General features: G+C 39.9%; 1 protein-coding gene across 1 annotated transcript; it reads left to right on the top strand.

Moving 5' to 3' along the window:
* The first annotated feature begins 26192 nt into the window (after positions 1 to 26192).
* Positions 26193 to 34167, top strand: LOC133785322 (uncharacterized). The gene is made up of 2 exons (XM_062224570.1): positions 26193 to 26295; positions 33602 to 34167. The coding sequence occupies exons 1-2, from the start codon at positions 26193 to 26195 to the stop codon at positions 34165 to 34167; spliced, it is 669 nt and encodes a 222-aa protein (XP_062080554.1).
* The last annotated feature ends 37922 nt before the right edge of the window (positions 34168 to 72089 follow it).

Raw genomic sequence — 72089 nt, 5'->3', positions numbered from 1 at the left:
ATAATTATGAACTTATTTCATTTTCAAGAATGAGTCATATATATGTATAAGTGAAAATATACAAGCTTATAATCCTTGTAAGTTCATGATCATACAATCTTATCACATCGATAAGAAATTATGTAATAAAATCCAACAATGATTCAAGAATGCAAATAGAATATAATTAAACATTCGTTATCAAAATAATATAAAAAAAATTCTCATACATCTTGGACAAGATGAATAACTATATAGAAGAAATAATTTTTAGAAGAAATATAATTTCAACTTATAAACAATTATGAAAATTTTGAGAAATGAATGCCCTAACATTCTAATGAGTGACACTTTTATAAATGATATATATGAAGTAAAAAAAATTTAACAATAGAACTGGACAAGTTAAAATATTTATAAACATAACATTTGAAAACTAGTTGAAATATATATATTTTTCTTTTAAAAATACAAGATATTCAAATTTATTTTAACTTCTCATTTGCAAAATATATATACATATATTCTTGAGCACCATATAAGAATTAATAATAAAAATAATCTTCTGGTTCTTCATCTAAATTTAGAGAAATTTATACATTTTATTGCATTTGATTGATCATTAAATTAATGAACTTCAAGTTCACTATACTTTGTATTTCACTAAAATATTCAACATATACATAACCGCTATAAAAGTTTCATTTTTGTTTATATACTAGAGAATGAAATAGCTTTAATATCCTTCAAAATATATAATAACATTGATTCTTCAATAATCAGATTTCTCCATTTGATATTTGTAATATATTATGTTCAACAATATTATATTTAACAATTTTATCTATCCAATGGTGTGCTTGCTTAAAAGCACAATTATTTTTCAAATATAAATTTATCATTCATTCAAGTTAATACACAATGATAATAATCATGTTTGTTGTAACCAAATAGATATAATATATCACTTATTTTTATTTCTCATTTCTTTCCATTAAGTGGTCAAATTTATTAATGAAATAAATCATTCATTATTCTTATGACTTGATATATTATATAATTAAATGTACAACCGGTACATATTATAAGTTTTTTTTCACATTCATAATTATATAGAAATTGTACAACTGGTACATAAAATATGTTTAACTTTAGTTAGCAATATATTGTGTTAAGCTTTCATCAAGAACATTTTCAAATAATCTTTGTGACTTTATAACACCTTGAGCAATGTAATTATAAATTACACTTTGATCAATGATAAAGTTCACTATAATACTAATAATTAAATATTCACTTCTAGTAATGTGCAATGAATAATTGACATAAGAAATGAATCATTCAATTCAAGGAATAACATTGAAAAGACCATACTTGCTTCTGGCAAGAAATATTGCATATATAATAACATGACTAATAATATCAATACTCTTTAAAATGAAATTAAATTTCGATCATTCTCTTCAAGGAATAATATTTAAATGTACAACAAAATTGATATAAATGTTAACTTTTTTTTTTGTACAATAAACACACATCCAAGTCAATATCAAATAATTTATTCTCTTCATATTTGTTTTTCAATCTTGTTTATCATTATTTCATATTTTAATGTTCTGATGCAATTTTCTTTAAACTTTTAGGACTTAAAAAATCAGTCATCAACTGCATCAATCATAATACATTTTAATATTTTTTAATTGTGTTCATAAATTTCATATAATTGACAAATATGTGAAATATTCACTTCAGGGAATTTTGCTAAAACATCACAATTCTTTAGCAATTATGTTTCTTTTATATATCTTAATGAATAATATCATTTTTATATAATTTTCAGCATATATGGATGACCTTATCTCAAGGATCTATAATTTTTTTTTCAATATGCCATAGACATGGAATCTTACCAATTATAATGTAATCATTTGTAAATAACTATAAAATAAATACTATAGAGAAATCAATATTAAATATGTGAGATAGTAAGAACACATACATATGAATATAATCATCTTTACGATAACAAGACATTAAACCATCTAATACCATCACAATGGTAAAATAATAACTCACATATACATTTTTTTATGAGCAATATATATAGTATGGTAATCATATAAGCATACCTTCACAATAAAATATTTTTACCTCAATAAACTATGATGACTAGAGGTTTGATAATGAATTTTGTTATCAACACAATATGATGGTTGAAGATTGAATCATTTAGTTCAGATTCAACGAATGATTAGGACTAGAGATTCATGATAAGAATTTGAACCTACAAATAATGATAGTTAGAGAGTCGTACTGATAACGTGTTATAAAACTATTAAGAATATTGATATATAAAGTAGAAAGAAATAGATAGAGTAATAAAGAGAGATGTAAAGATGGAGTAAAACTCTTGTATGTGTTATTTCAATTGGAGAATGACCCATATTTATATAAAAAAATAGGCCCTAAAGAAATCGGGTAACTACTATGAATATAATAAAAAATTAATGCTGATATTTTACTTTGGGTAACCTAGTGATTCTTCATTATTATGGACATCCATATATATAATATTTATAACAATTATCTCATTTTAGTACTTGATCATTAGTTAATAGTCTTCATGGATCTTACTACATCCACTTTTTTGAATTATTTCTTTGCTTCTTATTCTACTATTTGTACATACTAGTGAAACAACTGAAACTAATTAATCTTAAACTTTATCTTTCTTTATGCTAAAACAATGCTTGTCAAAATTTTGCAAATATTAGTTAAAAACGAAAAAATTGAAAAATTCTCTCCTCATTGTAAATGAACGAACCAATTTTATATGGGCAGTAAGTGATGCAATATAATTAAAATTGTTTGAGGCAAACAAGCAGGTTTCATTCAATTCTAGTTTCGTTATTTGATTGGTGAAGTAATAGACCAAATCCATACATATATAATTTTCCTTCCCCTGTAATGATCATTAGCCATACTAGATAAAGTTAGAGTAATAGTGTAATGCCCTACTACTCAAGGACCGTTACACTGTGTATTTTACGTAGTACTAGATTCATTAAATGAGTCATTTGGCCATAACCGTGTTACTAAACGTGATTAATGGTTTAGAGTTAAAATTTTTGGTCAAAATGTATAACCATTTCACTAAAAATGTTTACTTCTGCACATGGGATGCCAAACTGACATTAAAAAAAGTTAATTACAACTAGCCGGCCTAAGCGACAAAATAGGGTTTCACCCTAGTTCCTCTGAGAAACCCCGGTCGTGGTGGTAAAGCAGCTGCATATGTACACATTGTCACCAAAGCTCTCTAACTCAAGGATGGTCCATCTTTCTTTTCCACTTACCTAAACCACATAGCACTCGTGAGCCAAGGCTCAGCAAAAAAACTTAAACATGCTCATAAGCAGTTAATAACATGTTACCAAATCATAATAAGCATACATAGCAGTAATAACCATACTCATGCATGCATACTACTCATATAAATGACTATAGCGTCATATGGGGTCAGTTGCCCTAGATAAATGATTCAAAAATCATATCGGGGCCCGTTGCCCAAAATACATGATTAATGAATCATACTGGGGCTCAGCGCCCTAGGATATGGGATTGATGAGTCCCCTCAGGGCCCTTTGCCCTATCCTTTGTATAACCAGTCTTGGCGCTGACCCAACGTACCTAGCACTATAATTTTCCATGACCAATAGGTCGGTCAAGTGTATGTCATGCTCCTGATTAGGCATAAGCATATCGACCAGCGCTCAACATACTATTGTCTCCCTTGACTTATAAGTCAATGATTTTCGACTAGCGCTCAACGCTATTGTCGTCCTTGACTTATGAGTCAATGCTTTCGACCAGCACTCAGTGTGCTAATGTCGTTCTTGACTCATAAGTCAAGTCTGGGGCCCAGTCCTAAGATATGGGACTAATAAATCACCTCGGGGCCCATTGCCCTATCCTCTATATAACCAGCCTTGGAGCTGGCCCAGCATACCTAACGCTGAGTTTTCCACAACCATTGGGTCGGACAAGCGTATGATGTACTCCTGGTTAGCCTAACTAAAACGACCAACACTCAGCACGCTATTGCCGCCCTTGACTTATAAGTCAATGCTTTTCAACCAGCGCTCAACACTATTGCCGTCCTTAACTCATAAGTCAAGCATTTCTGAATCAGATAATCCAGACAAACATATATCATATATCAAATATCCAGATACAGAGCATTCAACATACTTAATCAATGATCACAAACATAAACATAATCATAATCATGCACATTCTCAAAGGCCCAACCTTCGATCAAATCTAGATTCAACATTCAGGCCAAGCCCTAATCACGTACATCACATATTGGGTGCAGTTTTCTTACCTTTAGTCCAAGCACGAGTTAAATATGAATAACCCTCGAGCATGATCCTATCCCAAGCCTTAGCTGTAACATAGTCACAACCACAAATAATAACCTCATTAAGATTCAATCCCTAGAAACAAACTCCGGGACCACTCCCGTGCTCTCGCGACTTCCAATCTCACCCATCAGGGCGGTGGAACTATCCCCCGAGCCCCCAAGTCCTCCCAAGCTTTAAAATGGGCTTTAATGAAACTGGTGCAGTGCTGGGGCGCCCAAGGATAGCGCCGGGGCGCCAACCAAGTCAGAGAGCCCCCCTTGGCTTCCCCTACAATGTGCTGGGGCGCCCAATTCTAGTGGTAGGGTGCTCCCCTACGAACCCAGAAATCCTAGATTTTCCCCTGAATTCAAGCCACCAAAATTTCACCTAAACACAACCCAAACTCACAATTCAACCTCATAACCTCATCAATACATCAACATCAACAAAACTGAAGCTTACACTTGATCAAAAACCCACCAAAACACAAACATCCATGCTTGAGTTTTGAAGCTCAAGAACATCTCAAGAACATGAAGAGCTTACATTAAAACTCAGAGAATCCATACCTCAAACTAATTGTTTGCAAGCCCAAGCTATCTCTTAGCCAAACTCTGACTTCAACCTTCCAATTTTCTAATTTTCCTCATCCAAAAATCCAAAAATCCCCCAAGGTATAAGAGAGAGAGGGAGAGAGAAAGATCTACTTGAGAGTGATGCTCTATTTTGGGTTTCCTACAGCTGAGGGAAAGAGTGACTAAGTTACTAATTTTGGCTCAAAATGACGCATATACCCATTGCCCTTTAGCTTTGCCTTCTTATGCCACAAGGGAAAATCTGTCACTTTCCACACTTCCCGTTAATCATAATTAATGTCTTATAATTCTCGTTACTCTAATATCCTCAAATAATTATCAAATGATTTCTCATTACCCGATCAATCCCAGTAATGTACTAAATTACCAAATAACCCCTAGGCTCGCCCTGAGCCGGGCATTTGACCCTGTTATGACTAAACTGCTACTTTGCTCGCTGAGATCGTCTCGTGTCAAATAACCCAAATATATCCACATAATGATGTGGTCTCACACATATATCACATATATACCAAATATACTCATAAGGGGCCAAATTACGGAAATGACCATTTTAACCAGAAACGGGCCCACATGCATATTTAATACACATAAACATGTATATAAGTCATATTATAATATAACTCACATAATCATATAATGATACACATATATAGCACATAAACACATAATTAACCATAATCTACCATCCTGACCCCTAATTAAGGTCATAAGTCTTATTAAGTAATTTGGGATATTACAAGTAGTATCGTTTCCTTGCAACAACTCAATAGTCATTATATAATGGATACATTAATTTTATGGACAGTATATGTTAGGTTGGATTACTGGGTCCCCTGTTTTAGACCACCAAAATTCACACAATTTATTTTCAGAGGTGTAATTAAAATATATAAAGCACTACTATATTTGTTATTAAGTATTTGAGTGATTTTAAAAACAATGAAACAAATCCTTCAACTATAGAAGGTGCACGTAATGTCTAAAGTGATCGTACACATAAATTTCTTATATATATAGAGATAGAGAGAGAGAGAAATCATTACTAAATATCATGCAAAAGCACGATCAATATATGTATAAATATATATAAATGAGTGTTTGAGATAGCAATAGGTGGAAGACAGTGATAAGGGAAGATTTGGAAAGGAAATGGTGCTGAAATAGGAAGCCATGTGGTTTAATTTGTCTCCACTGAATGGGTGAAAGTTCACATACATTTTTTAAGTAACTCAACATTTAAGAGGTCTTTATTAAATGTTAAAGAGAGTTTATGCACACAGTATGAGCAAGGTAACGTTAGAACTGCTTTTAATATATATTTTGAAACTTCTATGAAAACAAAACACTTTAGTTGAACTCTTAAGGTTGGAATGTTCATAAAATCTATTCAAAATATCCATACATTCACAAAAGCATTTTATCAAACAGATAGTCATCAAACCAGAGAGACGTTGTCATTTTATCAACAATTAGTAAACAAACATGAGAGAAACTAACCACACCAAACTACTTTCCTAGCGATTAAATATGAGAGAAACTAAACACACTAAGCTACTTTTCTCACAACCAATAGTTCTAAAAAAATTACAACAAAAGAAAGAGTCGAGCTAATTATCATAATAGAGCGGGAATAAAAAGTATCCATATTAACCATAAAAATCGCAAACAAACATTTAAAAGTAAAAGAAAAAAAAAAACACAATTTCTAGTAAAAAAACCTAAAATTTGTCTAGTCAACGCCACAAACTAGAGAAAAATTAATATATATGGAAGAACAATCGACAAAAACAAAATCTAGAAGTTGGAAAGAGAGATAATTACCACAATGGAGGAAGATCATGTGTGTGAGAAGAATAATTAGTGCCCACATTTTACGTTCCTGTGCGCATGAAAATAATAAATAAATATATTGAGAGAGAAAGAGAGAAAGATCAGGTCATTTGTTCTTTTCACAATTTTTGGTGGAGTTCAAGCTCAATTTGTAGCGTTTCGGAATTTTACTTAGCTAGATAGTAGTAGTAATGGTAGCAGCTTGTAGTATTTTAATTTTAATGGATATTGGTTCAAGCCAGGATTTAGTTGAAACCTCATAGAAATAGTTATGGATTTTATAAGTTTAACCTATAGTTTAGAAATATTAATTATAATATAAGGTTTGATTAATATAGCTAGTCCTAGAAATATTATTTATTATAACCTAAGGTTTAGATAGAACTAATAAAAACGTGATACTTGTCACAAGCATGTTTATTAAGGATTTTAGATGAATAATTTAAAAATGGATGACTCTAGAAGTTCTAGAACCTTCCAGCAGTTATTAGGATCACGTTTTACTTAATCAAAGTTGTTTAAACAAATTTAAAATATGTTGAAAGTGTGCAAAAACATGTTTAAAATATCAGTGTATGCCGATATATCGCAGCATTAGGGCCGATCTGTCGCCTAAGGTTGATACAGAAAACATGTCGACTTCGCACGAACGAAACCATGAAGGCTCGGGATATAGGGACAGCCGATATATCGCCTATAGGGGGCGATATATCGACTGCCCTTATGTGTTTTTGAAATTTCGTGGAACCAAATTAGAAATAGCCTAAACAACATAGATTTGCTCCTGAACGTTTTTGACTGAGTTTTGGGTATATGTTTGTACGCCCTGATTTTCCCACGGGCTGATTAGCAGGCCGAGCTACGGCCTAACCATGATTACCTCCTGATCATCCCCAGGGGCCGGAGCCTCTGTCGTAGTGTCGTGCCTTCTTAGCTCGAGGAAGCCCCAAGAGCTCGCCTTCATTGCCCAAGGCCGGGGCAAGGATTCCGAAGGTCGAAGACCGAGCTAAGTATGAAGCTCGTGGTACGAGCTTCATATGGAGGCTATGACCCTTTGTGAAGTCAACACACGCAAGGTAAACATGCACATATCAGGCATCACGTGTCTGATATCCCCCTGACTTCTCGGACACGCAGCAGGAACGTGCGTATTCAGACACCCACGACTGGGTTGGGCCGTGCGGCCCATTACCTCCTTACCTATTGATTTGACCACACTTATGTGTCAGGTTTAGGAATTAATCATGAATGTCACAGAATTGATACGACAAGTAAGAAGGTCACGGGATGACCTTCTTACCAACTTCCAGGTGTCTTCTCCTATAAATATGGAGACCCTGGGAGTTGACAAGGGTTGGAAAAAATAATCTCTTGTAAGAAATACTCTGTAATCAAATACTCAGTATAGATCAATAATATTGTCTAGTGGAGTAGAAGGATTTTAACCTTCGAACCACTTAAAAAACGTGCCTTGAGTCACCTCCTTCATCCTCTTAGATCATATATCTGTTTCGATTCTACATTTGGCACTAATCCCTTTCTCTTCTTCTCTTAATTACCTGTTGGCGAAGAACCGCGTCAACAATGTTGAACCTAAAATTAAAATATATTCATTTATTTATTCTTTTTAAAATGGGTTAGTTTCACTCCTTGAACTCTATAAATAGGACCTAGTTCTTAGCCATTTCATTCATTATTCAAGCATTCTTCAGAGGATCCAAGCTGCTAAGTTTATTCTAGAGAGAAAACACTAGGGTTTTGGGATTAAAAATCTTTTCCAATCTAAGATATATAAACACTTGGGAAGTAAGACAGAGTGTTATTTCGGTATCGAGGTGTAGATCAAAGTTCTAGTCCATTCAAGGTATTTTTATCCTCAGGTTTAATCCATAATAGTTCTTTTATTTTCTTTCAGATCCTAACGCATTATTATGGCTTTTGGTTAGGTGTTTAAGTTTCTTGAAACTTAAGGTTTTTCGGTAAGTTTCTATCTTGATGGTTTGGATCTCTTTTTCATCTCCATTTCTTTAGAAACTCATGATTCTTATTGTTGATTTTAGGATTTTTCCAATCCCGTTCTTGTCTCCAATATCCCGGTTTTTGGTAAGAAAAATAGGTTAGATTATATGGGTTATGATATGTTTATATGCTATGTATATATGTATAAATATGTTTTGTAGTCACTTGGGACTTATAGTTGCTTAGACAGCAAATCCAAAGATTTTTATCATTATCGTGGAGTAGAGTTATGATTTACCCTACCTCGATTAGCAGACTGAGGACCTAGATGGGTAATCATATACTATTTTGTGATCTAACCTACCTCGATTAGTAGACTGAGGACCTAGATGGTTTTATCATATGTTACGGTAATGAGTTAATGACCATTAATATTGTAGTCCTATATGATATACGTTTTTACGTCATATGTTTTATAGTATATGTTTTATGATGTCGTATTATGATTTTTGATATATGTTTTTAGTAGATTTTCTTTGCTGGGTATTAGGCTCATTCCTTTTATTTTAGATGGTGCATGAAAATGAACATGGAGGGCGGGTCAGATTGGTGGCAGCTTGGCATGTGTATTAGGGATGGACTGATTGAATGGACTGCTGGAAGATCGAGGATGAAGTTATTTTAAGTCTTTAATTTTTGTATTTATTTTTCCACATATAGTTTTGGACAATTAATTAAAGAATATGCTTTCTTTATGTTTTTATGTATTAAACAATGGGATCCCCGTACTGTATCTTGGAATTTTAATAAAGTTTTAATATTTTATGTATGTATGTATTCCAAAATAGTAGCTATGTCTTAGTAGGTTTTTGTAACGCCCTACTACCTTAGAGTCGTTACTAAGTGAGTTTAAAACGGAAATTGTGCAACTAACTGACTCTACGAGGTTTCTAAAACCAAAAGTGTGACTTGATCAGAAGTTAAGGCTGTAGTCTTTGAAAATGCTTAGTTTCATTGAAAACATTAAGTGTCAAACATCTGGGATCCCAAAATAAGGTTTACAAAATATTTACAACTCAAAAATAGATTTACACCTGGTTAACTATCAAAAGAATAAGTTAATACAGCCATGTACAAAATGCCCCCAACCAAAGCAGTCGGGCAGGCCGAACATGTACGCGTCGCCCCCACGCTCTCCATACTCATGGCCGGTTGACTGACTCTTTGCTTTTACCTGCCACACAGAGCACCCGTGAGCCGAAGCCCAGCAAGAAATCTCATACAGTATATAACATATGCATAAAATATAGCTGACATATAATCCACTGATAAATAGGAAAACCATCAGACTGAACAAACACGGCCATGCCGCCCCAGAGGCCTTACCAAAGCCTGGGGTCTCGGTCCTTACCGTAAGGATAACTCATGTATCCGTTGGGTCCCACCCTGGCTACAAGCACTCCATGTGCTAAGCGTTACTTCCGGCCCCAAGGCCGTTCTCAGCCTTCGCCGCTCTCGGCCTTAGCCGTTCATTTCATTATAATCACACATATAGTACATTTTGAAATAATCATTCAAGCATATAATAATTCATTTAAGGTTATACATTCGCACATAATACAATCTAGGGCCATGCCTTACAATAACACTGTGGGCCCATGCCCTGTTCTCGGGTACTACGGTTTTCTTACCTTTCAATTCGGTAGCTTTGATCACCTGACTCCTCGAGCACGATCCCACTCGAGCCCTAGCGCTCACCTAAACAAAATCCATAAGTCAAAGTCATTACCAGACCTCAAGTCCAAAACCTAGCCTCGGGACCAATCCCAAGCCCCCGGGAAGTCCTAGATCCACAAACCAAGGTGGTGGAATCGAGCCCCGAACCCTAGGTCAAAATCCCTCAAAAATAGCCCAAAAACCCCTTTCTGTGAACAGTGCAGCGCTACAGCGCTCTAAAGAGGGCGCTATAGCGCTACAAGCAGAACCACACATCCCCAGAAACAGGGCCTAGCGCTACAGCGCCCAAAGACTAGCGCTGTAGTGCTAGTTGCAGACTGGCAACACCCAAAATCATTTTCTGCGATTTCTTTCAACCATTTCAACCCCAAACTTGTCCAAATCTTTCCCAAACCTAAAAACAAACTTATCAACACCTCACACTCATCCCAAGCATCCCAAGAACTCATAACCCAAGCTTAAGCAACCCAAAACTCAAGATCTACCATAATGAACCCTAAACCCAGAAATTCAGTCAAACATCAAGGTTAAAGACTTAGAAATCATACCGTGGATGGAAATTCGACCTTGAGTTAAACCCTAGACCTCCTTAGCTTGCTCCTTCTCAACCGTGGCCTGAATTCCCCTAAAATCCCCATCAATTCAGCTTAGTTACACAGCTCAAATCAGTCAAACCCTAAAACTGAAACTGCTAAAAACTTACCTCAATGTTTGATGTGTTCTTGCTAATCCCTTGCCAATCTTCAAGTCTAGCTTAGGATCCTTGATGCTCAGCCTATCCTAGCTCACCACTGAGCTTAACTCCAAGAAAAATGAAGGGAAATGGTGGGAGAATCACAAACCGCACCTTTTAAGACAAACCCCACAGTTTTTCTCTCTTTTCTTTTTCTTCCTTTTTTCTTTCTTTTCTACAGCCTTATATCTCTTTTCTACCAATTCCACTAAGTATAAAGCTTCATTTAACTTATCTCTAAAAAGCCTAAAGACCAAAATGCCCTTCCTATTAATTCTAAACCTTTTTGTCCATGTAGGGCCATTTTAGTCATTTTACCCAATTCCCACTAATTCCTCAAGTGTCTCTAATAATTTCCCGCTTGCTACCCAATACACAATTAATCACCAAATATACATTCCTCATCATCAAGATTAACCTCAATATATTTTCCAAATTCCATTTAAACTCCCCAGGCTTGACCCAAGCCAGGTATAAATTCCCGCTTTGACTTTTCCGCTAACCCGCTCATTCTAGGATCGTCTCGAGTCACAGATCACAGATATCTACACAGTCATGCCCAAAATGGCCAAATTACAATTATGCTCTTTCTAAGACAATCAGGTCTACATGCATACTAATACACATAGTCATGCATCTCAAATAGTCAAATAGTCATATAACATGCATTAAATCATAATCATGCATTTAACTCATTAAAGTCACACACAAAATCCCATTATGCCCTCCTGGCACACTAATCAAGGCCCTTAAGCCTTATTAGCGAATTTGGGTCATTACAGTTTTAATGGTCTGAGGTCTTAGAATTATTCAGGTCATTACAGTTGGTATCAGAGACCACACTTCATATGCATGAAGTACTCCTTGATACACACGCACAAGCTCCAGATATAAACCGCCAATGTAAGTGTTTATGTTATTATTATTATGTTTATGATAATAGCTAACGTTTTAGTCATTATGTTTTCAGTTAAGAATGAATGGAGCTTTGACCTATCAAGATATCCGAGTCATTAAGGCATTGAAAAAGATTAGAGAACCAAGGAATACAATAGGAGTGCTAGAAAGAATCACTCAAAGATTGATTCTATTTCACAAGGAGATAGTTCACCTTCAAACTACTAAGCAAATTATGATGAGAGCTATGGAGCAATATGTCTTATTAATTAGGCTTTTTAAAGATTTTTCTTCTGTAATTTCAACATTGGAAGAATTATGGGAGACTATAAATGATGAAGATGATTTACCGGTAGCCATGAGATATTATTTCCTTATACTAAGGTTCACCTCTAAGTTTGAATTTCAATTCACTGACAAACAAAAGCATAATATCTTGATGAAAATTCCCCGAGGTAGTTTCGAGGCTCATAGTAATGATGATTATGAAGAAATAGATGATGATATGTTGGATGAAGGGTTAGATGTAGAAGATCCTGATTTTTAGATTTTACCCTAGTTATTTTTAGTATAGTTTCTTTATTTATTTTTGAATTTATGATTGTACTTAGTGAATTTTTTTTTCCAAATTAATAAAGTTGTTATTTTTGAATGACATGTATGAGTTTGTTTTTTTCTACAATCATAATAAATTGGGAATAAATAAATAATGACTGAGTTCGGTGAGGGTGGATACAAATCAATAAACCGGGTTCTATATTGAGAGTTTAGGGGGCCATAGTAGTGGGAACGATTTTATTGATCCCAGCCCTCCCTCAATATGGTTAACTTTGGAACAGCGACGAGTTTCGAGCCTGAGAATTAAGTCATATAGGATGGTTAGAAACAGACTTAGAAAATAATAAATATGGCTTAATTTTCTAAGTATAGAAACACACCCTAATTTATAAAGAAGGCTTACATAATTTGTTTTCATAAGAAACCATAATTGATAAGTTCGAGTTATGTTTCCTTAGACTAAGTTTTGCCTCAAAACCTATTATGGTAAGTTCTAACATATTTTTCTCGACTGTTAGAACTTTGCTGAAGATGTCGCTATGAAGGTCTACACGCACAAACGTCAATGCCTCCAGCACTGTCAATGAGACAAACGAAGCCCCTCCATTTCGAAGAAGGGGAACGCGTGCTCCTACTGCTGCTGCCAATAGAAATGCAACGCCACCAGTTGAGAACATCGCTGAGATTATCAGACTACGTCAACAAGTGGAAGAACTGCTGCAGCAACAATGACAATAGACTCAGCCCTAGCCTCAGCTGCAACTGCAACCACAGCCTCAGCCAGAGGCTCAAGCACCCCAGGAAGTAGGTCCATATGGGGGATGGCCGATGGCGAACTACGCACCTTATCCAGCTCAGTACATCGAGCCAATCTATGAGCGTTTCCTTAAGCAACACGCTCCAAACTTTGAAGGGACAACCGACCCTTTTGAGGCTGAAGAATGACAAAGGAATGTAGAGCCTATACTAGCACATATGAACCTCATCAAAGCAAATCGCATATCTTGCGTTTCTTCTCTTCTAAAAAAGGATGCTAGGATCTGGTGGGATTTAGTACAGCAAACTCATGGCTTCACCACCATGACCTGGGCTAGATTTGTGGAGCCTTTTCACAAAAAGTATTACAACTTGGCAGTCATCGCTATGAGAGTGGAAGAGTTTTCCAGTCTGAAGCAGTGAAATTTGACGGTAGTCGAGTGCGCTTGACAATTCGATCGACTAGCAAAGTTTGCGCCAGAGCTGGTCCACACTGATTTCTTGAGGGTTACCAATTTCACCAGGGAACTCAGACCCAAGATTGAGCTAGGAGTCAAGCTTGCAAATCCTAGAACCACTTCTTACGTCGATGCTCTAGAAATGGCTATAGAGGTGGAAAAATTCCAAGAAAATGTTAGTAAGGAGGAGGCCAGCAAGTCTGAACCCAAGCAGCAGAATCAGACTCAGAATGGTCAAAACTACAACAACAACCACCAACATAACAATAATGGCCAGAAAAGGAAGCATCTTGATAGTAAGCCGACCGACAATGACAAAAGAGCACGTACAAATAATGGAAGTAATAGGTTGGGTTATGTAGAATACCCACAGTGCTCCAAGTGTAAGAAAAGACATCCTGGGGAGCGTCCTGCAAACACCAAAGGTTGTTACAACTGTGGCTAGGAATTTCATCGAAAGAAGGAATGTCCATAGCTCAAACAAGAAGAAAAGAGGGACAACAAGATGGTTCCAGCCAGAGTCTTTGCCTTGACCCAGGGAGAAGCCGAAGCTAGTAACAAAGTGGTCACAGATCAGATTCCTATCCTCGATAGTGTATGTTCAGTATTGTTTGATTCGGTAGCAACACACTCATATATCTCGTTAGGAATGATAGAGAAATTAGACAAACCTTGTGAAATATTTAGAACTAGGTTTGTGACAGAATTGTCTTCGGGCAAAGTAGTCCTATCATCACAAATAGTACAAAGAGTACTGATCAAAATCGAGGGCACAAAACTAGAAAGAGACCTGATAGAGCTAGAAATCAAAGACTTCGACGTAATACGGGCATGAATTGGCTAGCAAGGCATGGCACAACCATCAATTATAGACGTAAGCAAGTGCGTTCGAAACTCATGACGATCATAAACTATGTTTTATGGGAAAGGTTTCAGGACTATGGACACCACTTATCTCATCTCTAAAAGCTCAGAAGATGACAGAGAAAGCATGTCAGACATTCTTAGCAAGCGTCAGAGATATCGCACAAGAAACACCATTAAAGGTTGGAGACGTCTGCATTATAAAGGAATTTCCAGAGATATTTCCTGACGACTTACCAGGGTTACCGCCTACTCAAGAAATTGATTTCACAATCGAACTGGTACCGAGAATCGAACTTATCTCAAAGGCACCATACAGGACGATACCTATGGAACTCAAGGAGTTGAAAACACAGTTGCAAGAACTCTTAGACTTGGGTTTCATCAGACTAAGCCATTCGCCATGGGGAGCACCAGTTCTATTTGTGAAGAAGAAGGATGGAAGCATGCGAACGTGTATAGATTACCACGAGTTGAACAAGGTGACAATTAAGAATAAGTACCCACTACCTCGGATCGACGACTTATTTGATCAACTCCGAGGAGCGACCCTATTTTCTAAGATTGATCTACGGTCTGGTTATCACCAGCTCAAGGTACGAGAAAAGGATATACCAAAGACAGCTTTAAGAACTCGATATGGACATCACGAGTTTCTAGTTATGTCTTTTGGTCTTACCAATGCTCCAGCCGCATTTATGGACTTGATGAATCGGGTCTTCAAGGATTACTTGGACAAATTCATTGTAGTGTTCATTGACAATATTTTGGTGTACTCCAAGGATGAAGTCTAGCACGAGGAGCATCTAAGATTGACTATGCTACGACTGAAGGAGCATCAACTTTATGCAAAGTTCAAGAAGTGCAAATTTTGACTTTCGCAAGTAATGTTCCTCGGCCATATAGTATCCAAAGACGTAGTCGTAGTAGACCCAGCTAAAAGGTTGTAAAAGATTGGCCAAGACCTAAGAATGCGTTAGAGGTTAGAAGCTTTCTTGGGCTAGCAGGCTACTATCAGAGATTTGTAGAAGGATTTTCTAAGATAGCCATTATGCTTACCAACCTGACCTGGAAACAGCAAAAGTTCAACTGGACAGATAGATGTGAAGAGAGCTTCCAGTTGCTCAAGGATAAATTATGCTCAGCACCAGTACTTTGTGTACCGACACCCAACGACAAGTTTGTAGTATATTGTGATGCGTCGAAGCAAGGTTTGGGTTGTGTGCTTATGCAAAATGACAAAGTAATAGCCTACGCCTCAAGGCAGCTGAAGGAATACGAGAAACGCTATCCAACGCACGATATGGAGTTGGTAGCGGTGGTCTTCGCATTGAAAATCTGGCGCCACTATCTTTATGGAGAACGGTGTGAGATTTATGCGGACCACAAGAGCTTAAAGTATTTCTTCACACAGAAAGAGCTCAACATGAGGCAACACAGGTGGTTAGAACTAGAAAAAGAATATGACTACAAAATCCTATACCACCCAAGGAAAGAAAACGTAGTTGCAGAAGCATTAAGTAGGAAGAGTTATGGAAATCTAGCAACATTATCCATAATAGAAAAGTCGCTACAGCAAGAGTTGATTAATGCTGGAATAGAAGTATTCATTGGTCAACTGGCTAACTTGTCCATCCAGTCAAGTCTATTAGAAGATATATGGATCGGGCAAGGGCATGATGACACTTTAGTATCGCATATGGCTGCAGTCAAAGAAGGCAAGACTACAAATTTCTCCTTATCATGATGGGGGTTCCTGAGATATAAAGGACGGGTGTGCGTGTCGAATGATTATGGAATTAAGATGGAGATTTTAGAAGAGGCATACACTACCCCATACTCAGTTCACCCATGGTCGACCAAGATGACTCACGACCTTAAGGCACTATATTGGTGGCCGGAAATGAAGAAAGATGAAGCAGAATATGTGTCAAAATGCCTAGTATGCCAGCAAGTAAAAGTGGAACATCAGGGACCTGCAGGCTTATTGCAACCGCTTAGTATTCCAGAATGGAAGTGGGATGACATAGTCATGGACTTTGTGACAGGATTACCACAAATAAATAAGCAACACGACTCAGCTTGGGTTGTGGTAGATAGACTCACCAAGTCAGCTCACTTCCTACCTGTCAAGACTACGTACACTACTGACCAGTACGTAGACATCTATGTTCGAGAAATAGTACGACTGCATGGAGTCCCTAAGTCCATAGTATCAGATAGAGGATTGGTGTTTACATCGAGATTTTGGGGAAGCTTGCAGCAAGCCATGGGTACCAAGCTAATTCTCAGTACGACATTTCATCCTCAGACCGATGGTCAGTCCGAGCGTACCATACAGATTTTAGAAGATATGTTGCGTGCTTGTGTAATAGACTTCAAAGGATCGTGGAGTAAGTATTTTCCACTTATAGAATTCTCCTACAATAATAGCTACCAGGCAACGATCGGTATGACACCCTATGAGTTACATTGGGACGAGGTAGGAGAAAGAAAACTTCTTGGACCTGAAGCTGTTAGAGAGGCTCAAAATGCAGTGGCGCTGATTAGAAAGTGTATGCTCGCTGCGCAGAGTTGACAAAAGAGTTATGCGAATGCCAAGCGGTGAGATGTGGAATTCAAAGTCGGAGATCAAGTCTTTGTAAAGATATCTCCTATGAAAGCAGTGAAGTGGTTTGGGAAGAAAGGCAAACTTAGTCCCCGGTTTATAGGTCCTTTTAAGATATTGGACAAGGTGGGAACAATTGAATATTGATTAGCCCTACCGCCAGCTCTAGCAGATAGCCACAATGTGTTTCACATCTTAATGTTGCGTAGATATGTGTCAGACCCATCTCACGTCCTCAAGTACGATACTAAAGCACTCCAGAAAGACCTGAGTTACGAGGACCGACCAATTAGCATTCTAGAGAAGGGGATGAAGGAATTACAGTCTAAGAGTATTCCAATAGTCAAGGTCCTATGGAGTAATAGTTCAGAACAAGAGGCAACATGGGAGTTGGAGGAAGACATCCTAGCACGGTATCCAGAATTGTTTGGTAAGTAAATTTCGGGGACTAAATTCTTTTAAGTAGGAGAGAATTGTAGCGTCTCAGAATTTTACTTAGCTAGATAGTAGTAGTACTAGTAATAGTGTTATCCCAAAAATTAGAAGCGAATGACATGGCAAGAATTAATTGCACGTGGCTGACACCTGGCAAAACCTGTGTTCGACTATCGACCAGGAAGACATTCGGCATTATGCGATCGGTCTCTTCATACGACCAGTCTGGTCGTATGCACGTAACACGCGGAGGAAATCTTAGGCAGTTATGATGGAATCCGAAATTCTCTCCCATGATTTCCTGAGTATCCGATTATTTAGGAAATAATATCTGTAACAAATCAATGTAAATCTTCCCTGAGCTTATAAATAGAAGAAGAGGGCTCAGGGAAGCGGATCCGATCCTTTTTTCTCTTTTCTGACTGCTAAATCGCTTGAGATCAGAGTTATCATATCACTCATATTGTATTGTTCTGGAAAGGTTAGTGAAACTCATAGAACCCTAGTTCTTTGATCACTCCTTTGAATCTCACATCAATAACAATCTAAGTGGACGTAGGTTATTACCAGATCCTGGGGCCGAACCACTATAAAATATCGTGTTCTTATTCTTTTCGTCATTACATTCTTTTCAACACATTCATCCACATCAAGCGTATTTTGACTCCGTGTCAGTTGCCCAAAATCAGGGTCAACATTCTAGTGCTTTCGTTGAGAGCTTGACATATCACTGTTGAGAAAACCAATGGCAAAAGCTGCAAGGAAAACTAGACAGGCAGCCGCCGCTGCACCATCAAACTCGCCTCCTCCTCCTCCTCCTGCAAGCGTGGCTGAGGATGAGCCACATTTGGACTTTGAGGAGGAAGAAATGGATGACGCGACGCTGAAGAGTACTCTGGGGGCGTTGCATGAAGAGCTGGCCAATCTGAGGGCCAATCAAGAAAGTGCTGCCGAAATCATGGCACGGCAGCAGCAAGAGATTGAACGGCAGCGCGTGGAGTTCAGCGAAAGGCAGGCGGAGATGGACCGTCGCCAGAGCGAAGCCATGGCAGCCCTTGAGGCAGCCTTGCAATTGGCTAGGAATCAGGCTGCACCTGCCTCGCAGCCTGATCAGCCTGCGAATGGGCCACCGCACAGGGGTCCCAATCCTAGCCCGCCAATCCAAAGGCCCGAGCAGCCTCAGGTGCCTCATGAAGATGTCCCACTGGACCCTGAGGCACCGCCTCCATCCCAAGCTGGTCGCGGCAATCCCCCGCATCAGAGGCAGAATAAGACCGAGCATCAGCCTTGTAGTCCTAGACGCCATAGGGGCGACGAGCTGAACCTTCCGAACAGAGGACAACATCCTCCTGGTAATAGGAGGAACTCAGAGTTGGGCTCTGCGGTCCGAGGTCCCCCACGGCATGATAATGCACGGGTACCTAATGACCAACGCAGGCCACCCTCTAACGCTCGGGACGTTTCAGCCCGGGAAGGAAATCGAGGAAACAGTCGATCCCATCATAGCCAATCGCGATTCAGAGATGGCAATGGTTATGATGAGGCCGATTCCGGCAGAGGAAATGACGATCGGAGGAATGACGAAAGAGGTGGAAATAGGAATCAGCCACCTCAGGATGACCAACCCGGCAGACGAGACACTGGGGGGCAATCCAGGCAGAATAACATCTTCAACCGGCTCGGAGCTAGCGAGCAGCGGAGAAGAGACGAGGACTTGAGAGATGTGCTCAACGACCGCCGTGAGCGACATGGCGAGAACATCCCCCCAGCAACAGAGGCCACAACGATTCCTGTCGCTATGCAAGCCCAGATAGATGCCCTCAACCAGGCGGTGCAACAGCTGGTCGGGGGAAGAACATCTCATATCGACCACGACAGGAGGAAAGGCACTCCTTTCGTCCAGAGGATAGCTATGGCAGAGACTCCTAGCAAGTTTAAAATGCCTACGCTTCCGAACTTTGATGGGTACGGTGACTCGGTACCTCAAGTTAATAAGTTTGAGATACAAATGGACATTCAGAAAGTGTCCGAAGATGCTCGGTGCAGGATCTTCCCTGCAACACTTTCTGATGCCGCGCAGGAGTGGTTTTTTAGGTTCCCTCCTATGAGCATAGTTTCCTGGGAGATGTTCGTTAGGGAGTTTTACGAACAGTTCTACGCAAGTCGTGTGCATCCGACCGAGGCAAACCAGCTGGTTGAAATTCGCCAGCAGGATGGAGAATCGCTGAAGGACTACATCCAGCGCTTTATGCGAGCAGCAGCTGGAGCAAAAACAGTGGGGGACGAAGGCAAAATGATGGCCATAACCGCAGGGGTTAGGCGTTGCTGCCCCCTCTGGAAGAGCCTCCGCAAAGATAGGGTTAGAACTACCCAGGAATTCTTGGACCGGGCTGATCATTACATCAAGCTCGAAGATGCCATTGCCGACGATGGAAAGCCTTCAGGCAAGGATAAGAAAGAAGCCGAGCCCGCCAAAGCCGCCAATGGGTCCAAACCTAACAACAACGGCAAAGGCAACGGGAACGGGAACGGTAACGGCAATGGCAAGAATGGTGGAAAACGGCCGCACAATGAGCCTTCCACCTCTGACAATAAACGAGCCAAGGGTAACTGTTATGAACCTCGGTTCACTAACTACACTGCCCTTGTTGAGTCTCGGGGAGAGGTTTATCAGGCCACGAGTTCCAGTGTGCCTTATAAGAAGCCTGCCCCCATTCGAAAGGATATTTCGAAAAGAGACACTACCAAGTTCTTTCGTTATCATAACAACTACGGACATGACACCAACGAATGCAACCAGCTGAAGGATGAAATCGAGTTCCTTATTAGACAAGGACACTTGAGAAGATACGTAAGGGCCTCGGGAAATTCCCAACGAGAAGCTCCAGGTGGCAACGAGCAAGCGCCCACACGCCAACGCTCGCCACCTTTGCAGTCTGCCCCCGTGACTGGCACACTGTTAACCATTTGTGGAGGCCCGCACCTCGCGGGAAATAGCAGAAAGGCCAGGGAACGATACGCTCGGACTCTGCGCCACGACCAGGACATCGAGATGATGACTGTGGAGGACCGTGCGCCAAAAAAGGCTCGGTCGGAAGAGGGCGAAATAACCTTCTCTGATAGCGATGCCCAACATGTCCGTTTCCCACATTCCGATCCGCTGGTCGTGGATATCCAAATGGCCAACATGATGGTGAAGAGAGTGCTAGTCGATACAGGAAGTTCGGTGAATATCCTGTATAATTCTTCGCTGGAACGCATGAAACTGTCCGTTAAGGACCTGGAGCCCTGCAACCAAACAATATACGGCTTCTCTGGTGAGGGACTCGACTCCGCCAGATCAATCAGACTGCCAGTGACGACAGGTACAGCGCCTGCTACCAAGACATTACTCGCTACTTTTATAGTAGTCGATTGTCCTTCGGCATACAATGCCGTCGTTGGGAGGCCCATACAGGTCGATCTACGGGCCGTCACCTCCATGTGGCACTTGGCCATGAAATTCCCGACAGACGCAGGGGTAGGACGCGTGTTGGGAAACCAGAGGGAGGCCAGAGAGTGCTATAACACCTCAGTTACGAAGGCGAAAAAGGGAACATCGAAGAGCACTACCTCAGATAGGTTGTAGATGGCAATTGATACACAAGCCCAATCTGGTGATAAGGTCACCAAATAGGGTGTTTCCCAAAGGAGGATAGAGATATAGATCCTCGCTTTGGGGAATTTGAAGAGAATGTTGGACCCGTCGAGGAACTGCAAGAGGTCCAACTCGACGAAAAAGACCCGACCAGAGTTGTGAAGGTCGGGAAAAACCTAGAACCAACCACGAAGCATACACTGGTGGAATTTTTGCGGAGGAACCAGGAAGTCTTTGCCTGGTCGCACAAAGACATGGCTGGGATAGACCCTGTAGTTATCAACCATGTCCTGAATATAGACAAGACTTTTCCACCCGTGCAGCAAAAAAGAAGGCTGCTCGATAAAGATCGGTCGAGAGCCTTAAAAGAAGAAGTCGATAGATTAAAGGAGAATGGGTTCATCAGGGTAGCATATTATCCATCATGGGTCTCCAATCCAGTGCTGGTTCCCAAGCCTAAAGGTAAATGGCGAACCTGTGTGGATTTTACAGACCTCAATAAAGCCTGCCCAAAAGACTGCTTCCCACTCCCAAGAATCGACCAGTTGGTCGATGCTACTGCAGGACACGAGATCCTCTCGTTCATGGATGCATATTCGGGCTACAATCAGAGTAGCATGCATCCCCCTGATGAGGATCACACCAGCTTTTGGACCGCTACGGGCTTATACTGTTATAAGGTAATGCCCTTCAGACTGAAAAACGCAGGTGCGACTTACCAGCGGCTAGTCAACCACATGTTTAAAGAGCTGATCGGAGTGAACATGGAGGTATACATGGACGACATGCTGGTAAAGTCTAAAAAGGCAGAAGGACATGTGAAGGATTTACAAGAATGTTTCGATGTATTGAACAAATACCAGATGAAGTTAAATCCCCTCAAATGTTCCTTCGGAGTTGGATCAGGGAAGTTTTTGGGGTTCATTGTAAATTCAAGAGGAATCGAGGCTAACCCTGACAAGATAAAAGCCCTGATCGATATGAAATCGCCAGAAAGGATCAAAGATGTACAAAGTTTAACCGGGAGAATCGCAGCCCTAAGTAGATTCATTTCGAAATCAACAGACAAATGCGTCCCTTTTTCAATATACTTAGGGGCAATAAGAAGTTTGAATGGACAGGAGACTGCGAGCAAGATTTTCAGGCCTTGAAGGCACATATGGCACAGCCTCCCGTTTTATCCAAGCCGATCGAAGGAGAAACTTTGTTCATTTACCTGGCGATCACGAAAGTTGCTGCTAGTGCGGTGCTGGTACGAGAGGAAGAAGGCATACAAAAAGCGGTCTACTATGTTAGCAAGAGGCTGACCGGGGCAGAACTGAGATATCCGCCCATTGAAAGGTTAGCATATTGCTTAATCCTGGCCTCAAGGAAGCTGCGCCCTTACTTCCAAGCCCATCCTATCACAGTTTTAACTGACCAGCCCCTTCGGCAAGTCCTCCAGAAACCAGAAGCGGCTGGGCGCTTATTAAAATGGGCGGTCGAACTAGGGCAGTTCGATATCACATATTCACCGCGAGCAGCAGTAAAAGGACAAGTCTTGGCTGATCTTATTGCAGAGTTCACCGAACTCCCAGACAGCGAGCAGTGCGAGCAGCCTAGTGCACCTGAGCCTCAAGAGAAAGCTCCATCGTGGAAGTTATTCACGGATGGGTCGTCCAACGAATCCCACGCAGGAGCGGGAGTGATATTGATAACGTCGGAAGGGCATCGATTTCACTGCGCCATTAGGTTCGACTTCACCGCGTCAAATAATGAAGCCGAATACGAAGCACTCCTCGCTGGATTGAGAATGGCCAAAGACATGGGCATAAAGACGCTTGATATTTACAGTGATTCACAGCTGGTAGTGAACCAAGTTCTAGGGGAATATCAAGTGAGAGGCCTAAAAATGGTGGCCTACTTGAATAAAACAAAAGACCTGCTAGCCCAGTTCACGAAGTATACCCTCCAGCAAATACCGCGGGATCAGAATTCAAACGCAGACGCCTTAGCCAAACTCGCGAGCGCAAAAGATGCTGACACCTTGAACATTGTGCCAGTAGAAAGATTGAGTGAGCCAAGCATACGAACAATTGAAGCTAGTATGGAAATTCGAATGGAGGATACATGGATGGCGCCTTACTTGGAGTATCTGACAAAAGGTATACTACCAACAGATAGAAACAAGGCCAGAACTCTGCAAAGGCAAGCCGCTAGGTACATACTGGTCGATGGTGTTATGTACCGAAGAGGATATTCCATGCCACTTCTCAGGTGCGTTACACCAGAAAAAGCTAAGGAACTAATGAAAGAGGTGCATGAAAGATTCTGTGGAGATCACGCTGGGGGGCAGAGTTTGGCGAAAAAGATTCTAAGGCAAGGCTACTTCTGGCCAACTATGAACGAGGATTCGATGGAGTTTGTACGAAGATGTGATAAATGTCAAAGGTTCTCCAAAATTCCACAAGCAGCTCCAAACGAGTTGAAATAAATGCAGAGTCCGTGGCCTTTTGCGGTATGGGGGATAGATTTGATTGGATCCCTGCCAACGGGAAAGGGTGGAGTGAAATACGCAGTTGTGGCAGTTGACTACTTCACCAAATGGGCCGAAGTTGAACCACTCGCTACCATAACGACCAAAAAAGTTCTTGACTTCGTCATCAAGAACATTGTTTGCCGGTATGGTCTGCCCCAAAAGATCGTTTCAGACAACGGAACCCAATTTGACAGCGACTTATTCACTGACTTCTGCGAAAGGCACGGAGTTATTAAAAGCTTTTCTTCAGTTGCGCATCCCCAAGCAAACGGGCAGGTCGAGGCCGTGAATAAAACTCTTAAGGACACCCTGAAAAAGAGGCTTGAAGATGCTAAAGGAGCATGGCCAGAGCAGCTGCCTGAAGTCCTCTGGTCGTATAGAACGTCTCACCGAACAGCGACAGGTCATACCCCATTTTCCTTAGCTTACGGACATGAGGCTATGTTACCTGTCGAGTTAGATCCCCCCTCACGTTGACGCATAACATACGACCAGGACCAGAACAGCCAACTGATGATGGAGTCCCTAGACTCAATTGACGAAATCCGAGAAAATGCCCAACTCCGAGTAGCTACATACCAGCAAAAGGTCGCCCGGTACTTTAATTCAAAAGTAAAAGAAAGAAAATTCAACGTCGGAGAGCTAGTGCTACGACGAGTTTTCTTGAATACCCGCGACCCCACTGCTGGAGTACTCGGGCCAAACTGGGAAGGACCATACCAGATTGAAGAAGTCCTTCACCCGGGCACCTATAAACTTGCACGCCTAAACGGAGATCTCGTTCCACGCTATTGGAATGGAGAACACCTGCGCAAGTAGTATCAATGAACAATCCTTTTTAAAGGACTGGCTTGTATTAAATTTTACTTTTTACAAGTTTAGCAAAAAGGGTTAGCCACGTTGTATGGCTAATCGCTTATAAATGTAAGATCTTTTTTAAGATCACTCGTACAGACATGTTTAGTCCATTTTAATACGAGATTATAAGGGACTGTGCGCAGCCAGTCATTCTTGCCAACCTTTGTGGATTTATTTTTACAAGTATTTGTTCATTACGTGTGTTGTTTTGCTATATTACAAGTGTTGAATTTCATAACGAGCAGTAATGTTCGCACAGGTCATGGTCAAGGCAAGTGACCAAGGACCTAAAGCTCCTCGATCACTTGAGGGGGGCATATAAGGTACATCGATAGCAAAGCATACCACGAGGTATGTAAACACATGAAAAAAAATGAGTGAAAGCATGCTACGGTACTTAGAGTATTTTTCAAAATTTATGATTTTGTTAAATCAAACCAAAGTACTATGCTAAGTTCGGTCATGCGAACAGGTATTATAATATCATTAAGACAATCGTTTACACCGCGAGCATTAGTGATCAGATGTAAATATGAAATTAAAAGGAAAAATCTTTACACCGCGAGCAGTACTGCACGGATGTAATTGCTCAAACATAAGTAAAATAAGCTGCCCACGCATCAATAGAAGGAAATTGTCTTTACAAGTAGGCCCGTGGGCCGCAAAAAACCGTGAAAGATAAAAAAAAAGAGAATTATTTTGGAGCAGGAGCATTCTTATCAGCTGGAGGAGCAACCTTAGCACCAGCAGCAGGGGTCTTGGCCTTCTCTTCTTCCTCCAGCCGAGCAGTGCATTGCGCCATTAGCGATTGTTGCAAATTCTCGGCTGGGTAGTCGATTCTAGCCCCCCGGTTGTGTTTCCAGAAATCATAGAAGCTTAGGAAGGTGGCTTCCTTATACTTCTCCAGATTTCTGGCTCCATCCTCCTCAAGCTCCTGATTGTGCCCTTCAAGCTCTTTAACGCGCCCCTCGAGTTCATGTACCCGTTCCCCAAGCTTCTTCGCCTCATCCCTGCTAGCGGTCAGATCGAGTGTGAGCTGTTTACACTCTTGGGTGTTGAGTTTGCAGTTCTCCTTCCATTTGTGCCGCTCATCGATGGCTTTATTCCGGGCCGCTTGACTTTCCTAAAGCTCTTGGGTGAGGTTGGCTTGGCCCTCGCATAACTGCTCGTTCAGCCTACACAGCTCCTTGTTCTCCTCGAGCAGCTTTTTCTTCTCATCCTTGAGTGCTTGCATGGACTGTGCATGCCTGGAGTCAAAGTTCTTCTCTCGAGAGACCATTGCCCCAGCTCGGCGCCAGCCAGCAGTCAAAGACAAAAACCCCTGAAGAAAAAATGAGTTATGAAAAGAAGTTTAGCATAAATGACAAAGCAGCAAAAGATGACTTACACTAGCAATCTCATTCAACCCTCTATTAATGATTTCGTGGATGTCCATTGTGGCAGTGTCGTTGATGGCGACCTGGGTGCGTTTGTTCTTGGAAAGCTGATATATTCTCTCCCTGGCCATGCCAACTACATGGCTGGGCAGGGAGCCTTCAGACAAATGGTCCAAAGTCTCTTTGTCTACGGCCTTTGAGGAAGACCGAGGATTGGCAGCCGCGGGAGTCTGCTGCTCGGGGACAGGAAAATGTGACAAGTCCTCCTTGGAGGGAGCGTCGGTGGGAGCATCTTCAGTTCGGGCCTTCTTCGAGGGGGTCTTGCTACTTTCCCCTCGAGCCCTTTTGCTGTCCTTCGGGACAGAAGCATCGGCAACAGCTTGGTAGTGTGCAAAGAAGTCCCCGGAGTCCATGCCTGCACAAAGAATAAACATTTCAAACGATGAGATTAAAGGGTCGCAGAGAAACAGAGGTTAGAGTATAAGGGTTGCAAAAGTAAGGTACCCGAGCTACACCTACTAGTCGTAACATTATCTACTGAACTACCTAGTTCCTGGAAGAAATGTGAATTTAAAGAAGGATCGTTCCTAAAGTTGTCGTCCCCATCAAATAGGTGGATGGGAATTGGCAAGTTATTTAAAAACGAGAATGGTGTACCGTATACATCCAACGAGTCGTCAGACTGTTCGGCAGGCTCGGCAGCCTTTTGTTTCCCCTTGCCCTTGGGGACCGACGGTTCTGCTGCTCGCTGGGGAATAGTAGGCTCCCTGATTGTAACCCCAGTTGGCCTCCTCCTAGGAGGAGGTGCCTGAGGTTGTTGCTCGGGACCCTGCTCGTGTCCCACGCCAGCATGGACACCACCCGCCACAGGTTCGCTGGTCGCAGGAGGGGAGCCCTTAAGGCCAGCCAACCTAAGGTTAGCCTCAGTGATCAAGTTTTTCACACTCTTAGCAGCATTGGGCATGCTGGCTAAGAGTGCTGCCCTCGACTCCATTCCTAGAGTGGGGGTCGGGCGCAACCATGGACCTGGAGTACAGTGGAACAGTAGAGTATTATGACAAGAAAAATTTAAAGGGCAAGAACTACTGGTTTAAGGCTCGTTATTCCCCTTACCTCCTCGGGTGAATGCCAGGTTGTCCGCAGCAATGTCAGGCGTGAGAAAGTACTCCAGATGATACTTCCCCACATTGGAGATATGGGTGGTCTCGAACAGGAAGGTGTGTCCGGTCTCCTGATGGCAAAAATGGAAGAACCCCGTACCGTCTTGGTTGGGGTTGGACTTGAGGTCAAATAGGTAATTGACCTCATGAGGGGAGGGGGCTGGCCATTTCTTGAGTTTGTAAAAGATATAGAGCACGGTCAGCATCCTATATCCGTTCGAGGTAATCTGAAAAGGGGTCACCCCGAAGTAATTAGTCACCCCTTGGAAAAATGAATGCAGAGGCAAGGTGGCACCCGCCTCAATGTGGTATCTCGACCAGGCGCTATAAGGCCCCCCTGGCAGGTTGGCTCGCTGGTCGATGGTAGGTCTGACTAGGGTCACCCCCGTCAGATTATACTTATTTAAATAATTGGAGGCCATGCGAATGGTCACCGTGCTCGGAGATACCACGTGCCACTCGACAGCCGGCTGGTTGGCATGACGAGGACGGGCACGTGCCTGAACTTCGGTCTCAGGAGGGAATTCTCCTCGACCACTGGTCGAGGGGGCATCAGCAGGAGGCTGACTTGGAGAAGGGTTGCGTCTTTTTCTGGCCTTGGTTTTTCTTCTTGCCATTTTCTGGGTAGGAGCTGGTGGAGGATTTGGGTTAGAACGTGAAAATGGAATTTCTGGAATCAACGTGGATGGATTCTCTTCACCTTCGAGCAGTTGGGCTAAGAGTTCGTCTTCGATAGGTCTTTCTCCCCCCCAAGGGTCTTGCATATGAACTGCAAACAGACAATGGAGGAGATAAGACACAATCCGCGAAGTAGTGTGGGGAAGCTGGGATAACCCTGCTCGTGCCTAGATAGCCAGCAGCATCCTAAACCTACGCTAACTTCAACGTGGGTAAATTTAAAAAAAAAAAGGAAAGAAGAATGTTTTCTGAAAAGAACTTTTTTAAACTCCTAAAGGGCGGGAAAAAATTTCAGTTGTTTCGTCTAGCTTAAAGGTTGAATCTTTCGACAACCTAACGTCCCAAATCAGAAACTCTATCTATCAAAGTATTGATCTAACCCATACAAGGTATAAAGATGCACTTCTACAGAATATTAGGCGGTTTATACCAAAAACCCTAAAAACCCTATTCAAGAACGCAGACATATCAGAGCACAAAAATAGCATGCATGGCATAATACAGAGCTTAAAGGATGGAATCCTTACCTGAGAGAAGGAGGAGATTCGGAGAAAGATGAAAACTTGAGGCGGAAGACCTGCGACACGGCGTCGGACTGGTTTTCGAAGCTCTGAACACTGGTGCGAGTTCTTGAAGATTTTAGCAAAGTTGATGGGTAAAAATTTCTTGAAAGAGAAGAAAGGCCTACTTATGGAGATCGAAGGGACAGCCAAAAGTCGGTAATCATCACTTCCCACTTTCGAAACGTGGGGAAGTGGACAAGCCGTCAGATTGCCTTTTTGGAAACTGAAAAGGCTTGATTAGACATAATTATGACACGGTTTTCGAAAATGCACGGGGACTCTGACAGACGTGGGAAGACGAACGGTTGTTCCCTTAAGTTTCTCTATTACTGGTCGCACTAAACAAACTTGGGGGGCAAATGTTATCCCAAAAATCAGAAGTGAATGACATGGCAGGACTTAATTGCACGTGGCTGACACCTGGCAAAACCTGTGTTCGACTATCGACCAGGAAGACATTCGGCATTATGCGATCAGTCTCTTCATACGACCAGTCTGGTCGTATGCACGTAACACGCGGAGGAAATCTTAGGCAGTTATGATGGAATCCGAAATTCTCTCCCATGATTTCCTGAGTATCCGATTATTTAGGAAATAATATCTGTAACAAATCAATGTAAATCTTCCCTGAGCTTATAAATAGAAGAAGAGGGCTCAGGGAAGCGGATCCGATCCTTTTTTCTCTTTTCTGACTGCTAAATCGCTTGAGATCAGAGTTATCATATCACTCATATTGTATTGTTCTGGAAAGGTTAGTGAAACTCATAGAACCCTAGTTCTTTGATCACTCCTTTGAATCTCACATCAATAACAATCTAAGTGGACGTAGGTTATTACCAGATCCTGGGGCCGAACCACTATAAAATATCGTGTTCTTATTCTTTTCGTCATTACATTCTTTTCAACGCATTCATCCACGTCAAGCGTATTTTGACTCCGTGTCAGTTGCCCAAAATCAGGGTCAACAAGTAGCTTGTAGCATTTTAGTTTTAGTGGACATTGGTTCAAGCGAGGATTTAGTTGGAAACTCATAGAAATAGTTATGAATTTTATAAGTTTGATTAATATAGCTGGTCCTATAAATATTATTTATTATAACTTAAGGTTTAGATAGAACTAATAAGAATGTGACACTTGTCATAAGCATGTTTATTAAGGATTTAAGGAATTTTGATGAATAATTTAATAATGGATGAATCTAGAAGTTCTAGAACCTTCCAGCAGCTGTTATGATCACATTTTACTTAGTCAAAGATGTTTAAACAAATTTAAAATATGTTGAAAGTGTGCAAAAACGAATTTAAAATATCAGCGTATGCCGATATATCGCATCTTTAGGGCCGATATGTCGCCTAAGGTTGATACGGAAAACACATCGACTTTGCACGAACGAAACCACGAAGGCTCGGGATATAGGGATAGGCGATATATCACCTATAGGGGGCTATATATCGGCTGCCCTTATGTGCTTTTGAAATTTCATGGAATCGAATTAGAAATAGCCTCAACAACCTAGATTTGCTCCTGAACGTTTTTAATCGAGTTCTGGGCATCTATTGAACCAAAAATTCAAATATATTCAAGTTATATTCATTTATTTATTATTTTTAAAAGGGGTTAGTTTCACTCCTTGAACTCTATAAATAGGACATGGTACTCAGCCATTTCATTCATTATTCAAGCATTCTTTAGAGGCTCCAGGCTGCTATGTTTATTCTAGCGAGAAAACACTAGGGCTTTGGGATTAAAAAGCTTTTCCAATCTATGCTTTATAAACACTTGGGAAGTAAGATAGAGTGTTATTTCAGTATCGAGGTGTAGATCAAAGTTCTATTCCATTCAAGGTATTCTTATCCTCAAGTTTAATCCATCATAGTTCTTTTATTTTCTTTCATTTTCTTTCAGATCCTAACTCATTATTATGGATTTTGGTTAGGTGTTTAAGTTTCTTGAAACTTAAGGTTTTTCGGTAAGTTTCAATCTTGATGGTTTAGATCTCTTTTTCATCTCCATTTCTTTAGAAACTCATGATTCTTATTGTTGATTTTAGGAGTTTTCCAATCCCGCTCTTGTCTCCAATATCCCGGTTTTTTTGTAAGGAAAATAGGTTAGATTATGTGTTATGATATGTGTTATGCATATATGTATAAATATGCTTTGTAGTCACTTGAGACTTATAGTTTCTTAGATAGCAAATCTCAAGATTTTTATCATTATCGCGGAGTAGAGTTATGATTTACCCTACCTCGATTAGTAGAATGAGGACCTTGATAGGTTATCATATACTATTTTGTGATCTAACCTACCTCGATTAGTAGACTGAGGACCTAGATAGTTTTATCACATGCTACGGTAATGAGTTAATGACCATTAATACTGTAGTCCTATATGATATACGTTTTTACGTCATATGGTTTATAGTATATGTTTTATGATATAGTCTTATGATTTATGATATATGTTTTTAGTAGATTTTCCTTGTTGGGCATTAGGCTCATTCCTTTTATTTTAGATGGTGCATGAAAATGAGCATGGAAGGTGGGTCTGATTCGTGGCAGCTTGGCATGTGTATTAGGGATGGACTGATTGAATGGACTGCTGGAAGATTGAGGATGAAGTTATTTTAAGTCTTTAATTTATGTATTTATTTTTCCGCATATAGTTTTGGACCATTAATTAAAGATTATATTTTCTGTATGTTTTTATGTATTAAACAATGGGATCCCGTACCGTATCTTGGATTTTTAATATTTTATGTGTGTATGTATTCCAAAATAGTAGCTATGTCTTAGTAATTTTTAATGGTTCGAGGTCTTAGAATTGGTCGGGTCATTACACAGTTCTATGAAAATGAATAGCTAAAATAAGAATAAGAAAAACTAATAAGTAAGAATTCAAACAAAATAAATGTTACAAATTTTTTTAAAAAAAATGAGGGTTGTTCACACCTTAGGGATACAGCGAGGAGAAGCTAACAGATCGCGTGCGGGGTAGTGGCCAACATGAGAGAGAGTAGTAGAGGGAGGGAGAAAGAGCTGGCACCTGGTAGCCACTGGTGGTGTGTTGAGATTGAGACTATGAGAATGAATGAGAGGAGGTTTGCTGCTATAAATTTTTCTCGTTAAGGACTCATAGGAGGAAGAGGGTTCGAGGAAAGAATGTAACTACAGAGAAAAGGGCCAAGGAGAGTGACGAGGAGAAGAGTGGTGTAGAGAATGAGTCACAGTAGACAAGGGGAATGAAAGAGAAAATGGAGAACTGGAGAGACAGGAGGGTGGAGATGGAAAATTATTTTAGCTAGGACATATATATTTTTCAGTAAGAAAATGGGCGGGATTTCCCAAAAGAAAAAAGATACGCGCCCTTTATTTTACACCACCCATTTTCTAGAACCTTTTATTATATTTTTTTAATAATGTCCAATTACAATGATATTAATGAGCTCTTTTCTTGTAGTGATATAAATTAAAAAAAATTATAACTAATTAATATATATAAATTTTAAAATTATTTTACAATATTTAACCAATCGATGAAACAACTTGTTTTTAACCAATACTACTTTTATAAATATGTTAATTTAATTATATTATTCTCTATATCATAATTAATTTAAATTTTAATATAAAAATTATTATAAATACAAAAGTTAATAATATGAGAAATTTAGAAAAAAAAATCTAGTTTTAAAAGTTTTTAATAAATACACAATTTTTATAAACATATATTTACATAATATAGTTTATTTTTAAAATTATATTATTCATTAATTATATTTTTTTAGATTTTTTTGTTTGAATTTCAATGACATTTTATAACGGTTGGTATTGAGCTTTTATTAACTATTGGTGTTAGGGTCAATAGCGACAATTTTTAACTATCTGCATTGATATCGAATTAACTACCGACATTGGGATCAACTACAACAATTTTTTACTGTCGGCATTGGTTTGAATTAACTGTCGGCGTTGGGGTCAATAGCGACAATCAAAAGCAATGGTGACAATTATTAACTATCGGCGTTAATTTCTATGCCTGCAATTTTTAACTATCGGCGTAGAGTTGTACTAAGAAATTATGATAGTCAACAGAGTTGACTGTTGTCGTTGGTGTCAGGAAAGCCTAGTTTTTTATTAGTGTTTGATTCATGCAATATTTATTATTAGTACAATTAATTTTGAGATACTATATGTATGATTTTATTGTTTAAATGCATAATATATTCCATATTTGTGCTAGATATATTAAGCTTATAGTTAACATATAGATTAGTAAAGTAATATTTAGCACATTAAGATTCATAAAATATTCTCTAATTAATTAGAATAATTACATAGATAGAATAATTAAGTTATGAATAATACATAAAAATAATTTGTGGTTAACATGGGAAAGCATGAAACTAAGACAATGCTCAATCTAGAACAGTTTTTAATGATCTCCAGACGACCACGCTAGGAGCACTCTTAGTGATTCTATTATGTTGCTGCACAATTGTTCTTAGGAATTAAGTAGAGCCTAAGACATAATGTCTAGTGAACCATATAATTTTAAATAATTAGGAAGTAGCCACAACATCTTTAATTATATAAAATTATATATCAAGCTTATTAGGATCACATAATAGACATAAATTGTGATTAATTATATAGATATAATAATTTTACATCACAAGAATTTTATTATAATTATATAATTAATTAGGATATTATATTAAATTTATTTTCTTAATCTACCCACACGAATTATGATAATTAGTTAAATAGTTTTATCATTAAGTTTAGTTGAATAGAAATATCGAACCTTAAGTTTTTTCATTGTTTGATTAATCTACCATACTGAACATTCAATCTTATTAAATTAAAATTTTGCCCACATGCAATTTTTGTTTAATTAGATTTTATTTTTAGCATGTTTATGCATTGGCAAAACACATGGTTTCATCAAGCCTCAATTCTTTAGATTCTTAAGTTTGTAATCCTATTCATGTAGGTTCTCAATCTACCTCTAGTTTTGCTGCTGTCCTAACCGAAGTTCCTGAGCTTAGGGATGATAATTTCAAAATATGGAAGGAGATAGTTCTCTTCCATTTACGATGCGCAAGCATGGAATACGCAATCACGAATTATGAACCTGCTACAATCAAGGAGACCAGTACTGAAGATGAGATCGCGCTGCGTAACAAATGGGAGCGATCCAATCGTCTGAGTATCATGTTCATCATGACCAAGATTCCTAATGGAATGTGTGGGTCGGTGGAGCAGCATGAAAAGTTCAAAGACTTTATTAAAGCCATTGAAGAGCAGTACAACACATTTGATAAGCCCATTAATTTCAACACTCTCTTCCTCCAGCTCTCATCATCAAAGCTCACTAGAATTAGAGGCGTACGTGAGCACATCACCAAGATAAGAGACACCGCTGAACAACTGAAGAAGTTCAATGTGGAGATAACTGAATCCTTCCTGGGTCTTTACATCCTTAGCAATCTTCCCTCACATCACATGCCTTTCAAAATTTCCTACAACACACACAAGGACAAAGTGGAGTATCAATGAATTGATGAACATGTGTGTACAAGAAGAAGGAAGGTTGCTGATGAAGCAATGAGAGATTTCTCACATGGCAACTCAGGGAATTCATAAAGGTCCATCCAAGAAGGACAAGGGGGAAAATAAGAAGATGCCTCCCCAAGCTAACATATAGAAAGATTACAACAAGTGTTTTTTCTATAAAAATAAAGGATATGCAAAGAAGGAATGCGTCAAGTTCAAACAATGGATGGAGAAGAAATATAATCCAATTTCATTTGTATGTTATGAATCTAATATGACTAATGTCAATATTAACACATGGTGGATTGATTCTGGATCAACATTTCACATTTCAAATTCCTTGTAGGGTTTACAAATCCTAAGGAAGTTAGTGGAAAGTGAACAAAGCATCTTATCTAGAAACAAGATGGGCCCACATGTGGAGGCTGTAGGAATGTGGAATTTATTTTTAAGTAGTGGTTTTATTTTAAAGTTAGAAAAGATCTTTTATGTTCCAAGTTTTTCTAGAAACTTATTTTTAGTTTCAAGGCTTGTACCTTTTGGTTATTCCTTTACATTTTCAAACAAATCTTTTAATTTATTATATAAATCTGAATGTGTTGGAAATGATATTTTGTCTGATGGTCTTTACTGCATTAATTTACAAAATAATACCACTCGTAATGTTTTGCATGTTCACGCTGGCAATAAAAGATGTATTATTAATGAGGATTCCACTACATTACAACACCAGGGATTAGGACATATCTCCATTGATATGATTAAAAGGTTAGTAAACTATGGGGTACTTAATACCTTGGATTTTACTGACTTTAAAACTTGTGTGGGTTGCATTAAGGGAAAACATACCAACAAGTAAAAGAAAAGTGATGTCCATAGGAGTTCTGAATAATTAGAAATCATACATACAAATATATGTAGTCTAGATATGGACTCATATGGTCATAAATACTTCATCTCCTTTATAGATGATTACTCACTTGACATGTGTCTCTACTTACTTCATAACAAAAGCAAAGCATTGGATGTCTTTAAGACATTTTAAGCTGAAGTAGAGAAACAATGCAATATGCAAATTAAGATAGTGTGATCAGATAGAGGTGGAGAATACTATGTTAGATACACTGAGGATGGACAATGTACGCCCTGGTTACCCCATAATAGTTACGGTGAACCGAAAATTTGACTCATTACCTGAGTCATTTGGTTAAAAACGTGATCTAACTGTTATTAACAGGTTAAGGTGAAAACCAATAAAAAGGAAAGGATATGTTTTATTGATACATAAAACTGTTCATGGGCCCACAAGAACATTTACAAGTTATTTACAACTCAAAAGGTCATTACTGTTCCAAAATTTCAAACCCCGCTGACCTAAGCGGCAAAAATAGGGTAAACCTCCTAGTTCCTCTGAGAACTCCTTGGCCGTGGTGGTCAAGCGGCCGTATATGTACACATCACCACCTAAGCTCTCCACTCAAGGCTGGGTGAGCTTTTCTTTTCCTTTACCTACACCACATAGCACCCATGAGCCAAAGCCCAGCAATAAAACATGGCATTATATGTAAACATCATCAAATGATTATCATTATAATCACACAGAGCTCATAGCCTTCAAACAGATGAGTGAATATCACTTGAGGTTCTAGTAAACCATACTGAGTGACTGACAAGCAAGTCACTAATTCAAATGGAAGAGTGGCTGCTGGGTAAGCCACTAGCCTTCAACAGGTTATAATATTCATCGAACTTGAGGTTGGTCCGGCATTAATGCTCTTTGAGTCGTTCAATGCAGAAATTCGATTAGATCTAATCTCTATTGGCTTGCGTTGAACACGCTAAGGCTGTCCTAACTAATGAGTCAGCCCGATGTGACCAGTGCCCAGTACCACTGCCAAACCTGACTAATGAGTCAGTACCATGCACAAGTGAGCAACATTTGCTAAGTATTCCACATTCAAATCATGTCCACATTTATACAACCAACATGCCTCATGAATAACCATGCATGTCACATTTGGGGTGCAGTTTTCTTACCTCTGATTCGAGCTAGAATGAACAAAAGAACGACCCTTGAGAACGGTTTAGCCTTTAGTCCTTTAGCGGTTACCTAATCATAACACATTATAGGATACCATCAATAACATAATAATCAAGGGTTCACAAACCAAGATCTAGCCTCCGAGACATCAATCCTCACTAATCCGGGTAGTAGGAGTGATCTCGAGGCCTAAAACCATGATCCTGGGGTCAAAACATGCAAATGGGCTCAACCTTGCACATGAGCCACGGCCTTGGCACCTTGTGCTGCGGCCCCCAGAAATTCCAGAGGCAAGCGCCGCGGCGCCCAACCCAAGGGCCGCGACGCCCAGCGCAAACAGAACCTCCTCCTTCAACTTCGAGCTAGGGCCGCAGCGCCCAAGAACAGGGTCACGGCCCCCAACCCTGGGCCATTCCCAAACGCGTTTTCAACTTATCAAAACCTCCAAAATCATACCTAAACATTCCCCAATCATCAAAACAAGGTTCCCAAGCTTCCCAATGCACCAAAACCCTCAAAACCCAAGGTTCAAACAAACCGAAAGCTCAACAATTCACAAAGTCCAATTCAAAGCTTAGAAACTCTAAAAACTCAAAACTTTAAACTTAGATTACCTTCGATCAGGTTGTTTTCTGTCAAATCCTTTGGTCAAGAAGCTTCTAATCTTTCCTAGGATCGTTATGCCTCGATCCTCACTTGATTACGACTCTTAGAACTCAAGATTTCTTCAAATATGCTTCGGGTGGCAAAAATGAACTAACGAAGGAGAACGAGAGGTTTTCTAATCGTACGTTCTATCTGACAGCTACTTCAAGCTTAAGTAACCTCAAATAAAACCTAATGCTCGGGGTCCCGAAAACACCCCCGGGGACATTATAGTCAAAACCTCTAGAATTTCACCCTGATCTCAAATATTCCCAATTTATCATCAAATAAACATTCCTATTACCCCAAAATTGACCCCGTTATGACAAAACCGCTAATCCACTAAAAATGATCGTCTCATGCCAAATAGCTCGAATATATCTCCATAATAATGGAATCTCATTCAAAAATCACATCATGCACCCAAATACACAAATTTACCCTCAATGGGCCAAATTATCAAAACAGCATATATTTCAAATGTGGACCCACATGCATGCATATATCATTATATCATAATATAATTCATATAAACATGCATATATTCATTTAATGGCGTAATTAAACAATTACGACCCTCCCAGCCTACTAAACCGCCACTAAACCACATCGGAGAATTCGGGGCATTACAGACAAACACCTAGTCTATTGCGAGGTTTCTTGAAGAAAATGAGATCGTTGCCCAATACATCTGAGCAAAATGGTGTTGTAGAAAGAAGAAGCCAAACACTATTAAAGATGTTGTGGAGTATGCTTAGCACCAACTCCAAACTTCCTAAATCCTTGTGGAGTGAAGCTCTAAAAATGGCAGTGTACATATTAAGCTTTGTTCCAACCAAGGTAGTCTCAAAAATGCCTTTTGAATCATGGAAAGGTTGGAAACCGAGTTTGCAACATGTACATGTTTGGGGATGCTCGTCTGAAGTTAGGGTGTATAATCCACAAGAAAAGAAATTGGATCCTAGGACCATCAGTGGATATTTAATTGGATATGCTCAAAGCTCCAAAGGTTACATATTCTACTACCATCTCATATAAATAGGATTGTGGAATCAAGAAATGTAAAATTTCTTAAAAATGACTTGATTAGTAGGAATGATCAATCAAAGGACTCAAATTGTGAGAAAGATCATTAAGAACCTTCCACCTCAAGATCAAGACTGGTAGTAGTTCAAAACATCCATCAAGTTCAAAAAATGTTGAACAACCACAACAAGTCATTGAAAATCCACAAGTCGATGATGAAGTTCCAATGGATCAAGTTGTTCACGAATTACCTACAGCTGATGAACAACCATCTGAACCATTTGCTCTCTAAGAGCCTGCTGGTGTAGCCTTAAGAAGATCCACTAAAACGACAAAACTAACAATTCCTAGTGACTACATTGTGTATTTACAAGAATCTAACTGCAATATTGGAGCTTAAAATGATCCAGAAACATTTTCACAAGCCATGGATAGCCAAGAATCAAAACTGTGGTACAATGCCATGAATGAAGAAATGAATTCTATGTGGAGTAACGAATTCTGGGATCTTGACTAAATGCCTAATGGGGTGAGGGCCATTGGGTGTAAACAACTCTTCAAAACAACGAAAGACTCATTAGGCAACATTGAGAGACATAAAGTAAGACTCATTCCTAAATGATTCACTCAAAAAGAAAGAATTGATTACACAGAGACCTTTTCTCCTATTTCTAAGAAAGATTCCCTTAGAGTAATCTTGGAAATAGTTGCTGATTTTGATTCAGGGCTACAACAAATGGATATGAAAGCTGCTTTCCTTAATGGTGACTTAAAGGAGGAGGTATACATGAAACAAACAGAAGAATTCTCCTCTAGTGATGGTGAGCACTTGGTATGCAAGCTTCAGAAGTCCATCTATGGATTAAAACATGCGTCCCACCAATAGTATTTAAAATTCCATGATGTCATCTCTTCCTTTGAATTTGAAGAGAATATCATGGATCAATGTATATACTAGAAAGGTTAGTGGGAGTAAGATTTGTTTTCTTGTTTTATATCTAGACAATATTCTTCTTGCAACCAATGATATAGGTTTTCTCCATGAGGTGAAACAATTCCTCTCAAACAACTTTGAGATGAAGGATATGGGTGATGTATCTTATGTCATTGACATTAAGATCCATCGAGATGGACATTAAGGTATTTTAGGCTTATCTCAAGAAGCCTACATCAAAAAAGTTTTAGAGAGATTTCAGATGAAGGATTGTTCTCCAAGTGTTGCTCCTATTGTTAAGGGTGATAAATTAAATTTGAGCCAGTGTCCGAAGAACGATTTTGAAATGGAAGAAATGAAGAAAATCCCCTATGCTTCTGCTATTGGAAGCTTAATGTATGCTCAAGTGTTCACAAGACCTGACATTACATTTGTTGCTAAAATGTTAGAAAGATACTAGAGTAACCCGAGATTAGATCACTGGAGAGCGGCGAAGAAAATGATGAGATACCTCAAAGGTACTAAGGATTACAAACTGGTGTTCAGACGAACCGAAAATCTGGAGGTAGTTGGCTACTTGGATTAATACTTAGCTTGTTGTGTTGACTCACGTAAATCAACCTTTCGTTACGTAATTATGTTTTCCAGTGGAGCTTTGTCTTAGAGGAGTACCAAACAGACATTAACTGCTACTTCTACTATGGAGGCTAAGTTCGTTTCCTGTTTTGAGGCTACATCACATGGTGTATGGCTAAAAAGTTTCATTTTAGGCCTAAGGGTTGTAGATTTTATTTCTAGGCCATTGAAAATGTTTTGTGACAATTTAGTTATTGTATTCATGGCTAAGAACAACAAAAGTGGTAGTCGAAACAAGCACATCAACATTAAGTACTTAGCTATTAGAGAACATGCCAAAGAAAATAAAGTGGTCATTAAGCACATAAACATTGAATTGATGATAGCTGATCCTTTGACAGAATGCTTTCCGCCTCATATATTCAAGGATCATGTAGTGAACATGGGACTTGGTTCCCTTAAGTAGTTTTTATTGTACAACTGAAGTTATTATCAATGAAATTCTTATTTTGATATTTTCTCATATTTATGCGCATCTTAATTTTATTTGAGAAAATTTTATCTTATAGGACTTGAATAAACATATCACATAAACCCTATATAGGGTTTATTCGTTAAGTTACATTATCACATAAAGTTTATTTTTAAGTAGTAAATATATTATAATACATGAAAGATAATACTCGTCATAAAAGATGACATATCGCTATGATTCATGTATTTGTTGCCTAACAAAGATAATCACTAGGCTTAAGTGGTACTTTGGTTTAAATGCAGACTAAGTGGGAGAATGCTTTAATATTATTTAATTAATTAGAGTTACCAAAAATAATAATTATAATTAATTATGATTAAAGTCGATATTAGGATTGATTGACAAATATGCTCAATATGGTTAGCAGTAATTTAGTTACTCAATTCTATATATTAACTTACGCAATATTTCATATCCTATTGATAGTCAAATATTTTGACATCAATTGTGGCAGAGACCTTGATTGAATGTGTCACCTATATAAATATAGGGTTTTGGTCCTCAAGCTTATAACACTCATTCTAATACTCCAACTAAAGAGCTAGTGAGAGCTTGCAAGTTTTTTACCCTCACTAATACTTTTTTTTTGCAGATCTAAAGCTGTTAGATCGATATTGTCAAAATCAATGACTGGAGGTATACTCTAATGATCTCCTTAATTTTGTGACAATCTTATTTAGTCTATTTCGCATATTATGATTATTATGCATTTAAATAAATTATCTTACACAGTCAGTGTTGGTAGTTTAAAGGCGACACAAATATTATTTTTTGAATAAATTTTGGTGAGATTCAACCCTCCTAACCCTTAAGGGGCTGACCCAATTAAAAGGTCCGAGGAAGTCAAGACCTCTTTCAATTCGAACCTCCTCCAATAATTTACTCATTGTTAGTAATCATATACAATTATTAAATGTATATTTAAATACATTAATTTATCTAGTCGCACACCTAGTTAAACTTAATAATAAATTAAATTTAAGGGTACTATAAGGTGATTATTTCCTTTAGATTTATAAAAATATTTGTAGGTCAATATTTTTCATATAAATTTCAATGCAAGTAACTATTTTTAACGAGGATTAGGAGTACAAGTTGAACTTCCATTTACCTTTTTAAAAGAATTCCATTTACTGTTTTAAGTCTTCTATTGCGCACATATAAATTTATATTATTTTGATACGACTTTTCCACAATTAATACTAATTCATAAAAAATAAAAATTGTGAGATTAATACTAATTCATAATTGTGTAAAAAAACTAGACAACATTTTCCTATGTTTTATTATCCTCCCATAAATATATATTTATATATATATTTCAATGAAAACCACAAAAGTATATTAAAACTGCTAATTATAGATACTATTAAAAGTCGTAAAAATGATTATCTTTGAATAAGGATATAGTGCACTGACTTTGAAAAGGCAAATCCATATTTTCCTTGAAGATATTGATAGACAAATTTGCGTGTGATAAAAAAAAGTTGCTGAAAGGTTTGACTTTTCAATGTAAAAGCCAAAGTTGAATTCTTTATAACCAAAAAAAAGACTTGTTTTCCTCCTTTATGTTCTGACTAATTGTTTGGCTTCCATTAATTATGACAAAATGTCTGATTGCATGCAATGCTTTTCAGATAGCAGCAAAGGATATAGGACCACAGATTATATTATGGGGCAAATTTGGCCACATGAATAATCTTTCTCGAGAAACAAACAAGTCCTAAAGACTTATATCTATATGTGAACTTAAAGACCCAACCATATATATTGGCAACACTAGCACAAAAAGTACCAATAAGGACTATATATAGCTACAAAATAAACGACCAGTTATCAATACAAAATCATCTTAAAAGATCATTTTTTACACGATTTTATCTTTTCTATAAGAGTCGTAGTATTAAACGACAAAGTTACAGGTTCAAGTATGTCGAATGTTCATGATATGGTGCAATAGTGTATGGATATAATTAGGACACTACTATAGTACTATCTTCTATTCTCTTAAAACAAATATCTGTACACATCCGAAAGTTTGTTCAGAACAAGATTTGAAGAAATATAAGAGAAAAATCAAACAAGAAGATTTCTTTTTTCTGTGGCTAGAAGATTTATGTTTTGAATTTATATACTTTCCTGTAAATTTTCTCTACTGTATAATGCGTCCAAAATGCTATTAATTAATGGCCTGACTACTCCTATAACCGTCATATCTAAAGCCAATTAAAACAATAAATTTCAAAAGGGTATAACTAATTGAATTTTTGTAAGAAAATATATAAATATGTATTTATTGCAACTGCGTGATGTGGTTCTTACGTATGGTAGACTATATTACAAATGAAATATTAGAGAGGACAAATTTGAAAACTCAAACCCATTTTCCCAACTACAATTGTCTTTGCTAAAAAGTCATTACATTATTAAAAAGTTTCAGATTATTGACCTACGTACTTTTTTTATTATTATTATTATTTGAAAATGAGACGTACTTTAAGTGGCCAATTTGCTTAGGAAGCCATTTTAAGTTTTAGCTTAAAAAAATGAACCAACGTATACAGTTGAGCAGTCTTTATCCCAGGCCCATGTACTCTCCCCAAAAATACTTTTTTCACATGCTTGTGAATCCCGATTGTAACTTTTGTATATTTTCTATTTTATCTTATTTATTAATTAGAAAATAATACATGCCGAATATTACTCCGTGCATATTTTTTTTTGGGAAGTATATTACTTCGTGAGTTATAATATGTTATCCTTGATTTTAACCTGATCACGTCGCATGGTCTACAAGAATGATCAAGCAACACGTGTCCGATAGTGAGGGTGATGTAAAATTAAACCTGATTGAGATAAACGATCAGGATGTGTGTGGTCGTTCACAAAAAGGAAAGTAATTCCCTGCTCACTGAAGACAGTTGCACGATAAGGGAGGTGGAGCCTCGGGTGTCCGGTCGAGCATGTTTTTAGGAGATTAGTTATTTATATTAATTCAAATGTAACATAAGTGAGTATGAATTAGAAGTCTCATTGTACATTTATTTTCATGGGTTATTCTATACTGAAACGTTGTCGAATCATAAAGAGAATTAGGTATATTTGCATATTATATGTTATGATTGGATAAATATAATGGTTAAGTTGTTTTGCATAATAATGTGTAAAATATTTAATGATTTCACTTAAGTTGAAATGAAGAAATGAATTTTCGCTATAGGCATCTATAATTGATTTTTTTAGGTCTATAATGATATAATGAGGCATCTCAAGAATCTTAAAAAAGAGGATAACTTGAAAAATACCCAGTTTTAGGATTAGTTAACTAAAAATAGCTACTAATAATACTTAGTTGAATATTACCCACTTTTTTAAGCACATTTCCCATATTACCCTTAAAACACTACTAGAAGTCCAATGTAAAAATCTCAATCTTTGCCTCTGTCGTGTCATTTACTTCCCTCTTTAAATAATATTCCACTGTCAGTTCCACTAAACCACTGTATAATGGGTAGAGTCATTAATAGTTTGGGTATTAATCAAAGAGTTTTAAAAGGTGGGTAAAAATTAAAGAGGTTAACTTAAATTGGGTACTAGGTGTAATTTTCACTTAAAAAAGTTTGAGAACTTTTGGAGTAATTTTGGTATGAAAATGGGCTTGTTGACAAGCCTTTGAGGCGAGACAACATGTTGCATATGCTCACAATTCGGAGAAAAGATGATCATGAAAATATGATACGCAAGTATACATAAACGATTCAAGTAATATAGATATTAAATAAATTATCATTCTCATAAGGACTATCAACCAATTACCAATAAATGCTTTTAAATTTCTATTTGGCTGTCGAAAATAGAGTGATTTTTAAACTAAGACTTAAAATTAAAATAAACTTTGCAAGAATAAATATTGATTCAATAATTAAAAACCTAGGATGTTAACTTCATCAACTTTTCATTCTATTAATTTTATTAATAAGTTCTAAACTTCTATATTCATATTCTAATAGCACATTAACAAAAATCAATTCCTATTCTTTTTCAAGATGTAAGATCTCAACTTATATGCAGGTTTTCTACATCTCTGTAATAAACTTAAACATATAACATACATTAAGCATAGAAACATAATTACTACACAAGCCATACATGTACTTTCATCCAATATGTAACCTATGTCTATATAACAATAGCATATTCAATTATCATATTTCGAATTTTGAATCAAAATCATAAATAAAGCAAATATTGATAAGATATTTACTAGCATTAAGCAAACATTATATAGATTAGAATAAAGAAGAAGAATCAATTGAATATTATAAATAGATTAAATAGAAATCCAAGTGACTACATTAAGCCCTAGATAAGAAGATTAGTTCATGGAAAACAATAGAAAAATAAGTAAGAGAAGAAAGAGAGGAAATAGAGAGAGGTCAAGAAGAAAGAGAGAGAGATCTAAAATAGTCTAAAGCATTCTTTTTATAGTGATAAGGTTGTGAACAGAGTTTTCTAGATGTTTCCATTTGTTACTTGATAATGCTCCAAAATATTTTTATTTGAATTTCAAATCTCGTAACTCTAGCTTGAGTAATCTTGTAGGACGAATATCACTTTCGAAACTGTCTCAAATTCAAAATATCTCATATTTTTCCAACAATTTAAGTTTGAATTCTCATATTTTTCCAACAATTTAAGTTTGAATTCTCCTTACTTCTCCAATCAATTCAAATAAATATCTTTTTGTTTTGTTTTTCTCTTGATTGAAGATAATATTTCAAATAAATTTTGAAATATTTCTCAAATATCCATTTAACAAATGACAACCTGAAAAATACAACAACCACACATAAAAATAACTAAAATAATAAAACTAAAAAAAACAAGACTAAAAAAATATTAAAAATCTAAACTTTTGCTCGCCCTCGAGTAAAGAACACAACAATAAATAGACTCTACTAAAAACCTAAATAACAAACACACTTGAATCAAGCCGACAACAATAATTCACGCCTCATGCAATGATGACTAACACACTTATATAATCTTCAGAAAAATCAACTTATAATCGTGAATTTCAGTCAAAACATTCTTCCAATTCACTTAAGTCCAAACAAAAATAAAAGCTCTCAAAATCATGATTAATAAATAAAATGTATTCGAATCATTTCATGTTCACCAAAAAAATTTCATTACAATCAATTAATATTATTATCCCATAAGCTTGCTATACTTACTAATCTCTACTAATGTAGAAAACACATGCTCAAAAATCAATAGGACTTTCACAGTTTATAATTGAATGACTTAGGTCAAGGTAGATGAAAAAGTCATTTAAGCTAAAGTATGTCATAAGCACACAACCAAACAACTCAATCTTGTATCAACTTGCAAACCCCAAAAACAATCCCAAATTTCTCAAACGTTTCTTATTTTGAGATAAATTCATAAACTGATTTTTTTTTCTTCTAATGGTACTACACTCTCCCAAACTTATTTCTTTGTATTTTCAATTGGAGTGGTAGTTTATTTTCAATATGTTTTTTTCTTTCTTTCTCTCTCAAATTTTCTTCTTCTATTAACAAAATTTTAAATATAAACTCCATTACAAATCATCCCCCAATCACTTTTCATATTCTCATGGTATATCAAAGGGAAGGAAAAATAACAAAGTTTCAAATAAGTTCAAAATAAGTGTCAAACAAAAAGAATCAAATTAGTCTCAAAATGGGGTAACTAGTGATTTAATAAATCAAGGTTGGCTTGAAAGGCTTAAACGTTCTAAAGAATTGCCTAAAACATCTTCCTAAGCAAGCGTAATCTAGGATATCGTCTCAAATAGCAAGCAAACAAGTTCTAGGATAACAACATTTTCATAATAATTTTTTTTCAACATTCAGCAAGCAAAAAAAAAAAAAGTTCAATTACACAAAATTTATTAAAAATCAAGATTAAGCTCTCAATTATTTAAGTAGACAAAATAAAAATGGAAAGAAATATTCAACCAAACTCACAAATTTTTATAGCTTCATTCCCATTCAATTTATATAGCATATCATTCAATCATATTATCATTGGCTAATCATTGTCAACTTGATTCAACTAACACTCTAAACAAAAACTAAAAAAACATAAAAATAAAAATAAATATAAATATAAACCTAACAAAAATTAAACTTAAACAAACTAAGATATCTGCAATGAGCAAAGCAATAAAAATCAAATCCATTCCCCCAAACTTAATCTAAACATTTTACCCAATGTATAAATAAAAGAAATGGAAAAGAAAACTTCCATGAAATCCAATGCATTGCTCCATTGTATTGACTTTCATCTATATCCTCCTCAGTGTTTTATATTTCGAAACATATCAATGAGTGGTTGATGCCCATAATAAGCACCATAAAAGATAACTTGAAGGTTTTCATTCTTAATGCCCTTAAGCTTGGCAAGATATGAATCTAATATGCACGTCACACCAACAACACAAGACTTTGAGTGATGAGCTTGGGGAGAAAACTTTGGTAGCCCATAAAGGATGTAGAATAGTGAATGTGTCATCAATTTAAAATATGGATCCACTGGAGGTATATATTATTGTACCATTGATGAAGTTGTTGACCGCGTTTTTGGCCAACGACGTGAGAACGTCAAAAACGACAAACCTTCAAGAGAATTCAAACGACACAGACGGTTTAATAAAGAAAGTAAATAACACACAAGATTTTATAGTGGTTCAGCCCCAATATGTTGGTAACAACCTACTCCACTTAGAGATTTGATTATTTTATCTACACTCAAGATCAGATGAACCTGCGTCAACTGAGTTTCTTCAGTGTAAATTCTCAGAATACAAAAGAGTTCTCTCTCAAGAAAAAACACTTTCTCTCTCTAGAAAACTCAGACCAAAACTTCAAATTTCCCAAAAGTCCCTTTCTGATCTCATCAGCCATCTATTTATAGGCTTAGGATCATACATTGATATCCCCTAGGATCGGGATATTTTATTATTCGTATTATATTTAAATTACAAAAAATATTCAAAATGCAACAGAATCCCCAATTTGTGTGAAGAATGAGAGATTCCCGCGTATGCCCAGACCGATTCTTCTTGAAGCCATTTCTGGGAATTTGAGGTAGTCTGTTCTATTTGGTTGATGAATATCATCTTCTAGTTGGCGATACCCTTATTGACCATTCATGCAAGTGTTGGTCGGACACATGCATGCTGGACATATGCATACGGACCAGGCCCTTGTCTCTCCTCGGACATGCATCCGACCAGGCACACCCCTAGCCCAAGTATATTATCTCTCTTCGGACATGCATCCGATCAGGCACACCCCTAGCCCAAGTACACTGTCTCTCCTCGGACATGCATCTGACCAGGCACACCCCTAGCCCAAGTACACTGTCTCTCCTCGGACATGCATCCGACCAGGCACACCCCTAGCCCAAGTACACGCCTACTTGGATGCATGCGGCTGGCCATCATCTCCTTGGGCCTAAGGTGTCCGACCGGACACGCTCAACCTGCACCATGTCAAACATGGTCCACTCGGACCAACCCATGCCTCATCGCGGACACAAGGCATGCACTCTCCTTGGATGAGTGTCCGACCGGATGCCTCTCCTCTAGCATAGAGTGTCCGACCGGACACGCATCGGGCTCCTTGGATACACTTGGCTCGGACATGCCAGTGCTGGACAGCAAAATCACTCCTGGTCGGAAGCAACTTACCCAGTCGGTCATGACACCTCTCAAGCAGTCAAAACTCTTCATTGATGTACTGGGCTGCTGCTAAGCCAGATCACCCAACCATTCCTTGCCACTTGTCATTTCTATTGCCACATCATCATTTTCAAATTTTGGGGATAACATTTGCCCCCCAAGTTTATTATATGATACTTCACATAATAAACTTTTTTCTCCACAGTTGACAGCATTATTATAAAAAATAACTGTTCATCTTCCCGCCATGCAGCAGACCACAACTTACAGACCACGATCACTGCAAATAACTATCCATGATCGTGGGGAGAAAAAATAGCCCAAGAATTCCAAGGGTCCAAAAATAAGTGATAACTTCCACTTTTTTCCTTTAAATAACCCCTACACTTACACATTCTCTCTTACACAAGAAAATCAAAATTTTAAAACCCTTCTTCGTCTTTTTTCTCTCTTGGCCGAAATTTCTTTTTTTCTCCTTCCTTTGGCCGAATCTTCAAGGGACTTCAAGGGGAAGCTCTTCATCTCTTCAAGCAATCTCCAAGCAAGTCAAGGGTTCTCCAAAGTTGGGTAAGTCTTCTTCTCCATGCTTTCATATTGTTGTTATTTTCTTCAAAAAATTTCATGAAAAAACATGTTGTGGCTGAAACCCCATTGAGAGTTTTTTCTTGAATTTGCTCATGAATCTTATAGATATAATGTGTTGGGTGACTATTTTGATGATGTTTGTGCTATGGGTAACTCAACATTATCTTCAATTTCATAAGAATTTCAAGAAAAATAGGTCAATTTGGTATAAACCATGATTATGGGTTTTCGGGTTTTTGAGGGTATAGATGGGTTCAAGAGCATGGGAAAAATTTTCAACTTCTCTATTTTGATCTTGTGATTGTGTGTTTGGATGAGAAAACATGTTTATGTTAGGGAGTTTAAGACCTTGCTTTTTCGGATTGGGTTTTATGGTTAGAGTTTGGGTATGAAAAATGGGGTAAGTTTAGAGATATGGTCGATCGGCCACTATTTTTTCTAGGCAAAACATGTGATCCGATCGGACCACATGTGCACTCCTCGGACTGCATAGGCACTCTTCGGACCGTGTGGAACCCATCTCCTCGGACCCTTGATGTCCGATCGGAGTCCTCGGGTTGTTGGCGCTGGCTCCTCGGAGGTGCATGGCTTGGACACAAGCTAGGCACGGTCTCTCGGCACTCCTCGGACGAGAGCATGGCAGCGCAGCTACTCGGATGGACATACCCAGATGCGTGGCTACTCGGACGCCACTCCGCTCGGACACGAGCCTTACTGTTCAGACGTCTCTCCTCGGATGTAGGTGTCCGATCCGACATTTGATTGGCATTCGGATGGCTTGCTTGGATGCACACGGCTGGGGCACGCTTCTCCTCGGGCCTATGGTGTCCAACCGGACACACACTCCTAGCCCTCGTACGCGCCTCGTCGAATGCACAAGCCTTCCTTGGCACTAGGCACAATTTTAAGACCAATCATGGCATACTCCATGCCATATGCACTTAGAACACTTAGGAAATTTTAAACATTTTTAGGCATTTTCAAGCACTAAAAATCTTTTCTTTTTTTTTTCGTGCATGCTATATTTTTTCCACTTAGATAAATTTTTCTAAGTATAAAAATAAATTTTGTTCTTGTTGAATTTTATCTGTATGGTTACTCACCTCCCCATTTTTTATTTACTTTTGTAGATGAATCGCTTTGATTATAGGGGAGGTGACAACCATACGGACTCCGATACATCTATCCCACAGTCAATTGAGACTCCTCAAAACAACGATTCCTCATCAAAATCTTCCACCAGTCGTACTCCCGAGGATCGTCTTCGTCGCTTCAAGCAGATCCTTCCCCGTTCAGCCCTGTATTTCCTCCACGAGGAACAGTTTCTTCTGCAAGCTGCACAGTCGACGATGAGGGTGAAGAAATCTAATAGACTCCCCCAGGACCAAGATCCACAAGTTGCCCGTAGAGCGGTGCAAAAGGTGGTGGAACGCAGTGACGCCCGCACTGCAACTTCTTCAGGATCACCTGCTCAGGAGTTTGCCACCGAGGTTCAGAACTTGGCCATTCAAAAGCCACGGAAGGGGAGAGAAGAAGCACCTTCCTGGTTCACTGCCCAGCCTTCAAAACTCAACCCCGGGACGTTCCACAAACACATCCAAGCTTTGGGTTTGAGTGGGGTGAACGTGACATCCCCGGGCCCTCATCAGAGAGCCAATAGGCCCGACGAAGCATACTACGCCTGGTCCAGGCACCACATTCACGCAGGAGCGACACTCCCACTACACCCTTATTTCCGATCTATAGCGGATTACTTCAACGTCTCCCCATTCCAGATCGTACCGAATGGGATCCAGGCACTGTCTGCACTGTATATTCTCTACTTTCTGCGAGGTTGGGACGAGCCCATTCCTCATGAGGTACACTATTTGTTCGACTTCAGGACTAACCCCAGCCACAAGAACATGGGCTTCTTTCACTTCTATCACAGGCAAAAGGGGATTAAATACCTTAGTGGTATCGCACAAAAGTCGAACCCCGGAAAATATTACAGAGAATATTTCCTCACATCAGACATCAAGGCCAACAACTTGGCTTTTACACATGCGGGTCTGTTTCAGCAACCCTTGCCTACTCAAGGGATGTTCAACCGAGCAGAAGCATTGGCTAACATGAGTACCGAGGAGAAAGACGTGAAAAATTTGGTCACTGTAGATTACCTTCAGATGGTGGGCCTGATACCGTGTAACCAAAATATGACGGTGGAAAGTACCACTGGGGAGAACAACACGACTGATCAGTCCAATGCGGGCACGGAGGTAGTGACTGACCAGTTTTCTCCTGGGCCATCTCCGCTTTCTGATAGACCTGGCGACCTTGTCATTAGGGAGCCTCAGTCTCAGCACAGCACAGATCTGCTATTCCCACTCGGTCCGAGAAAGGAAAGGCCATCTAGATTGAGAGAGAACTCAGCCCATCTTCGGACGACGAGGATGACTTCATCGATCAGATTCTCAACTCAGGTCTAGTAGTCATAGGAATATGTTTAATAACTTGGTGATTTGAGACTAATAAAGTTGTAGTAGTAATATACTCATCTACATTTTATTATATATATATATATATTTTCTAACGAATCTCATGTGTTCCTCTTTTGCAGACCCAGAGATGTTCAGACATTGCATCGTTCCTCCTGCTCCAAAGAGGAAGTCTGGCGAAGGAAGTGGTCTCACTCCCCCGAGGAAGGTCCCAAGGGCAATGCCACCAAGCCAGGGGAGACAACCTGAGGGGTCAGTTACGATCCCGCAGTTGACCCCTTCCTCACTTCCTCCATCAGCGAGCCTAACTCCCCCAGGCCCGTCTGGCCTTAGCGAGGCACTCCGAGCTGCTGACACTAAACTTAGGGGGGTAGCCGATCAGACCCTCCATGATGCATCAACGATTCAAGGCTTTGAATATTTTCCTCGACTCAGTGTTGATGTTGTCTTAGAGAGAGGGATTGCTCAGCTGACAAATGTAAGTGCTCTACCACAAGATAGATTGTTACTTACGTTAATACTTTGTAGTAACTTTTTGTTTTTCATGCAAACGCTTATGACCTTCTGTCACGCCCAGCAGCGATCAGTTGACTACAAGGAGTTGATCAAGGTCCTAAATGATCAACTCGTGGAGGCTCAAGCGAAAACGGACGCTCTCCAATCCAAGCTGGAACAGGCGGAGAAGACTGTAACTGAGAAAAAGGAGTCTCTCAAGGGGTTGGCTGATGGGAATGATCAGCTAACCCAAGCCAACAAATCCTTGACCGATTGGCTAGACATCTGACTTGTGAGAACGAGGGATTAGCTCGCGAGAACGAGGGGCTAATTAGTGAGAATGAAGAGCTGAAGCAAGAGAAGGAGGCCCATCTAACCCGCTATGAGGAGACTTGCTTCAACTGCTTCTACCAGGTGTGGAAGCTAAATAAACCCCTCAAGCTCGACTTTCTCATCGATGAGATCAAGGCAGAGGAGCTCGCCAGATGTGAGGCCAGGGCTGCTGAGGAAGCTGCTAATCCTACTGGCCCTACACCCGCCTCCTCTACACTATCATTCCGAGTGAGAGGAGCAGTTGATGCCGAGGAGGGGGTTGATCAGCCTACCAGAGCAGCACGCCAGTGACTCCTCATCCTATCAGAGAGCTCCTGCACGACCAGTTGTAGTCCTACGAGTCTTTTATCATAGTTTGCTTTATTTTTTATACTTTTGCTCGTATGATTGAGCTGTTTGGCACTTGCACTTTACTTTTTTTTTTTTTTTTTTTGCTAGCTTGAAACTTTTAAGTCTTTTTACACTTAAGACATTACAAGTTTATTGTGAATAGTAAAGTTTCTATATGCCATAAACTTTCACATGAGTATTTAGTTTTCTAACTTAGAAATTCTAAACATTTCATAAGTCCATACTAAATATACTTCCTCATGCTCTTATTGCTCTAACATTTTATGAGCATAACTTTTATTATCACACGAATATCTGTTTCTAACTTAAAATTTTAAAAATTCCAAGTTACTTAAGCTTTGTCAAACAAGTTAGCTTAATGGCCTTTTTAGACTTCCAAATTTACAAGTCAGCCCAAAAACAGATATCTTTGCTCGTGCTCTTATTGCCTGTGTTGAAGTGCACGCCAGTATACTCTATGTGCCCCCCAAGTGATTGAGGGTTAAAAAATCCTTGATCACTTGCTACTTGACCGAATTTGTCCGAGCAATTACTACTCGTGAAACACATAGAATATACAAACATATTTCAGCAGTTAACCACTACAAAAACATGCAACTATTTAAACGTTGGTCATTCATCTCCTGATACCGACCAATTGAACACTGTCTAGTATATATGTATATTTAGTCTTAGAAGACCTGTTTTTTTTAAATCATAATGACAGTTGAACACTTCCAAGCAAGAATAATCAACACATATGCAAAATTTGTAGCAAGATTCGACCACGCTGCGCGTGATCTCTTTTATTACTCGTAATAATAAATGACAAAACGTGTCTAACAACGAGTTTCAAACAAAATAACATTGTTCAAAATAACATGACTGGTTAGCAAATAGCCAGTTCACAAACAAAAAACTTAAATAACAAGTTAAGCACTTGATACAAAGCTACTACTCTGTAAGAAGTATTTATTGATAATATTTCCTCAAGTGCTCGCCATTCCAGTAATTCCTGATCAGCTCTCCATTTAACCGAGCAAGCTTGTAGGTGCCGGATGGCAAGACTTGCTCAATTTGATATGGTCCTTCCCAGTTTGGTCCTAGCACACCAGCTGCTGGGTCTCTGACAAACACCTTTCTGAGGACCAAATCTCCAACCTGAAACTTTTGATCTCGGACTTTGGAATTGAAGTAGCGCACCACTTTTTGCTGATGAGCAGCAACTCTCAGGTTTTCCTCCTCTCTTCTCTCCTCGAGGAAGTCCAAGGATTCTGCTAGCAATTGATGATTCTCCTCTTGGTTGTACATGGTCCTTCTATGAGATGGTGGGTCTATCTCCACAGGTAACATGGCTTCATACCCATATGCCAAAGAAAATGGGGTATGTCCAGTTGCTGTCCGGGCAGTAGTCCTGTATGACCAAAGGACTTCTGGTAATTCTTCCGCCCAAGCACCCTTAGCTCGCTCCAGGCGCTTTTTCAGAGTGTCCTTCAGTGTCTTGTTTACCACTTCAACCTGCCCATTGGCTTGTGGATGGGCTACCGAGGAGAAACATTTTGTGATGCCATGCCGAGTGCAAAAATTGGTAAATATGTCACTGTCAAATTGGGTGCCGTTGTCAGACACTATCTTCTTAGGCAGACCATAGCGACATATTATGTTCTTAACCACAAAGTCCAACACTTTCTTCGATGTGATCGTGGCTAATGGTTCGGCCTCAGTCCACTTAATGAAATAATCTACTGCAACCACTGCAAACTGCACTCCTCCTTTCCCTTTGGGCAATTTCCCGATCAAATCAATACCCCACACTGCAAAAGGCCATGGACTTTGCATTTGCTTCAAGACATTTGGGGGCGCTCTGGGCACTTTAGAAAATCTTTGGCATTTGTCACACCTCTTCACATATTCCATAGAGTCCTCATTCATGGTAGGCCAGAAAAATCCTTGCCGCAAGATCTTTTTAGATAGACTCTGCCCCCCAGCATGATCTCCACAGAACCCTTCATGCACTTCAGCTAATAAATTCTTTGACTGGTCGGGGGTTATGCACCTTAGTAGAGGTAGGGAATACCCTCTTCTATACAACACCCCATCCATCATGGTGTACCTAGCAGCTTGCCTCATAATCTTCCTTGCTTCATTACGATCATCTGGGAGGGTCCCTTGCTCAAGATAAGCAATGATGGGAGTCATCTAGGTGTCAGCTATTGTGCCTCTTGTTCATCAATGCTCGGCTCCGCCAAGTATTCTACCGGTACTATATTTAGAGTTTCGGCATCTTTTGCACTAGCTAGCTTTGCTAGAGCATCTGCATTGGAGTTCTGCTCTCGTGGTACTAGCTTGATGGTATACTCCTCGAACTGTGCTAGCAGATCTTTAGTCTTATTTAAGTATGCCACCATGCATAGACCCCTTTCCTGGTATTCCCCCAAGACTTGTTAGACCACCAATTGGGAATCGCTATTTATTTCCACTGACCGGGCACGTACATCTCTAGCCAGTCGCAAGCCTGCTAGGAGGGCTTCATACTCCACCTCATTGTTAGAAGCATTGAATTTGAATATCAGTGCACAATGAATTCGGTGCTTCTCTGGTGTGACCAATATAATTCCAACTCCTGAATGATGCTCATTCGATGACCCATCAACAGAAAGTTGCCAAGTAGGAAGTTCTTCTTTCTGCCTAGTGACACTCTCTTGCTGGTCGGGAACATCAGCGATCCCGGTATATTCAGCGATGAAATCTGCCAAAGCTTGACCCTTAATAGCAGTCCTCGGCTGGTACTTGATTTCGAATTGGCCTAACTCAACTGCCCATTTAAGTAGCCGACCAGATGACTCCGGCTTCTGTAAGACTTGGCGTAGAGGCTGGTCAGTAAGGACCTTAATGGGGTGTGCTTGGAAGTACGGCCGCAATTTTCGTGATGCGAGTACCAAGCAGTAAGCCAACTTTTCGATCACGGGATACCGGGATTCTGCTCCTATCAATCGCTTGCTAACATAGTACATCGGGTGCTGCACTCTATCCTCCTCTCGTACTAAGGCAGCACTAACAGCATGCTGCGCGACTGCTAGGTACAAAAAGAGTTCTTCTCCATCAACTGGCTTAGAAAGAACAGGAGGTTGGGCCAAATGCTCCTTTGGGCCAAACGAACCTGCTTAGAGCTGCAATCCGCCTAGTCAAGCTTTGTACATCCTTTATTCTAGCTGGAGACTTCATTTCTATGAGAGCCTTTATCTTTTCTAGGTTTGCCTCTATTCCTCGGGATTTCACAATAAACCCAAGAAAATTTCCAGAACCCACTCCAAATGAGCACTTGAGGGGGTTTAACTTCATGCTGTACTTTCTCAGTATTGCGAAGCACTCCTCTAAGTCTCGCACGTGCCCTTCAACTTCCTTTGACTTCACCAGCATATCGTCTACGTACACCTCCATGCTCTTGCCGATTAAGTCGCGAAACATACCATTCACCAAACGCTGATAGGTAGCTCCTGCATTCTTCAGTCCGAAGGGCATGGCCCTATAGCAGTATAGCCCTATATCTGTTCGGAAGCTAGTATGCTCTTCATCAAGAGGATGCATGCTGATCTGGTTGTACCCCAAATATGCATCCATGAAGGGCAATGTCTCATGACCAGAGGTTGCATCTACTAACTGGTCTATTCTTGGTAAAGGAAAGCAATCCTTTGGGCATGCTTTGTTCAGATCAGTAAAATCTACACAAGTCCTCCACTTTCCATTGGGTTTGGGCACCAACACTGGGTTTGAAACCCAGGTAGGGTAGTATGCTTCCCTGATAAACCCATTCTCCTTTAACCGCTCTACCTCCTCCTTAAGAGCTTTTGCTCGATCCTTGTCAAGCAATCTCCTCTTCTGCTGCACTGCTGGATAGCTTTCATCCACGTTGAGCACGTGGCTGATCACAGTTGGTGAGATACCCACCATATCTTTGTGAGACCAGGCGAAGACATCTTGATTCCTTCGCAAGAATTCTATCAGCTGTGCTCTCACCTCCACTTTCAACTTTTTTCCAATTTTGACCCCTCTCGTCAGGTCATTCTCATCTATAAGGACCTCCTCTAACTCCTCGGACGGTCCCACATCACTTTCATAATCCCCAAAGCGAGGATCAAATTCCCTTCCCTCGCTTTGGGCAACGCCCTATTTGGTGACTTCATCACCGAATGGGGTCTTCGGCTCTTTTAAACCAAGAATGCTCTCTTGGCCAAACTCCTCTAACATCTCTTCATCGGTTACAACTGCAAGACTTCGGTCGACATCCATCTCGTCCACCTCCTCTCTTTCAACACATACAATCACGTTGCTCTCCTTGGCCCCCTTCTTTGCCTTAGCTACCGAGGCATTATAGCACTCCCTAGCCTCCCTCTGGTCTCCTTGGACACAGCCTATGCCAGCACTTAGGGCTGTTCATCAAACCGCCCGCACCGCACCACACCGCAAAAAAAATGTGGTTTGAAATTCTTCGCGGTGCGGTCGCGGTTTGAATTTTCACTAAACCGCGCAGTGCGGTGCGGTTTGCGGTTTTGAATTATTAAAATGCGGTTCAAACCGCACCGCACCGCGTATTATAAAAATACTATTTTTTTTATATTTATTTAAGTCTAATATTATAGTTGTTGACTTATAGTTGTTGTTGTTGTAACTTTATTAGTCTCAAGTTTGTTGTATTTTCTTAGGTGTTTTGTTGAGCCATTATTAAGATTATTGTATTGTTGAAAGTTTTCTTATTTTTTATTTTCAAGCTTTAGGTGTTGCTGAAATATTAATATGATTATTTATGATAGTTTAATTATTTGGCGGTAGTCCAAACCACCCAAACCGCACCACACCGCACCATTTTTTTGCGGTGCGGTTTCTGCGATTTTTTAGTTTCGCGGTGCGGGTGCGGTTTGGAAAATTAGAAAAACCGCATGCGCGGGTTGGTTTGAAAAAATGGTCAAAAACCGCACCACCCGCACCGCGTACAGCCCTACCAGCACTGGTCGGGAACTTCATGGAAAGGTACCACATTGAAACTACCGCATGTAAGTTTGTGAGTAGTGGTCAACCAATAACCACATTGTAGGCGGACGGGCAGTCAACAATCAAGAACTCAGTCATTACGGTTTCATGTTTGGGAGCTTCCCCCGTCGTGACTGGCAACTTGATTGTCCGAGCTGGTGACAATCCTTCTCCAGTAAACCCATAAATGACTTGAGAGCACGGCTTCAAGTCATTGATAGATAGCTTCATCCTCTCGAAGGATGTCTTATAAATAATGTTTACAGAGCTCCCTGTATCGACCAGACATCTCTTCACTTTCATATTAGCTATTTGGACTGTCACAACAAGAGGGTCATTGTGAGGATACATCATGTGTCGAGCATCTTCTTCAATGAAAGTGAGGGACTCACTTTCATATCTTGGGTTCTTTGGTGGTCGCTCCTCCACTGTCATAATTTCGGAGGTGGATGCCGCACCCAATTCATGACGAAGGGTGCGAGCATACCTCTCCCTCGCCTTGCTGCTATCTCCAGCAAGATGTGGTCCTCCACATATAGTATCTAGTGTGAAGTCCACAGGTTCAAGTTGCAAAGGTGGGGATCGTTGCCGCTTGAACCCAGGATTGTTGTTGCTCCCCTCTCCTTGGGTCTTCTCTGCTCGATACTTTTTTAGCTTCCCCGACCGGAGGAGAAACTCTATCTCATCTTTGAGATGATTACACTCATTCATGTCGTGACCATAGTCTCCATGGAAGCGAAATAACTTGTTCATATCTCTCTTACTCATCTCCTTCTTGATTGGTGGGGGTTTCCGGTAAGGGACCTCTTGATGACTGGCCAAATAGATCTCCGCTCGGCTCGCTGAAAGAGTGGTGTAGTTGGTGAATCGAGGTTCATACTTAGTTGGCTTGTTGTTTGGTCCCGACTTAGCCTTCTTCTCATTGTGGCGGTCAGACCCACGTTTCTTACCACCACCTTGATCATGCCCGCCATTTTTGGGGGAATCAGTCAATCCACTCGGTTTGTTCAACCCATTCTCTCCCTTCTCAATTGCATCATCCAACTTCATGTATTTGTCCGCCCGGTCTAAAAACTGTTGTAGTGTTGAAATTGGATGGCGATGGATGCTGTCCCACAAAGGACTTCGGTAGAAAATGCCAGAAGAAATTGCCACCATCTTCCCCTCATCTCCAACTGCATTAGCTCGGTTAGCTTCTCTCATGAACCTTTGTATGTAATTCTTGAGAGACTCATCTTTCCCTTGCTTTATATCTGCCAAGTGATTGGCATAAACAGGAGGGGTTCGAGCAGCACTAAACTGCCTGCGAAACTCCTTTCTAAAACTTTCCCAAGAAGTGATGGAGTTAGGCTTGAACTTCCAATACCACTCTTGGGCAGTGTCAGACAATGTGGTGGGGAAAACTCTGCAGCGATAGTCATCACTCACCCCAAGCAACTCCATCTGATCTTCGAACTTCCCAACATGCCTAATCGGGTCTGCCTTTTCTGTATAAACTGGTAGCACCGGTGCTTTGTATTTTGCTGGTGGTTGAGCTGCTCGAATTCGAGCAAAAAAAGGGCTGCCACTCCTGTGGTCCACTGGATCAATCACTGGTCATTTTGACAGACTCTGGACTGCCGCCGTTAAAGCATCAAGCTGGGCTTGGATGCCTGGTGTGACGTGCTGCGTCATGGCACATCTCTAGGGGGCCATTTTGTATGTATGAGCATGCCTTGGTGCTTGATCATTAGTCAAGTCTTGCACCAAGTAACCTCAGGGGTAGGGAATGGCACTTTTGTAATTATGCATATGTCTCCCAGACAAAAATCATATATGTTCCTGGGAAGACTTCATTTGCTTAGAATGCTCCTTAGGGGGGGGTGACCTGGTGACTTAAGGAAGCACCATGGCCACCAGCAGATAGGGGCTTAAGCTGTGTACTCCCTTACCCTATCAAGGCCTTATATGAATAAAATGATGATTTGCCATGTCCCTTTGAGTATGCATCCTTTACAGTCTATGTATTGCTTGTTTGTTACCTTCGTTGGGCCATTGCGTGCCACTTGACTGTGTTGTTGGCTCTGATTATTGTGTGGGATGTTGCCTCTGGATAGCTTACCTCGTGCTTGCTCCCGCTTCATAATTGCCCTTACTTGTGTGAGACTTGTAATGTGGCTAACCGTTGAGTTTGCTTGCCGCAGGGGTGAATTCTAGGCTGACTTGCTAGTTAAAAGTGCTAACAAGTGCTGCACGTTCCATCCATTCGAGTATCGAAGTTGGCGGCCCGTGACACCTGGGCCACCGCTAGCGACTCATTTTCAGGACTGCCTGGTCGGGTGTTCCTGTCCGGCAAATCATCATCGAGTATTTCTACTCGACTGGTAGGACGGACTGGCTCTTGCCCTTTGACCGGGACGGTCCTTCTTCTATCAGCAATGACGTCCCTCAGGTCCTTCTGAGCTGTGTGCTTTCCCAACCGATCAAACACCGTACTCTGAGTCTTCTTGGAAGGTCTGCTGGGTGGAACGTGCTCCTTGCCACTGTGCTGGTTGGGATGCAGTGGTGGCCTTCCTGTCTGAGCTGGTCGATCCTCTCCTCCTCGATGGTTATTATTATTCTTCTCCTTCGAATGGTTAGTGTGATGACTGTCAGCTTCATCATGCCCATGCCCATCTTTGAAGTAGGAAGTCTCATTGCCACGAGGAGCTCTATTGTGCTCCTGCTCAGGAGGGGTTTTCTTGCTGCCTAACTTGTGACTCCCTGATCTGGAAGTCTCTGATCGGTGGCTCCTTGAGGGGGTTTTGGAGTTCCCCCTTTGAGTTGAGGCAGTGCGCGATCGGACTCCATCCTCTTCACGACCAGGTGGGTTACTACCACCTCTGCCTGGTCTATCAGTTTTCCTACGACCAGCTTCTGTGGTCCTTGCCTTTGGGGTGGCTGCCACTCCAGGTGCAGCCTGGGCATTGGCTCGGGTCAGCTGCGTAGCTGCCTCCAGAGCGAGTGCAGCTTCGCGATGTCGCTTGTCGGCCTCCTCCTGCTGTTGACGGATCTCCTCACTCCTGGCGTCCATCTCCCGTTTCTGCTGCTCGAATGTGCCATTCTGCCTAGCCATTTCCTCAGCGAACGCCTCCTGCCTGGCGTTAAACTGAGCCATCTCCTCCTGGAAGGCGCTCATGGCTTCCTAGAGCTCTTCAACTTCTGGAGCTACGTCCTCGAGCACGACTCTAGGCTCAATTTCACGATCTTGAACGCTAGGACCCTCTGATCTAGCATGCTCCTTAAAGGAGTCCGTCTTCTTGGAGGCTGCATTGGTGTTCTTAGACGCCATATTGCTTCAGGGACCGTCTGTTCTTCTCTTCAGGCTCTCAATGAAAGCACCAAAATGTTGACCACGTTTTTGGCCAACGACGTGAGAACGTCAAAAACGACAAACCTTCAAGAGAATTCAAACGACACAGACGGTTTAATAAAGAAAGTAAATAACACACAAGATTTTATAGTGGTTCAGCCCCAATATGTTGGTAATAGCCTACTCCACTTAGAGATTTGATTATTTTATCTACACTCAAGATCAGATGAACCTGCGTCAACTGAGTTTCTTCAGTGTAAATTCTCAGAATACAAAAGACTTCTCTCTCAAGAAAAAGCACTTTCTCTCTCTAGAAAACTCAGACCAAAACTTCAAATTGCCCAAAAGTCCCTTTCTGATCTCATCAGCCATCTATTTATAGGCTTAGGATCATACATTGATATCCCCTAGGATTGGGATATTTTATTATTCGTATTATATTTAAATTACAAAAAATATTCAAAATGCAACAGAATCCCCAATTTGTGTGAAGAATGAGAGATTCCCGCGTATGCTCAGACCGATTCTTCTTGAAGCCGTTTCTGGGAATTTGAGGTAGTCTGTTCTATTTGGTTGATGAATATCATCTTCTGGTTGTTCATACCCTTATTGACCATTTATGCAAGTGTTGTTCGGACACATGCATGCTGGACATATGCATACGGACCAGGCCCTTGTCTCTCCTCGGACATGCATCCGACCAGGCACACCCCTAGCCCAAGTATATTGTCTCTCTTCGGACATGCATCCGACCAGGCACACCCCTAGCCCAAGTACAGTGTCTCTCCTCGGACATGCATCTGACCAGGCACACCCTTAGCCCAAGTACACTGTCTCTCCTCGGACATGCATCCGACCAAGCACACCCCTAGCCCAAGTACACGCCTACTTGGATGTATGCGGCTGGCCATCATCTCCTCGGGCCTAAGGTGTCCGACCAGACACGCTCAACCTGCACCATGTCAAACATGGTCTGCTCGGACCAACCCATGCCTCATTGCGGACACAAGGCATGCACTCTCCTCGGATGAGTGTCCGACCGGATGCCTCTCCTCTAGCATAGAGTGTTCGACCGGACACTTGGGTTGCTTCTCAGACGCATGGTGTCCGACCGGACACGCATCGGGCTCCTTGGATGCACTTGGCTCGAACATGCCAGTGCTGGACAGCAAAATCACTCCTGGTCGGAAGCAACTTACCCGGTCGGTCATGACACCTCTCAAGCAGTCAAAACTCTTCATTGATGTACTGGGCTGTTGCTAAGCCAGATCACCCAACCATTCCTTGCCACTTGTCATTTCTATTGCCACATCATCATTTTCAAATTTTGGGGATAACAGAAGTCAAATCAATGATTGCAGGTGCTTCCTCATCCTCCAAAGTCATATTTTACTCATTTTCATTTGTGAATTCCTCATATAACCCTTCTGATTGTTTTTCACTCTCCACACGACTATCCATAAACATGCTTGTGATTTGATTTTCAACAACTTCATGATCATGGATGATTAGCCTTCCTAGGATGGTATAGGATATCACAATCACAATCCTTTACCAACTCCAGCCATCGTCTCTGGCGCATATTCAAATCTTTATGAGTAAAGAAGTACTTCAAACTCTTATGGTCGATGTATATTTCGCACTTCTCACCATACAGATAATGTCTCCAAACCTTAAGTGCAAAATACCACCGCTGCCAACTCCAGATCATGTGTGGGATATCTCTGCTCATATTCCTTTAACTGTCTCGACGCATAGGCTATCACATTTCCATCTTGCATCAGCACACATCCTAAACCCTGTCTGGAAGCGTCACAATAAACCACAAACTTCTCGTTGTCTGTTGGCAGACCCAACACTGGCGCGGTGATCAGTCGCCACTTCAATTCCTTAAAACTGTTCTCACATCTGTCTGTCCAAACATACTTTGTCTTCTTCTTTGTCAATTCTGTCAATGGTGTAGCTATCCTGGAGTACCCATCAACAAACCGCCGATAATACCCTGCCAATCCCAAAAAACTCCTAACTTCAGAAACACTGCTCGGTCTAGGCCAATCTCTCACTGCCTCAATCTTACCTGGGTCAACCAGTATCCCCTCCTTACTGACACGTGACTTGCGGTAGCCAAAACTCGCACTTGCTGAACTTAGCATATAGCTTATGCTCCCTCAACCATTGTAACACCAAACATAGATGCTGCTCATGCTCTGTCTCTGACTGAGAGTACACCAAAATGTCATCGATAAATACAATCACAAACTTGTCCAAGTAGTCCTTGAAAAACCTATTCATCATATCCATAAAAGTTATTGGGGCATTGGTTAATCCAAAGGACATAACCAGGAATTCGTAGTGTCCATATCTTGTGCGGAAAGTGGTCTTTGGTATGTCCTCCTCTTTAATCCTTAACTGATGGTAACCTGACCGAAGATCGATCTTAGAGAACACTGTCTTCCCCTATACCTGATCAAACAAGTCGTCAATCCTAGGTAGTGGATACTTATTCTTAATGGTTAACTTGTTTAGCTCCTTGTAGTCAATACACATCCTAAGAGATCCATCCTTCTTCTTTACAAACAACACTGGAGCACCCCATGGCTAGAAACTTGGTCTGATGAACCCCAAATCCAGTAACTTTTGCAACTGAATCTTCAACTCCTTCAACTCCGCCGGAGCCATTCTATAAGGTGTCCTAAATACTGGCTCCGCCCCTGGCACCAACTCAATGACAAACTCAATCTCCCGATGTGGCGGCAACCTTGGCAGATCTGCTGGAAACAAATTTGGAAACTCGCATACTAATTTGGTCTCCCCCGATCCAACTGACACAACCCTAGAGGTATCCACAATGTTCGCTAGGAATCCTATGCAACCTTCCTGCATCAGGTCTCTAGCCTTCAGTGCTGAAATCATAGGTACCCGCGGTCCACTAACTGTCCCCACAAATACAAAGGGTACCTCCCCTTCTGGCTCAAAAGTCACCATTCCGCTCTTGTGGTCAATCGTCGCCCCATACCTCGATAACCAATCCATCCCCAGGATCATATCGAAGTCATCCATCGCAAGCTCAATCAGATCAACAGACAACTCCCTACCATCTACCTCTACTAGCAAAGCTCTAATCCATCTCCTAGAGAATACCAGTTCCCCAGTTGGCAACAAAGTCTGAAAAATCACTAAGTCTACACAGCTGATTTATCACTCTAGCAGATACAAATGAATGAGTAGCTCTCAAATCAATCAATGCAGTATAAGAAAACCCAGCACTAGAAATCTGACTTGTCACGATTGAGGGGCTAACCTCTGCCTCAGTCTGAGTCGAGGTGAATACTCTGGCAGGAGCGAGGCTGTCACCCTGCTTTGGCTCCTCTTTCCTGGCATGTGGACAGTCCTTCTTCAGATGATTGGCACTCCCACATATAAATCAGACCCTAATCCTGCACTCACCCTAATGTCGTCGTCTGCACCGAGGACATACTGGAAAACTCCTCCAGTTGTCACCCCCGCCCTAACAGCCGCCAAAAGCACCCCGTGCCCTCCTATCCAAGCTAGGAGGAACAAAAGAATCGGAGGCTTTTCTCTTCTGCTCACCGGGGCCACTACCTCGACTAGATCCAGTAAAAGGAGGCACCGTCCTCCTGGCATCGCACCTAATAGTGCTCTCTCTCCAAATTTGATCATCGGCCCCCTCAGCTGTAAGGGCCTTGTCTACTACCTCAGCATAAGTAGTAGTCTTTGTATCTAAGGTAATCTTAACATCACGGGCGATCATAACATTCAATCCCCGTCCAAACCTATCCCTTCTTGCCACATCATTTGGCACCAAATCTGGTGCAAACTTCGCCAACTAGTCAAATTTCAGAGCAAACTCAATAACGGTCAACCGGTTCTGAGTTAGGTTGATGAACTCGTCAACCTTCGCAGCTCGGACTTCAACACTGTAATATTTCTCATTAAAGATGTTCATGAACTCTTCCCAAGTCATAACTGTCACATTCCTCCCCTGAGTCACTACATCCCACCAGATGTGGGCATCTTCTCTGAACATGTAGCTGGCACAAGCTACCCTCTCGTTCCCTTCCACCCTCATAAAATCCAGGATAGAGAAAATCATATTCATCCACTGCTCTGCCCGCAGTGGGTCTGGTCCACCCTCAAAGGTGGAAAGATGTTGCTTCCTGAACCTTTCATATAAAGGTTCCCACCTATTTTCCATAACAGGCTGAATTGGCACTAGCGCCATAGCCTACTGAACTGACAACCCAATGGCCTAAGGAGGGGCATGCTGCCTCAACTGTTGAAGCTCTTCCTCAGTTCGTGGTAATCTTGCTTCTATTTCGGCAAACATCTATTGCCAATCCTGTGGACCAGGTGGAGGATCCTGACCCTGGTTGTCATCCTCGGCCCGATTGTCGTGGAGTCTAGATGATTGTCGAGGCATCTCAACAATATGCATGCAATCAACGACGTCGCTCATCAGGCATGATAACAACATCCAAGAGCACCGCCCAATTCACATCAGCCAACCATAACAACAATTCACATAATACACAAAATAGCATATAACACTCAACGGGCCATGCCCTTGCATCATGCATATGTTAACTCATTCATCATGCTCTATATGAAATAAGCAGGCAAACAGGGCATGTAAGCACATATTCAAGCATATAAGTCAATTATTACCAACCAACCATGAGTCGAGCTTGTCACTGACAGCGAGCGTACATGTTCAGTCAATCTCCAGAAACCATAAACCTTGGCTCACTCTGATACCAAGTTGTAACGCCCTACTTCCTTAGAGTCGTTACTAAGTGAGTTTAAAACGTGCAATTAACTTGATAATCGAGGTTTTAAGACCAAAGTGTAATTAAACCATAAACAGAGTCACATACTTTGAAAATAATTCCATTCATTGAAAATTATAGAGTGTTTAACATTCAGGATTCCAAAATACTGTTTATAAATATTTACAACTAAAAATATGGTTAAAGTCGACTACACGACAAAATAAGGTTTAGTACAAAACATCTCCCAAAAATACCTCTGGCCGTGGCAGCCAGGCAGGCCAAACATGTTCGTGCCACTTCACGCTCTCCGTACTCATGGTTGGTTGACTATTCCCTTGCCCTTACCTGCACCATAGAGCACCTGTGAGCTGAAGCCCAGCAAGAAAACTCACATAAACAGAAAATGTATGCATATCTTTCACTTAACACGTAATCAAACCGCTAACAGGCTAAACACATACGGCCATGCCGTCCTAGGCGCTTTACCAGGCCCTGGGTACGCGGTCTACACCGTGAGGATAACCCAGGTACCCTTTAGGATCTCGCCCTGGCAACTCGCACTCCGCGTGCTAAACGCTGCTCCCGACTCTTGCCGTTCATTCACATATATGCACACAAAGCATAATTAAATAAATACTTAAACATGTATTAACATAATTAATGGGGCTACGCCCTATACACAATCACATAGGGTCGTGCCCTACAACACAACTATGGGGCCTCGCCCTGCTCTACGGGTACAACAGTTTTCTTACCTGTGTCCCGAGCTTCTTAAGCACCGAAATCATGAGCACAGTCCTCTAACCCAAGCCTCACCGAGAACCTAGTCACAACACATACATAGCACTCTCATTACTAACCAATTCATAATCATCTCCCGTAACCAATCTCGTGCTCACGGGACCTCTCGTTTCCCCACACAAGGTAGCGAAAGCGTCCCCCAAGCCCCCTGAGCCAAAACCTTAAAAACACAATTTCCCCTTCCCAGAAATTGGCCTAGCATTGCGGCACAACCCTATAGAGGCCGCGGCGCCCAGAGTGGTGCCCTCCTCTTGATTCAACCTAGCGCCACGACATGGAAGAACAGGGTCGCGACGCTCATACGCGAACCTAGATAACTGGGTTTTTCCTAACATTTTTCCCAAGCCAAAACTCTTCCAAATCAATACCCAAGTACACCCAAGTCCCCAATTCGACCTTGAACTTAATATAAATAGTATAACAACTTATGAGCACCAGAAACACACCCAAACACTCCTTCAAACTCAGAATCACAAAGTGGTTTAAGACTTTACAAAACTTAAACCACAAACCAGAAAATAACTTCAGAGATGCAAGAACCCTTACCTCAAGTAGAAATTCATCCCTGAGCTTCTTTCAAATCCACTTCCAAGCTCAAATCCACTAATCCCAAGCTGAACCTAGCCAAACTTCTTCCCAAGAATCCACCAAGCAAAAACACATATCAGCTCCCAACCATAAAATTTCCAAGCAGAATTCAATCAAGAAACTGAATTAGAACTTACCTTTGAACCTAGGTCAATCTCCCAATTCCTAGCCTTGAATCCTTGAATTTTGGCCTAAAATCCTTTAAATCAATCACTTTAGAGAGGGAGAGGGAGAGCATCGAGTGGGAGAGAGAGAGAGAGAGAGAGAGAGAGAAAATTGGTTCATTTTTTCCTTCTTCTATTTTGGTTAAGTGTTTTTAGAGTCCCAGCTCCCAAGTTGAGCATATCCATTTGCTCAAAATGACTTAATTACCCCTTAAGTTAACCTAAGCCCTCATATATCTCCAAGGACGATTTAGTCTTTTAACACATCCCGCTTAGTCCCCGAGTATACCTAAAAATCCTCGTTTAATCCCGACATGTCTAAACCATTACTGAATTACTAACCACTACTCAATAATTCCCGAACACATTATAATATTCCCAAAATAACCCTAAGCTCCTCCCGAGCCAGGTATTTGACCCCGTTGTACTTTCTAGCTAAACAGCTCCCTAGGACCATCTCGGATCGTGCACCACAATTATATCACCACTCACACATGGTATCAATCACAATACACATAAATATAACATTTATGCCCTCAACGGGCTAAAATTACAGATATGCCCCTAATAACCAAATGGGGCCCACATGCATATTTAATTCACCTAAACATCCATTTCTAATCACATATTCATCAAATTCACATATTAATACAATATATCAATTATTGCCCTCCAGACACGCTAACCGAGGCCATAAGCCTTATTAGCAAATTTGGGACGCTACATAGTCCTTCTCACTGGGGGGCAGCCCAGACAATTTCTCGTACTGACCCCCAAGGGTCGCGGACTTCGCTATCCTCGCAAATATGGCTGCACGAGAAATAACTCAGTTAATACATGTACAAGGGAAATATCTTGGAAAGAATAAAATTTCACGAGCTGAGGTCAGAGAATAAAGAACTTACGAGGACGGTTGAAGTATCTGTGTTCACAGTTTTGGAACCCGTTCGATATAAAGAACATGTCTTTATAGTCGTTAGGGTGGCTTGGGAGTTCGATGACAGGAGCAGAATTGGGGAATCTGGTGAGATAGTAAAACCTGTCACCTCGACCTCTTTGTTTTGGGCTGGCTTTGAGGCAGAAGAAATATAATATATCTGTCGGAGTGGGGAGCTCCCACTCATGCTTCAAAAACAAGTTTTTCAGCCCCGCCAAAAGCCTATAAGAATTTTGGGGGAGCTGAAATGGAGCCAACTGTTGGTTTTTATTGATCAAATCAGAGATTATGCGCAGCGGAACAACAATCAAATTGTCAGATTAATCCCATAAGATTTCTAGATCTACTTCTTCACACTCATATATATATTGAATCAAGGACAAGAATAGAAACATTACCTCAAGTCCTTCCTTGCTGCTATCTTTTCGTATGGCTGAATCCTTGAGATCTCACACCAAGATCTTCCAAAATGTTCTCAGTCACCCAAAGAACGAGTGTGGGCTTGCTATACAAATAATAGGCAATAACTATTTATCAGATATTCTCAACACATGAGATCTGATAAAGTTTGGACCTAGGTTTTGTGAAGAACAATGGCATTTGTTTTGTCACTGATCTTTTTCTCTGAGATAATCCTAGATATTTTTCTATCCCTGAAAACTTACGTTCTGTGAAAACTGATATCCAATATTTAATAATATCCAATATATTAAAATATTTGTTATTTTAAACAAATTCAAAATAACTGATCAGTTATCAGATTTTTGTTTAAATAATAATATTTAAATCAAATCAAAATATCTTATTATTTATTTAATATTTAAATAACTAAAATTGTGGAATCAAGAGACCAAGTCTATCTCTTATGCGTGTAGCACAGTGCATGTGCACTGTGCCACACGTGTACCACATGCATGTGCATGCATGTGATTTTTCCCAATTTTTATTATTATTTAAATACCAAAAATAAATTAATTCAAAATTAATTATATTTTTGTTAAATCAAATAATTAATTAATTCTTAATTAATTAATTACACATAATTAAACAATAATTATGTTTGATACATAGAAAAATATTTTACTTATCACATAAGTCCTTTTTACCCATTTTTGTATTTGCCTTTGACAGTGATTGTTTGAGCCATTCTGGGGACCATGGACCTATAACATTAAGCTCCAATAAATTGAAACTAAATAATTAAACTCTTTAATTATAATAGTTAATTTATTAATTCTGATATTACTCCACTATAAATTTAGAATTGCACTCTTTATGTTATAGATATACTTTTACAGAAATCTTTTTCTTAAGTCGTCCATTGATATAACCATCTTACAATAGTTCAACCCTCTAATTAATTAGTTCATAAATTAGAATGGAAGAATTACCATTTAACCTTTCTAATTTATTTCTTATTCCTTAAGTACCATTAATTCAGTAGTGAATAATTAATCTATAATCTAATTATAGATTTGAGCTCAAAATCATTCAGTTCCAGAATTAACCCTTAAGGGAACTAATATACGATCTGTTAGGAAAGATTAGATTCCGTGTTGTTGATATATGTTCCCAGCCATCCATGATATTAAATCTCCAAAACAAAAGTCATTAGCCTCATTCTTTGAAGAGACCTTAACGAGTGAATCAAAAGATTTAATAAACATGAACAGGAGTTCATGAACACTCAGGATTTAGGTTGATCTATAAATGATCATCTGTTATGATATGAATTACAAGTCTTTATTGTTAAATGGTTTTTGGATAAAGACTTTAATTCACATCGATCCATGTCATATATAATCATATTATATAAAGCACCTTTACCGAGATGTCTTACCACATCAATAATCCGAATCTAGATTATTTGTATCATTATGATACTCAGTAAATCGTACTTACAACTCCAATTAAAGAATTCCATAACTTTAATTTGTCGTTGTTGACCATTTTTATTCATTCATGTGATCTTAATTCTCTCGTACTAATACAAGATCACATCCTCAATAATGAATATGGAATTTTTCTGATATTTACAAAATTATTCAAACAATAATTTAACAATCTAAATATGACAATAATAATAAACCATTGTATTTATTTATTCACAGAAAAAACAAATGTCTTTACATGCTTTTAGGACACACTCCTAACACCAACTTCACGAAATTCAGAAAATCTGCGAAGTATCGGTCCAAGGGAAAGAAGGCACCTGTCTTCAAGTGTTCGTCGCTCCAGGCCACAAAATCATCCTAGAGAGGAGAGCAGCTCTGTTTCCCTTCAAAGGCAGGTCGAGAAATGAGAACTCTGGTCCTGACCTCGATGTTGTGGCTCAGCATGATCTTGTTCACCCTCCCCTGGGTCGTGATCTTGGGTACGATTATTTCCTCCTCGAAGTAGGCGTTGGGGTCAACCACTACCTCCTTTTCCACCATCGGACCGAAGTGGGGAATGGGAGACTCAGGGGCGACCTCCTTCCCCTTTTTATTTTGCTGAGAGGACGAGCTGGTTGCGTCCTTGGGTGCGTTCTTCTTGGGAGCCATTAGATTGCCTAACGAACAGAATGACCTAATTATTAGGCGACCTAAGAGGATTTAAAGGTTACGACGCGGAAGTACAGGGGGAATGGTTTACTTTTGATGTACGAGCTGAGTTAGCCTCAACCCTATCGCTTGATGTTACGTGCTACCCTAAGTTACACGCCTCAGTTTCCTAACAGACCCCTGATATTTAGGGATCCGTGTGTCAGAATATCAGGCCACTACTTTCCTTGGGAGGCGGTTTAGTGCAAAACCACCCAAGAAGTGTGACCCCTAAGCAACCTGGTTTGGACCCTAAAAACTTTTCATCTTCTATATCCCGAATGGGTATTTTCTAAATTAGCCATGGATTACCCAGCTTTACCCAGAAATCACCTAGTTTTATGAATGTCGTAGTTCCAAAGATATTTTAGGACCTACTCATTAAATCTAAGTTGAAGCCTATTCGCAAAAATCATTTGGGAAATAGCCTAATATTGATTACGGTGAAGTGCGGATGAGCATGGTGAAAAGAAAAAAAAAGAAAAGAAGACTAGTAAAAGAAAATTGTCTTCAGAACCAAAAGACGAGGTACTTACAGTATGTTCTTCGATAAAAAGAAGTAGACTTTGCAGGGGAAAGTTCCTAGAAGACTCCTGAGTAATTGGGTGCAACGAACGGCTTTTGGGTTTTTCTGAGAAAGAAGAAGGATTCGGAAATACAAAAGAGAGAAAATATAGAAAAAATTCAAATGAAAGGTGGTGAAACCTGAAAATTGCCTACCCTATTTATACGTAAACGACATAAATTAATTTAGGCCATCTGATTTGGTTAGTACAAGATCCAAAGGCCATGGTTAAAAAGACAAAACGGTGGCAAAAAGGTGACAAGACAATTATTGTAGGCCTCGAAACCCGAACAGACGCCAATTGTGGTATACCACGTGTCCAGTACTCGAGTAGTGGGCAGGCATGGTTTAATGCAACAGAAGTCTAAAATTCCCTACTGTGTAGGTCAGAAGGTGACGACATGAACCCCGAGTAAGGACTTGGGGGGCAAATGTTGTACCCTAATTTCAGCACGAGTCCTTCACTCAGCTCGGGTACAGCTGAAAAATAAATATACGGAGAAATAACCAAGGAAATGATATATGTTTATTATCCACGTAAGCAACTCCGGTTTCACATGGGCACATGTGGTGTTAGGCGTCCTGGGTTTAACCCGAGCTACAGACATGAAGGTTGTGAAGCACGAGCTCATGATATTCAAATGGCTGCCGAAGTACGAGCTCGGAGAAATATCCAGCTCGTGATAATTAAAATATATTGCGTACCCACGGATCCCCAAAGACTCGAGTACTTTTATACGATTATTTATGACCAACTTGTCATATTTAATGTCCCAGATATTAGGAGACCATTTATTTTGTGATCAAATCATATCCCATTATAAATGGGAATTGTTTGTTTTAAATGTAATAAATATGTAAATATGTGACTGACTCACGCGGTTACCCAAACATGTCCATGGAATTTCTCTATAAATACCGAGAATATTAGGCAGGAAAAGGGACGATTATTCTGTAATACTGAAACTTTGCCAAAATATAGAGAGAAACAGCAATAATATAGACTCGTGGACTAGGTGGATTTTAACCACTGAACCACGTAAAAAGATTTGTGTTCTTGTAGATTCATTTCATATTTCGGTTTATTCTTAAGCAGTAATCAACCTTATTATTTCTTAAATACACTGTTGGTGAAAAATCGCGTCAACAGAATCATACATGTTAAGTAATACTTGTTTAATAACGAAATTGGCAATAATGAGTGTATCGAGCACACCCCCTTGTATATTCCTCGTAATAAAATGGACAAAACGTGTAGAAATTCTATGAGCAATGCATGTTTTTGAAGAAAAAACATGAAGAATTGAATTGAATGAGGTTATTGGTCATTTATTAAGGGCAAAACGTGCATGATAACCACATAACTAAAACAAATTGTCTGAGTAATAATTGGTAATAAAAAATGGGCAATACGTGCCTTACAATAAAAA

This window comes from Humulus lupulus, chromosome 6 (assembly GCF_963169125.1).
Source record: "Humulus lupulus chromosome 6, drHumLupu1.1, whole genome shotgun sequence".
NCBI classification, from domain to species: Eukaryota; Viridiplantae; Streptophyta; class Magnoliopsida; order Rosales; family Cannabaceae; genus Humulus; species Humulus lupulus.
Note: the sequence above shows the minus strand (reverse complement) of the source record. Positions and strands in the feature narration are given on the sequence as shown.

Coding starts and splice junctions, on each gene's coding strand:
- LOC133785322 (XM_062224570.1), top strand. CDS start 26,193: ATGACAAAGCAGCAAAAGATGACTTACACTAGCAATCTCATTCAACCC. Junction 26,296..33,601: donor TGTCGTTGATGGCGACCTGG/GTGCGTTTGTTC, acceptor CTATTCATGTAG/GTTCTCAATCTACCTCTAGT.